General features: G+C 41.4%; 1 long non-coding RNA gene across 4 annotated transcripts; it reads right to left on the bottom strand.

The window, feature by feature from the left end:
* Positions 1-3263: 3263 nt before the first annotated feature.
* LOC134340545 (uncharacterized) lies at positions 3264-59548 on the bottom strand. 4 transcript variants are annotated; one of them, XR_010016581.1, is made up of 5 exons: positions 34132-34295; positions 22426-22597; positions 21868-21958; positions 21234-21323; positions 3264-18449 (listed from the first exon to the last, which is right to left on the bottom strand). It is a non-coding gene; the product is annotated as an uncharacterized LOC134340545 (long non-coding RNA). The 4 variants fall into 4 exon arrangements; XR_010016580.1 differs by lacking the exons at positions 21868-21958; positions 34132-34295 and adding an exon at positions 59343-59548; XR_010016582.1 differs by lacking the exon at positions 22426-22597.
* Between the last annotated feature and the right edge of the window lie 12541 nt (positions 59549-72089).

A 72089-nucleotide genomic window follows, 5' to 3' on the forward strand; every position in this document is an offset into this window, starting at 1 on the left:
ATTTCAAATTTCATGACATATGCCAATGGTATTAAACCTGATTCTGAAAGCAAAACCATGTATCTTCAGTCTCCCTCTATGATTCAGGATTTGTCTAATACAGTGAAAGCCAATCCAACCTAATCAATTCATAAACTCTATGGATCATTGCAGGGAAAAGTTTTTACATTCTTGAGTTTTATTGAACTTCAAAAATCTAACACTGCACTACATTTTGTATCAAGATTCGGATTGCATTTATATGTTTTTGGATAACAGTATATAGAGATTCTCATTTCCCCAGCTCAGGTATTACGACAATCTTAGGTCAAAAAATGAGTCAGGAGCAATCATACCAGAATTATGCCCAAAGGCAATAAGACTATTTATAGTTTTAGGTCAGTTGAGATATCTCATTGATATTCCACACAGCACATTGCACAAAGATGGAAATTGTAGTCCATTTTTGCTGTTATTTTACATAATGTGATTGGGAGGAAATGCCACATAAAAGTGGCTCTGAGATATACAGGTGAAATTTGTACTTTCTTTCTGATGTTTTCCCTTTCAGATTTCTGCTTACTGTCAAGGTACATTTGATGGATTTTCAGAAAAATAGCATCTTACTTTGCAATTATGCACTGCAGAAGATACCCCCTCCAACTATTCAATCAAATGATTTGAAGAAAAAAAAATCCCCATAACCAATTTTCTGTGGTCATCACAGCTCCCCCCACCAAGCAAAAAATTTGATTTAATGCATGCTATCTGCTAGGTGGACAAGTAGGGAATGAAAAACCAATAGGGTGTTAATTGCCTAGGTAAGGAGCAAATCTTTCCACTGACTGGAGTGTCAGTGGCCAGAACACACAGAATCAAAGGCAAAGGAAGCAAGAATTGAGACTTTTAAGTGCAATGAGTTGTTTCTTTTCTGCAAAGCACTACATAAAAGCAGGTGGAAGTAAATACAATAATAACCATCAAAAGGAAATTGGCTTATTATTTTTAAAGTGAAAACAAAGCCATGTGTTTATGATCCAGGATTTGCCGAGATTCCCATTCTATTCTAACCAATCGTTACATATTAAGGATCATCACCAGGAGAGAACAAGGCAATCCAATTACTTCTTCTGTCCAGCCAACACTGCCATGGATGCTTCCATCAGCAGGTACAATAGTATTGGTACAGTATATTCGATGAATTGCACTCAGTTCATCAGTCCAAAAGACTCCCAGAAACTGCCTTGGCTCTATAACTGTATTAATTAGATAGGCCCCTCAAAGTGCTAATGGGCCATACAACCTCTTCTCAACTTCACAATTCCATTAATTTGACAGGGGAATTTGGGTGCATGAAAGACCAGGGGCAAGAAGAGAGTTCAAAATGGCTGAGAAAGCAGGATCAGATTGCCAGAGGAGATACATTTGCTGCAAGGATCTACAAGGATCTACAATATGATGTGCAACAGTGCATCCACCACAGATCAGATATTCCCATACTTTGAACAGCAAAGGACTGTTATGCCACCACCCACACAGGCAGCTTCCAGTGCACCATTGTGGACGTAAGATCAGTGTTCCAGAGAGGTCTGGGTGGTGGCCCTGGCTGTGTCCCTATTTCCCGTGCAGACCAGTTGACAAGGTTATTTGCAGATATTTTTAACCTCTGCCTGCTTCAATCTGAAGCTTCTACCTCCTGTAAGAAGATCACTATCACTCTGATATCTAAGAAATACAAGGTAATAATTCCTTAATGACCACCACCCAGTGCCTCCGACATCCATCATCGTGAAGTGCTTCAAGAGGCTGGTCATGGCAAGCATTAAACTCCAGCCTCCAAAACAACATCATCCCACTGCGACACACCTACCACCGAAACAGGTCTAGAGCAGACGCCTTCTTCCTAGCTTTCACTCATTGCTGAAGCGTCGAGACAGTAAAGGTACCTCTGTTAGACTACTGTTTATTGATGACACGTCCACCTTCAATCCATGGACTCTTAACCTTAATCTATGTCATTATGACCTTGCACATTATTGTCAATCTGCTTCACACTTTCTCTGCAACCTGAACACTTTATTCTGCATTTGTAATTGTTTTACCTTGTTGTAATGATCTGTATGAACAGTATGCAAGACTATAGAATGGTTGTCTAGTGTGATAAGATGAGCTCTTGACCTGACAATCTACCTCGTTATGATCTTGCAGATTCTGCATTCTGTTATTGTTTTATGTTGTTGTATTTCTATGCACTGTGTAATGACTTGATCTGCTCGAATAGTATCCAAGATAAGCTTTTCATTGTATCTTGGTACATAAGAACTAGTCTATCAAGTTTACTCTGACATTCAATAAGATCATGGCTGATCTTGCCGTGGACTCAGCTCCACTTCCCTGCCTTTTCCCTATAACCCTTAATTCCTCTGCTATGCAAAAATCTACATAGCTGTATCATAAAAGTATTTAATGAGAGTATGTGACAATAATAAGCCAATTCCAATTCCGATTCCAACCTTTTCACTGCACCTCAGTACATGTGACAATAATAAACCAATTTACCATCACCAAACATTTACAATCTCAGGGACTCGACTTACTTCTCCAAAATTACATCGGGTTTACAGTGTCATATTATACTTGCGTCATCAGTTCTCGAGGTGGTAAATAGGAAGGAATACCCAAAGCTGAGCTCAAACGGCAGTTCCTTGAGTCAGAAGAGCCTCACTAATGTATCACTTCCCCAGATAACATTCCCAACCACAAATCCATCTCAACTTCCAGATTCCACTTCACCCTCCTCCCACTGCTTCCCCTCCACTCCACCACCATAGTTACGTATGCTCAACTTTCTGACTCCTGGACAGAACTAAAGACCCCATCCCTTCTCAGAGTCCTACTTAGAACTCTGTGCATATGAAATGCAAACCTGAACTCATGTCCACCTGGCCTAGCAGAAAAAGGGATTTCTTTGTACTAGTTCAATACCAGCAGCAAGGATTATGGACCAAATATTTACCTCAGTCAGCAAAACCAGTAAAATAAATCCTTCCAATTAGTTCTCTATGGCATCGTTTGGTGTGTGAAATTGGCATCCTTGTTTATTTACGTAGCAATGGCAACTGGAATTCAGAGTCAACTCTAGCTCGAGTGATTACACACCTAAGTCATAATATTCTGGTTCAAACCTTTCAAAAAACATGAATTACGGAAGTCTAAGCTGATGCTCCGGTGTTGCACTGAGGGAATGCTACGTAGCTGGTGGGGGGGGGGGGGTGCGGGGAGGGTAGTATTGCCCTTTGAGGAAAAGCTCTGGAGCTGGCTCACCTACACTGCAGACTTGTCACCGGAGTAGCCACTGAGACCTTGTATCTGCTCAGAAATTAACAAACACCTTCAGTGATCAACAGACTGTTGATCTTCCACCCACTGATGAATCAGATCCCTTGTCACATCACTGGGAGCTTAAACCCCCAGCCATTGGATTAGCAGGCAGTGCTCCAGGCTCTGCTGGATCTTTCAGCCACAAAGATCATTGAGTTGAATTGAATTGACTTTATTACTTGCATCCTTCGTATACATGAGGAGTAAAAATCTTTACGTTACGTCACCGTTCAAATGTGCAATATACAATTTATAGTAATTTATAATGAACAGTATATACAACAGGACAGGCAATATAACATAGAAATACAGTTGCGTCAGCATGAGTTAATCAGTCTGATGGCCTGGTGGAAGAAGCTGTCCCGGAGCCTGTTGGTCCTGGCTTTTATGCTGCCGTATCATTTCCTGGATGGTAGCAGCTGGAACAGTTTGTGGTTGGTGTGACTCGGGTCCCCAATGATCCTTCAGGCCCTTTTTACACACCTGTCTTTGTAAATGTCCTGAATAGCGGGAAGTTCACATCTATAGATGCGCTGGGCTGTCCACACCACTCTCTGCAGAGTCCTGCGATTGAAGAAAGTACAGTTCCCATACCAGGCAGTGATGCAGCCAGTCAGGATACTCTCAAATGTGCCCCTATAGAAAGTTCTTAGGATTTTGGGACACATACCAAACTTCTTCAACCATCTGAGGTGAAAGAGGCACTGTTGTGCCTTTTTCACCACACAACTGGTATATACAGACCGCGTGAGATCCTCAGTGATGTGAATGCCGAGGAATCTAAAGCTGTTCACCCTCTCAACCCCAGATCCATTGATGTTAATAGGGGCAAGCCTGTCTCCATTCCTCCTGTAGTCCACAACCAGCTCCTTTGTTCTTGTGACATTGAGGAAGAGGTTGTTTCCTTGACACCACTATATCAGGGTGATGACTTCTTCTCTGTAGGCTGCCTCATTATTATTTGAGATTAGGCCAATCAGTGTAGTGTCATCAGCAAATGTACTTAGCAGGTTGGAGCTGTGGATGGCAACACAGTCATGCCCAGTTTGAGCTTTGACTGCCATGGCCCACACACTCCTGTCTTGGGTCAAGTGGATCAATTCATTGGTATTCATTTCCAATTCGCTGGCTGCTGTCTCCATCATCATTTGTCTTTGCCTTCCTTTTGCTTTCTTCCCTTCAATCTTTCCCATAATTACCGTGCATTCAAACTCCTTTTTCCTAATCACATGTCCAATGAAGTTACATTGCCTTTTCATGATCTCATACATTATTTCTCTTTATGTTTGCTCTGTTCATGACACACTCATTAGATATTCATTTTGTCCATGATATTCTTTGCATCCTCCTCAAAAATCACATCACTGCTGCTTCAACTCATTTCCTCATGTTACTAGATATTGTCTAACATTCTAATTCATATAACATAACTGGATAAACGTAATATTTCAGTACTCTGAGGTGGGTTGTCATGCCTAGTTTAGTGTTGGTCCGTATACTCTTCATTCTCGTAAAGGTGTCTTTTGCCATCCCTATTCTTCTTTTGATGTCCAAGTCGCACCTGCCATCTGATGTCACCCAGCTTCCTAAGTAGCAAAAGTTCTGTACTTGTTTTATGTCTTCCCCATTTATTTTCAACCTGCAGATAGGATTCTCCTTCTTTTTGGATATCACCATACATTCTGTCTTTTTACAATTGATAAATAGACCCATTTTTGCATCTTCTTCAACAACTGTATCAATTAAGTTTTGTAGTTCTTCCTCCGTACTTGCAATTAACACAGTGTCAGCCGCATATCTGAAATTATTAATGTTTTCACCGCTAACTTTGATTCCCAAGATGTCTCTTATTTTTTGTAACATTGTTTCACTGTACACATTAAACAAATCAGGGGAGAAAACACACCCTAGTCTAACGCCTCTCTTGATTTTCGTAAACTGACTCACTTCTCCATCTATTCTTGGGTAGTCATAGTCATGGGTATGCGGAGAGTAAAGGAGGAGGCTTAGTACACGGCCCTGAGGGGCACCTGTGTTGCTGGTCAGAGGGGCAGAGGTGAGGGAGCCCACTCTTACCACCTGCCAGCGATCTGACAGGAAGTCCAGGATCCAGTTACACAAGACTTTACTTTATATTTTATTGTCGCCAAACAATTGATACTAGAACGTACAATCATCACAGCGATATTTAATTCTGCACTTTCCACTCCCTGGATTACAAATATTAAATATTTAAAATATTTAAAATAGTAAAAAGTAGTAAATATTAAAAATTTAAATTATAAATCATAAATAGAAAATAGAAAAATGGAAAGTAAGGTAGTGCAAAAAAACCGAGAGGCAGGTCCGGATATTTGGAGGGTCCGGCCCAGATCCGGGTCAGGATCCAGGGTGAAGCACTGTCCAACTCTCCCTTCCCCTTTTCCCAACTATGATTTCCCTCTCCCTGTCCCCTTCCCACTCTCAGACCACAATAGAGACCCATATCAAAATCATCACTCACACATGTCATGAAATTTGTTTTTTGTATATGTGGCAGCAGTGCAGTGCAATACATAAAATTATTACAGTACTTTGAAAAAGTCTTAGGCGCCCTAGCTATATAGATGTGCCTAAGACTTTTGCACAGTACTATAGTTTGTTGAATATTTCCTTTATCCCAGATGACTGAAATGTAAGACCTTGGTGTCCTTATTTGAGACAAAGAATTAGTATTGAGATACTCTCCTCCCCCAACAAAAGGTTATAGTTCAACCACCTGGGAGAAACAAGCATGGTACATCATTAGTGTATGTGGGAGTCAGTTTCATAACCTCCCATGTGAGACAATCATCGACAACTGGTACGGAGCCTACTAAAGGCTGAACCTACCCATCACCATCAGGAATTTGGCGGGCAAATTGCAATTACAAACCATCTATGAATAGTGAGCACCCTGCCAAATCATTCCAAACATTCTTACCAATATTTATCTCAAAATCAATAAATCAGATTACTGTGTTAGTGGGGTCATGTTAAGTGGAAATTTCTCACTACAGTTACAGCCATAACTACCTTTTAAAAATATTTCACTGGGTTTGTTTACTTCAAAATGGTTTAAGATATCCTGGAGACTTGATAAGGTGCTGTGAAAATGAAGATTCTGTGGTTCTGTTAACTTACATCAGGACCCTTTCTTCTAACCACAACACAGGATAGAAATGTTGGACAAATGTGCTTCAAACTCTAGATTAAATCTTAACAAAGTGCCACAGTGTCTTTCTGCTGGTTTAGCCATTAAACATTTGGGAACACACATTAATAAGAAACATCTCCGATCATTTTGACAGAGCCACCATACGAGCTGGAAAATTCAGCAATTTATTGCAGTGTGGATAGATGCAACTTCAGTTGCTGCCAGCAATCAATGCCCATGACAGATTAAAAACAGAAGAATAACCATCACCTTAAAAATAGTCAGTATTTTGCACTATTTAATGTTATGCCTCTAAAATGTGTTCTGAAATCAATAACTCCTTTCAACAAAACTGAAATAGTTGTTTACTTGAATTAAAGTGTATGTATGTGTGATTACCTAGGGAGCTCTTAATATAATGCTGCAATAAAATGGCTTTAATGTCTGGAAAGGCACTCATTGGCTAATACTTTGTTTTGAAAATGAGTCCTTTCAATGCCAAAAAATAGCATCAAGCTATATTTTTATGAAGGTAATTTCAATTGCTGCCAATCCCCTAATTATATAGCTTGTTGCTCATATTTGTATGATTTTATGCAACTATATTAACAACCCCCCTTCCTAAAGACATCAGATCATACAGCTCTCACAGGACATTTAGCTTCACAAGCACGATGTTACCTCCAGTCCATCATTTAACTAGCCACCCAGCAGTCAATTCGGGTAGTTAGTTTGACCACAGATTCGACCAATCACAAGCAGTAAAGATAACTGAGTTTTTCATAGACACAGCAAGTACTGCAGATGCTGGAAATTAGAGGAATGCACACAGTGAACAGGAGGAGCTCAACCAGTCAGGCAGCATCAATGAATGGGAGTAAACAGTCGATGTTTCGGGCCAAGACCCTTCATGAGGACCGGAGAGGAAAGGGGAAGAATAAGAATGTGGGCGGAGGGGAGGAAGAAGTACAAGCTGGCAGGTGATAGGTGAAACTGGGAGAGAGGGAGAAGGTGAAGTAATGAGCTGAGAAGTTGATTGGTGAAAGAGATAAAGGGCTGGAAAAGGGGGAATCTGATAAGTGAGGACAGAAGATCATGGAAGAAAGGGAAGGAGGAGGAGCACCAGTGGAAGGTGATAGGCAAGTAAGGAGATAAGGTGAAAGAGAAACAGGAGTGGAAAACAGTGATGTAGAGGGGGTTGTGGGTAATAATCGGAAATTCATACATGCCATCAGGTTGGAGGCTATCCAGACAGAATATAAGGTGTTGCTCCCCCAACCTCAGTGTGGACCCATCGCGGCAGTAGAGGAGGCCATGGACTAATATGTCGCAATGGGAATGGGAAGTAGATTTGAAATGGGTGGCCACCGAGAAATCCTGCTTTTTGTGGCAGATGGAGCAAAGGTGCTCAGCAAAGTGGTCTCCCAATCTATGCTGAGTCTCACCGATATACAAGAGACCACACTGAGAACACCGGACACTGTCTATGACCCAACAGACTCACAGATAAAGTGTCACCTCACCTGGAAGGAGTGTTTGGGGCCCTGAATAGTAGTGAAGGAGGAGGTGTAGCACTTGTTCTGTTTGCAAGGATAAGTGCCAAGAGGGAGATCAGTGGGGAGGAACGAATGGACAAGGGAGTCGCGTAGGGAGTGATCCCAGCAGAAAGTGGGGGGAGGGAAAGATGTGCTTTTTCATTCAATTGTAAGTTTAGAAGATTGCAACACCACTGAAACTAACTGAGCATAAATCTAACGAGCCTCTGTAATAGATAGTTGTTTTGTGTACTAGATATATCAACACAGTCATTTCTGTTTTATTGTATAATTGACGCACTCAGATTGTATAGTAGCAATCAGTACAAAATGAAATGAAAACTAACCCTCTGTGTTCTGAAGATATGGTATACCAAAGGAAACTATTTTAAATTCTGATGTTTCTCAAATTTGAAGGTGTAGTTTGTGGTATTTTTTCATTTACCTGAGATCATCAGTCATCAAAGTATTGAAATCCATTCTCTATTGACTAAATTAAATTTGTCTCTATCACAATTTAACTTTCTCATTGTTTATGTGTTGGCATTTTATATGGAGAATGGTCAGATTCCAGTCTCTCTCACCATCACAGCACAACTTAAATTTGATTCAAATTTAAGTTTGAACCTGTGAGAATATTCTTGGCTTCTCTACCAAGAAGAAACAGAAAACATCAGGTATAACGTTGTGGCATAACTGATTCGTGGCTGAAAGAAGGTCATAGTTGGGAGGTTAACATCCAAGTCTACACAAAGTATCAAATGGATTAGCAGGTTGCCAGAGGGGATGGGGTGGCACTGTTGGTAAAAAAATAAAATCAGATCCTTACAAAGAACTGACATAGGATTGAAAGATGTAGAATCCTTGTGGATAGAGTTAAGAAACTGCAAGGGTAAAAAGACTCTGATGGGAGTTGTATACAGGCCTCTAAACAGTAGCCAGGATATGGGCTGCAAATTACAATGGGTAAAAAAAAAGGGTGTGTAAAAAGGGCAAAGTTACAATAGTCATGGGGGATTTCAATAAGCAAGTAGTTTGGGAAGATCAGCTTGGTGCTGGATCTCAAGAGAGGGAATTTGTAGAATGGCTACTAGATGGCTTTTTAGAGCAGCTTTTGTTTGAGCCCACAAGATGAGAGGCAAAAATTGATATCGGACCACTGGAAAATGATGCTGGAGCGACTAATGGGGGACAAAAAACTGGCAGAAGAACTCAATAAGTATCTTGCATTAGCCTTCACTGTGCAGGACACTAGCAGAATGCCAGAACATCAAGAGTGTCAGGGGACAGAAGTGAGTGTTGTTGCTATTACTAAAGAGAAGGTGTGAAGTCAGACCAGATGGACTACACCCCAGGGTTTGAAAGAACTAGCTGAAGAGATGGTGGAGGCATTAGTACTGATCTTTCAATAATCACTAAATTCTGGAATGGCTTCGGAAGACTGTAAGATTTCAAATGTCACTCCACTCTTTTAGAAGTGAAAGCAGAAGAAGAAAGGAGATTATCGGTCAGTTAGCTTGACTTTTCAGCTTCCCAAGCACCTTCTCCTCAGTAACAGTAACAACACTCAATTCTGCACCCCCCGCCCCGAAGCTCTCGCATTTCTGGCATTCTGTTAGTGACACAAAATATTTATTAAGTTCATCCGCTATTTCTTTGTCCTCCCATTAACTACCTCTCCAGCGTCATTTTCCAATGGTCCAATATCCATTCCCATCTCTGTTTCATACTTTATATAACAAAAGAAGTTTTTGTATCCTCTTTTATATTATTGGCCAGCTCACCTTCATATATCATCTTTTCTTTCTTTATGACTTTTTTTGGTGCCTTCTGTAGGTTTTTAAAAACTTCTCTATCTTCCCTCAATCTTTTGCTATATTACATCCCTTCTGTTTTACTTTTATGCTGTCTTTAACTTCCCGTCTCAGCCATGGTTGCCTCATCCTCCCTTTAGAATACTTCATCATCTTTGGGATGTATCAAAGTTGAAAGTAAATTTTATTATCTAAGCACATATATGTCACCACATACAACCCTGAGATTCATTTTCCTGTGGGCATACTCAATAAATCTATAGAATAATGAACATAACAGAATCAATGAAAGATCACCCAACTAGGGTGTTCAACCAAGGTGCAGAAGAAAGCAAACTTTGCAAATACAAAAACAGGAAATAATAATAATAATAAATAGGTAATAAATAATTAGAGCATGAGATGAAGAGTCCGTAAAAGTGAGCCCATTGGCTGTGAGAACATTTCAATGATGGGAGCAAGTGAAGTTGAGTGAAGTTATTCCCTTTGGTTTAAGAGACTGATGGTTGAGGGGTAATAACTTTTCCTGATCCTAGTGGTGTGAGTTCTGAGGCTCTTGTACCTTCTTCCTGATGACAACAGCAAGAAGAGAGCATGTCCTGGGTGGTGGAGGTTCCTGATGAAGGATGCTGCTTTCCTGCAATAGCATTTCATGTAGGTGTGCTCAGCAGTTGGAGGGCATTATCCATGATGTATCCACCACTTTTTGTAGGATTTTCCATTCAAGGGCATTGGTGTTTCCATACCAGACTGTGATGCAGCTGGTCAATGTACTCTCCAATACACATCTATAGAAGTTTGTCAAAGTTTTAGATGTCAAGCCAAATTGCCACAAACTCTTAAGGAAGTAAAGACACTGTCATGCTTCCTTCGTAACTGCACTTATGTGCAGGGCCCAGGACAGGTCCTCTGAAATTATTACATACAGGAATTTAAAGTTGCTAACCCTCTCCACTTCTCATCCTCTGACGAGGACTGGCTCATGGACCTCTGGTTTTCTTCTCCTGAAGTCTATAATCGGCTCCTTGGTTTTGCTGACATTGAGTGAGAGGTTGTTGATATGACACGACTCAGCCAGGTTTTCAATCTCCCTCCTGTATGCTGATTCGTTACCGCCTTTAGTTCGGCCTACGACAGTGGTCTTGTCAGCAAACTTGACTATGGCATTGGAACTGTGCTTAGCCACATAGTCATAAGTGTAAAGTGAGTAGAGCAGGGGGCTAAGCAAACAGCTTTGTGGTGTACCTGTGCTGATGGATATTGTGGAGGAGATGTTATTGCCAATCTGAACTAACTAGGGACTGCCAGTGAGGAAATCCAGGATCCAATTGCACATGGAGGTATTGAGGCCAAGGTCTTGGAGCTTGTTAATTAGCTTTGAGCGGATGATGGTATGGAATGTTGAGCTGCTGTCAATAAAGAGCATCCTGATGTATGCATCTTTGTTGTCCAGATGTTCCAGGATTAAGTGAAGAGCCAATGAAATGGCATCTGATGTGGAGCCATTGCCCCAGTAGGCAAAATGGAGCTGATCTAAGTTGCTTCTCAGGCAGGAGTTGATGTGTTTCATCACCAACCTCTCAAAGCACTTCATCACTGTGGATGTGAGTGCAACTGGACAATAGTCATTGAGGCAGGTCACCATGCTCTTCTTGGGCACCGGTATAATTGAAGCCTGCGTGAAGCAGGTGGGTACTGATATTGATGAACACACTAGCCAGTTGATCAGTATCTTTCAGTATCATTGCAGTCCTTCCAAATTGATCCCAGAAACTCCAGCCATTGTCCTTCTGGCATCACTCCTGCTAGTGTTCCCTTCCAATCCACCTTGACCAGCTCCTTTCTTATGCCTCTGTAATTCCCTTTACTCCACTGTAATACTGATACATCTAATTTTAGCTTCTCCTTCTAAAACTGCAGGGTGAATTCTATCAATTTATGATCACTCTGTCCTTAGGGTTCCTTTACCTTAAGCTCACTAATTAAGTCTAGGTCATGACATAACACCCAATCCAGAATTATTGTTCCCCGAGTGGACTCAACCATATGCTACTCAAAAAATCCGTCCTGTAGGCACTCTGAAAATTCCCTCTCTTGGAATCCAGCACCTACCTAATTTTTCCAATCTACCTGCACATTGAAATCCCCCCATGACTTATCTATGTCCCATTGTAATTTGTAGCCCACATCCTGGCTACTGTTTAAAGGTCTGTATATAACTCCCATCAGAGTCCTTTTACCCTTGCAGTCTCTTAACTCTACCCACAAGGATTATATGTCTTCTGATCCTATGTCACCTCTTTCAGAGGATTTGATTTCATTTTTCTCAATAGAGCCACCCCACCCCTTCTGATGACCTGCCTATCCTTTCAATATAATGTTGTACACTTTAACACATGCAACTGACTACAATTTTGTCCTATCATGTGCCTGTCTTTCCTCACAATCTCACTACACACTGCATCTAGTTATATACCGACTGCCCCATCCTCAGTCTGTCACTCTGGTTCCAATCCCCTTGCCAAATTACAAAGTTTGTAGATTAAATTTTCCCCAGATATCATAAATTCACAAATGATTGTGGGGTGAAAGACCAACATTGCTCACCTCTAGTTGTACACAATCCTGATTAGAATGCCATTTTATAATACAATGATCTGCATTTGTATGGGATAGTGCCATGAGGAAGGGAGCAAATGCTGTTTGAGGTGGAAAGGTGAGGCAAGGAGATGTCCATTTGAATGCTGAATGAAGAGATGACCATAGATCTGGTGGTGGCATCTCGTTAAAGTGGCAGAAATTACGGAGGGTGACCCATTAATTATTGCAGCTTTCACGGGATTTTGGCAGCACAGTCACAGTCAAATCAGTGCAGGAGGCCTCACACTGTAGCAAAAGCAAATATAAATAAAGCAGGGACAAACGGAGTGGCCATTGTGTGAGTGGGCCTGTGTTAGAGTGGGGAGGCTTTAGCTCCTCAACCTTGGGCAAGGTACATATCTGGTAAGTTTCTTCTTATTTATTCTTCATTCTTTGTCTGTTAGTACATAGTTAGAACAAGGAGAATGCCTCTCAGGACTGTGTTGTGCTCTTTGTGTGAGATATGGAAATTCTGGGAGATATCAACCTCCAGGATAGCCACATCTGCATCTGCACCAGATGCATCGAGCTGCAGCTCCTCAGAGTAAATAGTAAGGAACTGGAGCTGCAGCTTGATGACCTTCGGCTCATGCAGGAAACTGAAGAGATGCTACAAGGAGGTAGTCAGCCCTAAGTTACATGAGGTAGTTAAAATGGGTAACTGTCAGGAGAGGGAAGGGAAATGAGCAGCCAGTAGAGTACCTCTGCTGCCATTCCCCTAAATAATAAGTATACCATTTGGATACTGTTGAGAGGACAACCTGGGAGGGGTGGGGGGGGGGGAGCCACAGCAATGTAGTCTCTCACACTGAGTCTAGCGCTGTGGCTTGGAAGGGAAGGGAGAAAAAGAGGATTGAAGTACTGATCGGGGATTCCATAGTTCGAGGAGTAGACATGACTCAATGTGGACGCGATAGAGATACCCAGATGGTATGTTGCCTCCGAGGTGCTAGAGTCAGGGACGTCTCAGGTTAGGTCCACAACATTCTAAAGGGGGAGGGGGAGCAGCCAGAAGTCTTGGTACATATTGGCACCAATGACATAGGTAGGAAAGGTGAGGAGGTCCTGAAGAGAGGACTTAGGGAGCTAGGAAGAAAGCTGAAAAGCAGGATCTCCAGAGTGGTAACCTCTGGATTGCTGCCTGTGCCACGCATCAGAGAGGGTAAGAATAGGATGATTTGGCAGATGAATGTGAGGTTGAGAAACTGGTGCAGGGAGAAGGATTTCAGATTTCTGGATCATTGGGATCTCTTCTGGGGAAGGTATGATCTGTACAAAAGGGACCGGTTACACCTGAACCAAAGAGGGACCAATATCTTTGCAGGCAGGTTTGCTAGAGCTGTTGGGGAGGGTTTAAACTAATTTGGCAAGGGGATGGGAATCAGAGTGATAGGGCTGAGGATAGGACTGTTGGTAGTGAGACTGGCAGGAAGGGCAGGCAGATGAAAAGGCAAAATTGCAGTCAGAGGGATAAGTTGCAGTGTAAAAGGAGGACAAAATCAAAAAGGGTGACGGATACAGGACTGAAGATGGTATATTCGAATGCAAGCAGTATATGAACAAGGTAGATGACCTTATAGTGCAGCTAGAGATGGGCAGGTGTAACAATGTGGCATCACTGAGGCGTGGCTGAAAGAAGATCATGGTTGGGAGCTTAGCATCCAATGATACACATTGTATCAAAAGGACAGGCAGGTAGGCAGAGGGGGTGGTGTGACTCTGTTGAAAAAAAAGACAATCAAATCCTTACAAAGAGGTAACATAGGTTTGGAAGATGTAGAACCCTTGTGGCTAGTGTTAAGAAACAGCAAGGGTAAAAAGACCCTGATGGGCATTACATATAGGCCTCCGAACAGTAGCCAGGATCTGGGCTACAAATTACAATGGGAGATAGAAAAGGCATGTCAAAAGGTCAATGTTACAGTATTCATGAGAGATTTCAATATGCAAATAGATTGGGAAAATCAGATTGGTGCTGATTTTGGATCCCAAGAAAGAGAATTTGTTGAATGCCCACAAGATGGTTTTTTAGAGCAGCTTGTTGTTGAGCCCACTAGAGGATCAGCTATTCTGGATTGGGTGTTGTATAATGAACCGGATTTGATCAGGGAGCTTAAGATAAAGGAAACCTTAGGAGGCAGTGATCATAATATGATAGAATTCACCCTGGAATTTGAGAAGGAGACGCTAAAGTCAGATCTGTCAGTATTACAGTGGAGTAAAAGGGAATTACAGAGGTATGAGAGAGGAGCTGGACAAAGCTGATTGGAAGAGGACGCTAGCAGGGACAGCAGTGGCTGGAGTTTCCGGGAGCAATTCGGAAGGTGCAGGATAGATATATCCCAAAGAAGAAGAAGTATTCTAAATGCAGGATGATGCAACCTTGACTGACAAGGGAAGTCAAAGCTAACATAAAACCACAAGAGAGGGCATATAATAGAGCAAAGGTTAGTGAGAAGTTAGAGTATTGGGAAACTTTTAAAAATCAACTTAAGGCAATGAAAAAAGCCATGGGGGGAAATGATGAAATATGAAGGTAAGCTAGCCAACAATATTGAAGAGGACACCAGAAGTTTTTTTTTCAGATATATAAAGAGTAAAAGAGAGGTGAGAGTAGATATTGAACCACTGGAAAAAAATGCTGGAGAGGACAAAATCGTGGACAAGGAAATTGTGGATGAACTAAATAAGCATTTTGCATCAGTCTTCACTGAGGAAGACACAAGCAGTATGTCAGAAGTTCAAGATTGTCCGGTGGCAGAAGTGAGTGCAGTTGCTATTACTAGGGAGAAGGTGCTTGGAAAACCAAAATGTCTGAAGGTGGTTTCGTCGCCTGAACCAGATGGACTACACCCCAGGGTTCTGAAAGAGGTTGATGAAGAGATTGTGGAGGCACTAGTAATGACTTTCAATAATCACTGGATTCTGGAGTGGTTCCAGAAGACTACAAATTTGCAAATGTCACTCCACTCTTCAAGAAGGGAGGAAGACAGAAAAAAAGGAAGTTTTAGGCCAGTTAGTCTGACCTCAGTGGTTAGGAAAATGGTGGAGGTGATTGTTAAGGATGTGGTTTTGGAGTACTCAGAGGCATGCGATAAAATAGTCCAAAGTCAGCAAGGTTTACTTCAAGGAAAATCTTGTCTGACAAATCTGTTAAAATTATTTGAGGAAATATGAAGCAGGATAAACAAAGGAGAATTGATCAATGTTGTGTACTTGGATTTTCAGTAGACCTTTGACAAGGTGCCGCACATGAGGCTGCTTAACAAGTCAAAAGCCTACGGTATTACAGGAAAGATACGAGCATAGATTGACCATTGGCTGATTGGCAGGAGGCAAAGGGTGGGAATAAAGGGAGCTGTTTTTGATTGGCTGATGGTGTCTAGCGGTTCTGAGGGCTCGGTGTGGGAACCATTTCTTTTTATGTTAATGTCATTGATTTGGATGATAGAATTGCTGGCTTTGTGGCCAAGTTTGTAGACGATACCAAGATAGGTGGATGGGCAGGTAGTGTTGAGGAAGTAGGGAGGCTGCAGAAGGACTTGGACAGATTCAGAGAATAGGCAAAGAAGTGGCAGATGGCAGGAAGTGTATGGTCATGCAGTTTTTCAGAAGGAATAAAAGCATAGACTATCTTCTAAATGTGGAGAACATTCTAAAATCCAAGGTGCAAAGGGACTCGGAAGTCCTCGTGCAGGATTCCCTAAAGATCAATTTGCAGTTTGAGACGGTGGTAAGGAAGGCAAATACAAGGTTTGCATTCATTTTGAGAGGGCTAGAATATAAAGGCAAGGATGTAACGTTGAAGCTTTATAAGGCACTGTTGAGGCCTCACTTTGAGTATTGTGAGCAGTTTGGGCCACTTATTTAAGAAAAGATCTGCTGATATTTGAGAGAGTTCAAAGGTTGTTCATGAAAATGATTAAGTGATTGAAAAGCTTATCATATGAGGAGCGTTTGATAGCTCTGGGCCTGTATTTGAAGAATGAGGGGAAATCTCATTGAAATCTGTTGAATGGTGAAAGGCCGAGATAGAGTGGATGTGGAGACGATGCTGAAAGGGGGAGTCTAGAACCAGAGGGCATAACCTCAGAATAGAGGTACACCCATTTAGAAGAGAGATGAGGAGAAGTTTCTTCAGCCAGTGACTGGTGGATCTGTGGAATTCATTGCCATATGTGGCTGTGGAGGCCAGGTCATTGGGTGCATTTAAGGCAGGCAGGTAGGTTATGATAGGTACTTGATTAGATAGGGTGTAAAAAGTTATGGGAAGAAGGCAGGAGAATATGGTTGAGAGAGAGATGGATCGGCCATGAGGAAATCGTGGGGCAGACTCGATGGGCCAAATAGCCAAATTCTACTCCTATGTTTTATGGTCTTATGACCTTATGGTGAGAACAAGGGGAACCTTATCCTTGTCTTGAGTGGGAGAAGAGAACAAAGAACAGAACCATGGATGATGATGATAGCCTTGTTAACTGTGGTAGAGGAGTGGACATACTTAAGGAGAAAATAAGACATTTTGGATGCACCAGTGCGGAAGATTTCTTCATCAGAAAAAACGTAACAGACCTGGAAGAACTGGGAGAATGGAATGCCCATAACATTTTTTAGCAATGTGTTAATGACAGTGAAAGATTTTGTTTAGGAAATAGATACACTTTCTTTTCATTACTTTTTATTTTCAAAAACAGAATGTAACTGATTTGCAAAGTACTAAGTGGAGCTATTTTGACAATATTGTTACTGATACAAGTCATTGTTTTCCCAACTATTTTAATTTAACTGCATAGGCTGTCATGTGATTCAGTGTTCCAAAGAATTAATGATCTGAAGCAGCAGAATCATTCTTTCCAATTATAGCAACTCGAATTCAATTTGGCTAATTGCAAGATGGCACAATTTTACCTTTGTTTTAATTTGGAAGAAGAGTTATCAGCTTGAGATATTAGTTCTGTTTCTTCACAGACATTGCCTTTCCTGCTAATGGTTTCCATCATTTTCTGATTTTTATCCCATTCTTTCCTTATTTTTGTTTATTTTTCCCTTCCAACTCTCACTATTTTTACATCAATGCCAATAACTAACACAATACCAACATCCATCCCACACACCCACACCCACCCCTCTAATTTAAGATGATAATAGTTGCAAAACTCAAACTGCATTTTAACATATTCTAGAAGTATGCAGGTGGTAAAAGCATGTGGAGTAAAGCATTCAATTTGTGCAGCCTGCTGCAGAAACATCTGAGCTGATCTTATCCTCTTCCATTTAATTCATGCTGTCACTCTGTTTCCTTTCTGCACATTAGCCTGACCCTGTAAGATTAAATCTACTGCAGCATTTAAAGTGCCAGGCAGGCTGAAGCTGCTTCAGAAATTTGTCTGAGATTTAGTAAATTCAACGATTAATTAGGTTCGTTGGTGTGCCATGGATTTTCCCTTGGGAAACCCAACAGGCACATCATTCTGTAGGGAATCCAGCAACAATCATCATCAGATCAAAGCAGTCAATCGGGTGGAATAGTCCTCACTTGCTGCAAATCGAGAAGTTTAAGGCACAATAAGGGGTTTGAATTAGAAACTAAAATATTGGACCACCTTGGGGTATTGACGCCTCTTACATAGAAATGAGCATTTGGGAAACTGGCAGGGTGATGGGGATAGATTTAGTATCTCATGTGGGGCTGTTGGCACAGGGCATTTCCAGGCACCTTCTCCCCCAACCTCACCCCAGCCCTGAAGTCACAACATCTGGGGTCTGGGTGGAGCTGAGCAGAGCAGACTTCTCTGTATTCTCTCAGTCAGTGAGGCCCTACAGCAGCTGCTCTTCCTGCACCTTCTTGCACTCCTGTGATAACTGCTTCTGGGATCCTCTCCCATTTAGAGACTTCCGCAGGCATCCACAGAAGATGCAATATGCCTACAAAATAAAAATTGCAGGAAAGAAGTTACCTCTCAGAGCAGTTTATTAGAAGATGAAACACAATTCAGTTGAAGATGGAATATGCAGAGCAAACACAGAATCAATGGCATAGCTTAACAGATCTTCCGTACTTTAAAAAGCACATGGAAATCCCAACTGCAGTATGGGAATGGAAGGGTTGGGAGGGATACATACAAGTTTTGTGCAAGGTTATTAGAAAGCCATTTTCTCACAAGCATTAAGTGCCACGTGCATTAAAATTGTGAATATCAGGCCTTTTGTGCAATTATGCACAGAAAGTGCGCCTTTGCTGCAAAGTCATAGAGACTTCTGCATGTCCTCCAGCCTGAAAAGAGTCAGAGCTTGAAGATTCATAGTGTCTTCTCCTCAATAGTCATAGGTAATGCATCCCTGGCCTTGCTTGCAGCTACAGTTGTGGCTGCAGCAAATGATATATTTCCTGTTAGGCTCAGTGGAATTATCTCATGGCTTGCTACTCAATGAGCTACCAAAAAGAGATTTGCTCCTGCCAAGTGAAGCTTTCAGGCTGTCAGGCTGATTGTTTGAGATGTGTCCATTTTAATGCAAGAAGCATCATGAACAAAGCGGATGAGCTTACAGCGTGGATCAGTATTTGGAGCTATGATGTTGTGGCCATTACAGAGACTTGGATGGCTCAGGGGTAGGAATGGTTACCTAGAGTGCCAGGCCTTGGTGGCAGGATTAAGGAAAACCCCAAGGCATTCTACAAGTATGTGAAGAGCAAGAGGATAAGATGTGAGAGAATAGGACCAATCAAGTGTGATGGTGGAAAAGTGTGTATGGAACCGGAGGGGATAGCAGAGATACTTAATGAATACTGTGCTTCAGTATTCACTACGGAAAAGGACCTTGGCGATTGTGCAGATGACTTACAGTGAACTGAAAAGCTAGAGCATATATACATTAAGAAAGAGAATGTTCTGGAGCTTTTGGAAAGCATCAAGTTGGATAAGTCACCAGGACCGGATGAGATACACCTCAGGCTACTGTGGGAGGCGAGGGAGGAGATTGCTGAGCCTCTGGCGATGATCTTTGCATCATCAATGGGGACGGGAGAAGTTCTGGATGATTGGAGGGTTCCAGATGTTGTTCCCTTATTCAAAAAAGGGTGTAGAGATAGCCCAGGAAACTATAGACCAGTGAGTCTTACTTCAGTGGTTGGTAAGTTGATGGAGAAGATTCTGAGAGGCAGGATTTATGAACATTTGGAGAGGCATAATATGATTAGGAATAGTCAGCGTGGCTTTGTCAAAGGCAGGTCATGCCTTATGAGCCTGATTGAATTGTTTGAGGATGTGACTAAACACATTGATGAAGGAAGAGCAGTAGATGTAGTGTATATGGATTTCAGCAAGGCATTTGATAAGGTACCCCATGCAAGGCTTATTGAGAAAGTAATGAGGCATGGGATCCAAACAGACCTTGCTTTGTGGATCCAGAATTAGCTTGCCCATAGAAGGCAAAGAGTTGGTGTAGATGGATCATATTCTGCATGGAGGTCAGTGACCAGTGATGTGCCTCAGGGATTTGTTCTGGGACCCCTTCTCTTTGTGATTTTTATAAATGACCTGGATGAGGAAGTGGAGGGATGGGTTAGTAAATTTTCTGGTAACGCAAAGGTTGGGGGTGTTGTGGATAGTGTGAAAGGCTATCAGAGGTTACAGCAGGACATTGATAGGATGCAAAACTGCTGAGAAGTGGCAGATGGAGTTCAACCCAGATAAGTGTGAGGTGGTTCATTTGGTAGGTCTAATATGATGGCAGAATATAGTATTAATTGTAAGACTCTAGGCGGTGTGGGGGATCAGAGGGATCTTGGGGTCAGAGTCCATAGGATACTCAAAGCTGCTGCACAGGTTGACTGTGTGGTTAAGAAGGCATACAGTGCACTGGCCTTCATCAACCGTGGGATTGAGTTTAAGAGCCAAGAAGTAATGTTACAGCTTTATAGGACCCTGGTCAGACCCCACTTGGAGGACTGTGCTCAATTCTGGTCACCTCACTACAGGAAGGATGTTGAAACCTTAGAAAGGGTGCAGAGGAGATTTACAAGGATGTTGCCTGGATTTGGGAGAATGCCTTATGAGAATAGGTTGAGTGAGCTCGGCCTTTTCTCCTTGGAGTGACGGAGGATGAGAGGTGACCTGATAAAGGTGTATAATATGATGAGAAGCATTGATCGTGTGGATAGTCAGAGGCTTTTCCCCAGGGCTGAAATAGCTAACACAAGAGGGCACAGTTTTAAGGCGCTTGGAAGTAGGTACAGAGGAGATGTCAGGGATAAGTTTTTTATGCAGAGAGTGGTGAGTGTGTGGAATGGGCTGCCGGTGATGGTGGTGGAGGCGGATACAATAGGGTCTTTTAGGAGACTCCTGGATAGGTACACGGAGCTTAGAAAAATAGAGGGCTATAGGTAACCCTAGGTAATTTCTAAAGTAAGTACATGTTCGGCACAGCATCGTGGGCCAAAGGGCCTGTCTTGTGCTGTAGGTTTTCTATGTCTCTATGTTTCTATGCTTACCTCTTTTCAGCAACAATATACAAGTGATTTTTTTTCCCATAGAGAGTAATACAGCATGGAAACAGGCCCTTCGGCCCAGTGGTCCATGACAGCCAAGATGCCCCATCCAAGCATGACACTTGCTCACATTTTGACATCTCACCCTAACCTTTCCTACCCACATATCAATATCATATCACATATCACATACCAAGCATCCCTAAATGTTGTTAATGTACCTGTCTCAAAAGCTTCCTCAGGCATCTTGTTCCATCTTCTCGGTGAAAAAATAAGCCCCCAGGGTACTTCTACTTCTTGATATACCAGCTCTGGGAAAAAGACAGTACACATTACCCTCTTGATTTTATACTCCTCTATAAAATCAGGACCTTATCAAATTGATTGAGTTTTTTTAACGAGGTTATGAGGGTGATGATGAAGGTAGAGGTATGGATGTTGTCTGCATGAATTTTACTAAGGTTTTTGACAAGTTCCCTCATGGGATGCTTATCCAGAAGATTAAAATGCATGGAATCCATGGAGAATTGGCCATTTGAGACAGGGGATAATGACTGAAGGGAGTTATTCTCGCTGGAGTTCTGTGATTAGTGGAGTTCTGTGGGGATCTGTGCTGGGACCTCTGCTGTTTGTGATATATAAATGGCCTGGATGAAAATGCAGTAGGTTGGTTAGTAAGTTTGCAGATGATACAAAGATTGGCGGTGTTGATAGCAGAGAAGACTGGCAAAGAATACAATGGGATATAGATCAATGCAGAAATGGGCAGAGAAATGACAGGTGGAGTTTAACCTGGCCAAATGTGAGGTGTTACACCTAGGCAGGTCAAATGTAAAGAGGCAGTACACTACTAACAATGCAAGAGATCCTGCAGGTGCTGGTAATCTTGAGCAAGTATGAGGCATTAAACACAAAATGCTGGAGGAACTCGCAGGTCAGGCAGCATCTATGGAGGGGAATAAACAGTTAATGTTTCAGGGGTGAGAACTTTCATCAGAAATGGAAAGCATGGGGTAAGAAGCCAGAATAAGAAGGAGGTGGGGGAGGAAGGAATTCAAGCTGGCAGGTGATAGGTGAACCAATTGAGGGGAAGGAGGGAAGAGGGGAAAGTGAGAAGAGGAGAAGGAGAGGAGAGGGAAGATGGGAGAGGGAAGGGAGGGACAGAGGGCAGAGGAGAATGAGGGGAGGGGAAGATGGGAGAGGGCAGAGGTTTATGCATTTACTTATTCTCATAATCAAGCCTCGCCATTATGGTTCACTGTTGTGTTCAATTGAAAAAAAAACAACTTGGCACCCTGTGTTCACCCAAGTCTTTGCCATAACCACACTGCCATTAACAAATTAGGTTTGTGCAAGGAGAGCTTCGGTTTCACCGTCCCATGATTGCGCTCCCGTCCCACTCCTCCTTCTCACATTGCGTCTCCATCCAGTCTAGACATCCAGGCAAGATGCATCTACTTTCTCTCTCCCTAGACAGCTGTAGGAAGATTGAGACTTCCACCTTCCGGAGAATTCATGGGTAAAAATCCCACAGCTTGTGTTTTCTTGCAGTCACTCAGTCATTTGCTCAAAGCCTATAATCCTCCTGAAAATAAACAGTTATTGATAGATCATATAACCAGGACACTATCAAACTTTTCCTTAATCATAGTTTTTATTATCTGTGTGTTATTTCATGTTTCAAAATCATCTTGCCATTATAGGCTCAATCTTTTCATCAAAAGTGTCAATATTAGTGCATATAAATGTCATTGCTTTATTGACACAGAGCTATCCTAATGGCCAGTAACAATATACAAATGTCACAAACAAGCATTTGGCAAATCTGGATGCTAAAGCAAATAAAATCCCCAAAGTCATTTGAACAACTGACTAAAGGTAATGGAAGAACTTTAAAATGACTAGACTCGATGGAGCCTGAATTATTTGCACAAATTTGTGATGCTTAAGTTGTTCCAGTAATCACAACAGCATCAGTTCACTGTTTTCGGTAGTTCTGTTTTAACGTAAGAGATCAAGTATAGATGGTTCCCCCCCCCCCAAACTGACATCTCTAAAGGTATAATTGTATACTACACCAAAATATGAATGCAATGTCAATTGATATTTCATATAATCTTTTGTTGTTAAGACATTTATAGAGGACACAATTTTAAGATCAGCAGTGAAGCAGTAGACACTTGATCTGACCATCTCAAATTCAGATATCCGTATCCAAATCAGTTCTTAATTAATAAACTTCCCCCATACTACATTGAATTCCAATATTTAAGTTCTCATCCTATAGTTCACAGAATTTGAAACTGTAATGTTTAATTATATTTTAATATGCCAGTTACGTAGGGACAGAGACAAGCAGTACATTACATTGTCAACAGGAGCTCATTGATTATAATTAAATGGATACATAAACTATAAATAGCTTGGTTTTGCAAAGTGTAGATGAGCAGAGATATCTTGATATCTATATATGCGAATCTGTAAAGATAACAGAGAAAGTTGGTAAGAAACCTGACTAAAAGAGTTTATTGTAGTTACGAATCCTCAACTCTCCCACGATTGAAAATGTCCTCTACATGTCCACTCCTTCATTCCTGGGATCATTCTCATGAGCCTCCTCTGGACCCTCTCCAATTCCAGCACATCCTTTCTAAGATATAGGGCTCAAAACTGCTCACAGTACTCCAAATGTGGTTGGACAATGCCGTATAAAGCCTCAGCATTACATCCCTGCTTTTATATTCTAGTCCTCTGGAAATAAATGCAAACATTGCACTTGGCTCCCTTATTACTGACTCAACCTGCAAGTTAACCTTTAAGGAATCCTGCACCAGGACTCCCAAGACCCTTTTGCACTTCCAATTTCAAAATTTGCTCCCCATTTAGAAAAGAGTCTACAACTGTATTCCTTCTGCCAAAATGCATGGCCATACACTTCCCAACTATCTTCCACTTCCTTGCCCATTCTCCTAATCTGTCTAAGTCCTTCTGCAGACTCCTTGCTTCCTCAACACTACCTGCCCCTCCACCTATTCTTGTATCATCTGCAAACTTAGTCACAAAGCCATCGATTCCATCATTGAGACCATGAACATTTAATGCGAAAAGTAGCAGAACCAACACTGACCCCTGTGGAACACCACTAGTCACCAGCAGCCAGCCAGAAAAGGCCCCTTTTATTTCCCTTCTTTGCCTCTTGCCAGTCATCCAATCTTCTCTCTATGTTAGTATCTGTCAGTTAAACCACAGGCTCTTATCTTGTTTAGCAGCCTCATTTGCGTCTCCTTGCCAATGGCCTGCTGAATATCCAAATCAATAATATCTACTGACTCTCTTTTGTCTATCCGGCCTGTTACTTCCTCAAAGAATTCCAACAGACTTGTCAGAAAATGTTTCCCCTTAAGGAAATCATGCTGACTTTGGCCTATTTTATCATGTAGTTACAAGTACCCAGGAGCCTCATCTTTAATAATGGACTGTAACATCGTGCCAACCATTGAAGTCAGGATAACTGTCAATAATTTTCCTGCCTTTGCCTCCCTCCCTTCTGAAAGAGTAGAATGACATTTGCAATCTTTTAGTCTTCCGGAACCATTGTCGAATCTAGTGTTTTTGAAAGATCAGTACTAACAATTCCACAATCTCTTCAGCATTCTCTTTCAGAACCCTGGGGTGTAGTCCATCTGATCCGAGTGACTTATCTACCTTCAAACCTTTCAGCTTCCCAAGCAACTTGTACATAGTAATAGTGACATTCACCTCTGCCCCCTAACACTTTCAAATCTCTGACATACTACTGGTATCTTCCAGAGTGAAGTCTAATGGAAAATACTTATTCAATTTGTCTGCCATTATTTGTTCTCCATCACGTCATTTTCCAGTGGTCTGTTATCCACTTTCGACTCTCTTTTACTCTATATATCTAAGAAAACTTTTGGTATCCTCTTTTAGACTATTGACTAGCTTACATCTTTTCCCTTCTTATTACTTTTTTTAGTTGCCATCTGCTGGTTTTTAAAAGTTTCCAAGTCCTCGAGCTTCCTATTGATTTTTGCTATATTATATGCCCTCTCTTTTGCTTTTATGCAGCCTTTGACTTCCTTTGTCAGCCACAGTTGCCTCATCCTCCCTTTAGAATGCTTCTACTTTAGGCTGAACGAATCCTGCGACTTTCAATTTACTCCTAGAAACTCTAGCCATTGCTGCTCTGCTGTCATACCTGCTAGTGACCCCTTCCAATCAACTTTGGCCAGCTCTTCTTTCATGTCTCTGTTGTGAACTTTACTCAACTGTAATATCGACACATCCGATTTTAGCTTCTCCTTCTCAAGTTGCAAGGTGAATTCTAATACATTATGGTCATTGCCTCTAAGTTCCTTTATCTTAGGCTCCCTAATTAAATCTTTATTAAGCAACACCCAATCCAAAATTGCCTTTTTCTTAGCAGGCTCAACCATGAGCTGCTCTAAAAAGCCATCTTGTAGACACTGTACAAACTTCTTCCCTTGGGATCTAGCACCAACCTGATTTTCCCAATCTACCTGTATATTGAAATCACTCATGACCATCACAACGTTGCCCTTTTTTCATGGTTTTTTCTATCTCATGTTGTGATTTGTACTCCACATCCTGGCTACTGTGCGGAGGCCCGTATATAACTCACATCAGCTTCTTTTTACTTTTGTAGTTTCTCAATTCAACCCACTATGTCATTTCCTTCCAATGATTTGATTTCATTTTTTGCCAGCAAAGCCACCCCATGCCTTCTGCCCACCTGCCTGTCCATTTGATTCGACATGTATCCTTGGATGTTAAAATCCCAGCTGAGATCTTTCAACCATGACTCTGGGCCTCAATACCTCCTTGTGCAATTGGATCCTGGATTTTCTCACTTGTAGACCCCAGTCTTCGGATTGGCAACAACATCTCCTCCACAATCTCCATCAGTACTGGTGCACCACAGGGCTGTGAGCTTAGCCCCAATTCCACTCGCTTTACGCCTATGACTGCGTGACTAAATACAGCTCCAATACCATATTAGTCTCCTGATGACACCACCGTTGTGGGCCGAATCAAAGGTGGTGATGAATCAGCTTACAGGAGGAAGATTGAAAAATTGGGTGAGTGACATCACAACAACAACCTCTCACTCAATATCAGCAAGACCAAGGAACTTCGGGAGAGGGAAACCAGAGGTCCATGAACCAGTCCTCATCGGAGGATCAGAGGTGGAGAGGGTTATCAACTTTAAATTCCTAGGTGCTACTATTTCAGAGGATCTGTTCTGGACCCAGCACATAAGCATAGTTGTGAATAAAGCTCGGCAGCACCTCTACTTCCCTAGGAGTCTGCAGAGATTTGGCTTGACATCTAAAACTTTGACAAACTTCTATAGATGTGTAGTGGAGAGTGTATAGGCTGGCTGCGTCATGGACTGGTATGGAAACACCAATGCCTTTGAACAGAAAAACCTACAAAAGGTAGTGGATTTGACCCAGTGCATCATGGGTAAAACCCTCCCAACCATTGAGCACATCTACATGAAACACTGTCGGAGGGAACCAGAGATCCCCACCACCAATGGTCATGCTCTCTTCTCGCTGCTGACATCAGAAAGAAGGTACAAGAGCCTCAGGACTCACACCACCAGGTTCAAGAACAGTTACTAACCCACAACCATCAGGCTCTTTTGTCAAGGGGGATAGCTACATTCATTGCTCATCCATTGAGATGTTCTCACAACCAAAGATCTCACTTTAAGGACTCTTTACCTTGTTATCTCATGTTCTCATTATTTATTACTTTTATTTATATTTGCATTTGCACTGTTTGTTGTCTTCTGCACTCTGGTTGTTCTTTCAATGACACTGTTATAGATAGTATTCTACAGACTTGCTGAGCACGCCCACAGAAAAATGAATCTCAAGGTTGTATATGGTGACATATACAGTATATACTTAGATAATAAATTTACTTCGAACTTTGAACTTTGTGATGCCCATAATGTCATACCTGTCAATTTCTAACTCTCCATTCCAAGATCAGCTACTTTATTTTGTATGCATATTTTATTTTATTGGGATCTGAAATACTCTAAAGTTGGTGAAATCTGATTCCATTAATCTGTGGATGGGACTCCACAGTACAACCAGCAATTCAGAAAATCTTTGAAGCATTTATTCTTCAATTTTTTTAACAAAGCAAGCAAATAAAGACCAATAGCGTCATAATCAGGTCCCACCGTGATGCTTGGTTAATATCAACAATGATAAAATCAAATTCACTTTCAAACATCTGTTTTGGAAATAGGTTTTCATTGGCCTCTGCGCAAAAAAACAAGTGAGAAGAACCAAAATAATAACCTCCAATGACAGAGTTAAAAGTTCATTTATATTGTCAGTATTGCAATTACTGTTAGCTACTTTCTAAAAATTCTAAATAAATATCAAAGAAGTGCAGATGCTGGAAGTCTGAAATAAAAACAGGAAATGCTGAAAACACTGAGCAGGTCAGATAACATCTGTGGAAAGATGTGGAAACAGAGTTAACATTTAAGATAAAAGACATTTTGTCATAATTGTGCAAGAGGGAAATAAGTTTGTTTTAAACTGTAGAAAAGGTGAGGGAAAAATGGATAGGACAAAGGACATCTCTTTAAAAGGGTGAGCACAGAGTTGCCATAGCTGTGGAGGTAATCTGGTCAATGGGGTTAATGGGAGCATTCAGTAACTCGGGTTGTCTTTCCAAGCTCCAGGTTTTCATTATAACTTTGGGTTCTGATGCAAAGTCAATGCCTAGAAACATTTACTTTGATTTTCTCTCCACAGATTCTTCCTGGTTTTTCAGGTCACTGTTCTTTCAACATATTGTTCGACTTCATATTTTCAGCAGCCATTGTATTTTTGTTGTGAGAATTGTAAATATCAAAACTCTTACAGTAAAGTCAGGCACATTTTCAAAGTTAGCTAGAGGGAAATTGGCCTGACCACCTAATATTTGACTCAGGAAGAGATGACTAAAATGTGAATATTCTTTGTCCAGACAATGTAATGAGGACATTTGGGGAGAGTTTATTCATATCATATTAATGTTATATGAAAATAACAATTTTGAATTTCCTCATATTTCCAATTTTATTACAAACAACCTTCTCCAAATTTCATCCTCCACTCCCCCACTCCCCCACTTCTCTCAACCTGCCTCTCATTTTTCTCTCTGTCTGCCTCCATCTATTATCCACCTGCTGCTGTCTCCTAAATCCAGTCTCTCTGTCCTCCCCTACCTTGCACAACCTACCCATCATCTTTCACCCCTCTTCTGTTCCACAATCATCTTGGGCCCCTGTCTCACCACCCCCCTCCTTTTTATTCTGCCATCTCACCTTTCCATTCACAGTCCAGAATTAAGCCATTCAGCCCATTGAGTTGGCTCCACCATTCAATCATGGCTGATTTATTAACCCCCATTCTCCTACCTTCTCCACATAACCTTTGACACCCTTACTAATCAAGAACCTATCAACCTCCAAATTAAATATACCCAAAGACTTGACCTCCACAGCTGCCTGTGGCAATGAATTCCACAGATTTCCAACCCTCTGGCTAAAGAAATTCCTCCTTATCTCTGTTCTAAAGGGAGATCCTTATAGCCTGAGGCTGTGCCCTCTGGTCCTTGACTCCCCCAATATAAGAAACATCCTCTCCACATCCACTCTATCTAGCCCTTTCCATATTCAATAAATTTCAGTGGGATTTCCCCTCATTCTTCTAAACTCCAGAGCGTACAGGCCCAAAATGTCAACATCCCACCATCATCCGTTAATGCCACAGATGCTCCTTGATCTGCTGAATTCCTCCAGCAAGTTGTTGCTCCAGTTTCCAGCATCTGCAATCTCTTATGTCGCTCTTTCCTGTTCATTGTACATAACTTGCTGGAGAGTGCTGCTAGTTTGTTGCCAAACTGTTGTTTTTTCTCCATGTGCTACCACATTCAGATTGTCACACAATGCCAAAATCCTGGGCAAGCCAGTGATTTTCTGACCATACTCCAACTCTGGTCTCTTAAGCCCAGGGCAATCATAGAAATCTATAGCACATTACAGACTCTTTGGCTCACAATGTTGTGCCGACCATGTAACCTATAGCAACTGCCTAGAATTTCCCGACAGCATAGCCCTCTATTTTCCTAAACTCCATGTACCTATCTAAGAGTCTCTTAAAGGACCTCTTAAATTCAACAACGACTGTATGGGGTCTGGGGGTTAGGGGAGAGAAAGACTCTAAGGCTGTAGTTGATGGGTTGAAACACGAAGGAAGGTCAATGACCAAGGGAGAGATTTGGAAGACTTTCTGTAAGAATCAAGGCTGAAGATTAGGGTTTTGAGGAAGTGATTAAATACATAGTTGGGCAAACCTGTGTAGGCCTAGAGGACCAGGAAGGCGCCAGAAATCAGGGCAGCGAGACTAGTGGGTTCAAAAATGGTATTGAAGCAGTTTTGCAGGAGAGATTTAGTGGGGAAAGATGTGGTAGCATAAGAGTCAAAGTATCAAATGTAAATAAGGAGTCTCAATGTACTGCTGAAACATGGCTATCTGAAGAGTGACCAATGAATGTCATTCCTGACGCAACATAGTCCAAATCACTGTAAAAAAAATAAATGCTCTAATCCCCCAGAGCGGAATGAGCATTCAAGTACTGTAATGAATGATATCAATGTCGTACAAAATAAGAAATGGCATCAAACTAGCGCAGCTCTGAAATGAGTGAGTCAGCTCCTGCAGCAATACATGGGAGACAGAACATCAGGTTTTATTTCTGCTTTATAATGTGAGTTTATAAGATAAATAAAATGAGATAATGAACTAATAGATCAATGAAGTGTCATGTGAGCAAATAAAGGTTAGAGCAAAATATGTTATCATTTAATCCACTCATTTGAATGCATTGGTAAAACATTTACCTTTGATAGTCAGTGTAAATGTCATAAATGAAGTTTCATTTGTTCTGTGCCTTAACTTTGTTTTATATTTTGCTTCCTCCTGCTGTTAGCAAGCATTTCAATGCTAACAGCTATTAAACATTACAGGAAATCTGTGTTCCAGTTATTTTCCAGGTCTTGATGTAATATTTCTGTCAAAGGTTTAGGCCAAATTCAGAGGAACTTCAGGTCTTCAATTAAATGGTACCATTGAAAAATACAGACATTCAATATTGAGTACAAACAAAAAAATAATTAATAATTAATCTGTTTTGGCAATTTATTGACAGTTTTATAGTCACTAGATGTAAGATTTCACAAAAATACCAATTATTACATTTTTATCAGAGGTTTTCAAACCTGGCATTTCGATGTTCATGAAGTCACCATTTTTGTTAATCTCTTGACTTTGTATTTCTGACATCACTTACCAAATACAGCTGATGAAATGCAGGCAAACATGCACAGCACCAGGCCCTAGTTACTCTCAATCAGCCAAGCAGTTCTGACTACATTGTTCAACTGCACTAAAGACGTGAAATAGACACTCTGTTCTAAGCTCTCTCCCAGAAAGAGTAACCAAGCAAACAAAGAGAAATTCAACCATGTGCTCAAAGCTTCCTTAAAGAAGTGCAGCATCTCCAGTTATATTTGGAAATCACTGGCCCATGACCACTAAGAGTGCAGAAGGACCATTTAGAGTGATGTTGCAAATTCAGAACCATGCATTAGGAAATCACAGAAGCTCTTTGTAAGTGACAGAAGTTGCACAGAACCCCACAAAGTACTCATATGTCTACTCCATCAGGTACTTCCTGTCCATTCTGTGGAAAAGTCTGCCGTTCCCACATTGGCCTTATTTGATACCTCAGAATTCAGAAAACTGGAATGGAAGCAATTCGTCTCCTGAGGGACTGCCTAAGAAGAAGAAGATGAGTGAAATGGTAATAAACATTCTGTGTTGAGTGACTGAATCCATCTCTTGAAGATTAGCACATGTTTATCTACATTTGTAGGTCTCAAGCATTAAATCAAGCTGAAATCATTGTTAGAAATTGCAAAACCAAAATCATAAGTGCTGATCGAATGGAATCTTCATTAGGTCATTGCGTAAGAGCCAACGGTATATTTCCAACCATCAACATGCCAGTAACTAGCTGGTACTCCACTAGGATCCTAGGCACAAAATTACTACAACATGTAGTTAAGTACACCCAGTGACCACTTTGTACAGGAGGTGCTAATAAACTGGCTACTGGCTGCATTTTCGTATGTTTATGGTCTTCTGCTGCTGTAGCTCACTGATGTTGTTAATGTCTCAGCATTGTCTCAGCTTGCTCCTGCCCCACCGAACTCATTTCTGCATACCTCAACACTGTTTTATCACCCCTTGTTCAATCCCTTCCGACCTATGTTCGTGACACTTCTCACGCTCTTAAACTTTTCGATGATTTTAAGTTCCCTGGCCCCCACCGCTTTATTTTCACCATGGATGTCCAGTCCTTATATACTTCCATCCCCCATCAGGAAGGTCTCAAAGCTCTACGCTTCTTTTTGGATTCTGGACCTAATCAGTTCCCCTCTACCACCACTCTGCTCCGTCTAGCGGAATTAGTCCTTACTCTTAATAATTTCTCCTTTTGCTCCTCCCATTTCCTCCAAACTAAAGGTGTAGCTATGGGCACCTGTATGGGTCCGAGCTATGCCTGCCTTTTTGTTGGGTTTGTGGAACAATCTATGTTCCGTGCCTATTCTGGTATCTGTCCCCCACTTTTCCTTCGCTACATCGATGACTGCATTGGCGCTGCTTTCTGCACACATGCAGAACTCGTTGACTTTATTAACTTTGCCTCCAACTTTCACCCTGCCCTCAAGTTTACCTGGTCCATTTCCGACACCTCCCTCCCCTTTCTAGATCTTTCTGTCTCTGTCTCTGGAGACAGCTTATCCACTGATGTCTACTATAAGCCTACTGACTCTCACAGCTATCTGGACTATTCCTCTTCTCACCCTGTCTCTTGCAAAAACGCCATCCCCTTCTCGCAATTCCTCCGTCTCCGCCGCATCTGCTCTCAGGATGAGGCTTTTCATTCTAGGACGAGGGAGATGTCTTCCTTTTTTAAAGAAAGGGGCTTCCCTTTCTCCACTATCAACTCTGCTCTTAAACGCATCTTCCCCATTTCACGTACATCTGCTCTCACTCCATCCTCCCGCCACCCCACTAGGAATAGGGTTCCCCTGCTCCTCACCTACCACCCCACCAGCCTCCGGGTCCAACATATTATTCACCGTAACTTCCGAAACCTCCAACGGGATCCCACCACTAAACACATCTTTCCCTCCCCCCGCTCTCTCCTTTCCGCAGGGATCGCTCCCTACGCGACTCCCTTGTCCATTCGTCCCCCCCATCCCTCCCCACTGATCTCCCTCCTGGCACTTATCCGTGTAAGCGGAACAAGTGCTACACATGCCCTTACACTTCCTCCCTTACCACCATTCAGGGCCCCAAACAGTCCTTCCAGGTGAGGCAACACTTCACCTGTGAGTCGACTGGGGTGATATACTGCGTCCGGTGCTCCCGATGTGGCCTTTTATATATTGGCGAGACCCGACGCAGACTGGGAGACCGCTTTGCTGAACATCTACGCTCTGTCCGCCAAAGAAAGCAGGATCTCCCAGTGGCCACACATTTTAATTCCACATCCCATTCCCATTCTGACATGTCTATCCACGGCCTCCTCTACTGTAAAGATGAAGCCACACTCAGGTTGGAGGAACAACACCTTATATTCCATCTGGGTAGCCTCCAACCTGATGGCATGAACATCGACTTCTCTAACTTCCGCTAAGGCCCCACCTCCCCTCGTACCCCATCTGTTACTCATTTTTATGCACACATTCTTTCTCTCACTCTCCTTTTTCTCCCTCTGTCCCTCTGAATATACCTCTTGCCCATCCTCTGGGTACCCCCCCCCTTGTCTTTCTCCCTGGGCCTCCTGTCCCATGATCCTCTCATATCCCTTTTGCCAATCACCTGTCCAGCTCTTGGCTCCATCCCTCCCCCTCCTGTCTTCTCCTATCATTTTGGATCTCCCCCTCCCCCTCCAACTTTCAAATCCCTTACTCACTCTTCCTTCAGTTAGTCCTGACGAAGGGTCTCGGCCTGAAACGTCGACTGTACTTCTTCCTACAGATGCTGCTTGGCCTGCTGCGTTCACCAGCAACTTTGATGTGTGTTGTTGTTAATGTGTTGTGCATTCCACAATGCTCTTCTGCACACCACTGTTGTAACGTGTGGTTATTTGTGTCACTTTGGCCTTCCTGTCAGCTTGAACCTGTCTGGCAAATCTCCTCTGACCTCTCCCATTAACAAGGTGCTTTTGCCCGCAGAACTGCCATCCACTGGATGTTTTTTGCACCATTCTCTGAAAACTCTAGAGACTATTGTGCATGCAAATCCCAGGAGATCAGCAGTTTCAGAAATATTCAAACCACCCCATCTGGCACCAACAATCATTCCATGATCAAAGTCACTTAAAGTACATTTCTTCCCCATTTTGATGCTCGGTCTGAACATCAATTGAACCCCCTAGCCATGTCTGCATGCTTTTATGCATTGAGTTGTTGCTACATGATTGGCTGATTAGATATTTGCATTAACAAGTAGGTGTACAGGTGTACCTAATAAAGTGGCCACAGAGTAGATCATTTTCATGTGACATTCTTGTGATAATTCCAAGATATTATTTGGTTCATTTTTTAAAAATAGTAATGTTAGAACCAAATTAATTTTCAGCTGACACTTGAGATTAATTTGATGACGTTCCTTTGAATGTTCATTATTTAGCACTGCAGGAGGATCCAGACATCTATTTTATAAAACTGTAGTGTTTACAAATTTTTCTTCTCACCGAAGGATTCAGATGCAGCCAAGTTATTGTAAGTAAATGATTGGCAACAGTATAGCTCCATTTCCACTGGTCGTTTTGCCCGTGACAGCTAGGAAAATCTAGCCTTGTTTGGCATCAAAAAGTGCATCATTCCAAACAAAATTTTAATTTGCAAAAAAATTCTTTTCAAATTATAGGAGTTAAATTTGTTTTTGAGTATAAGTGACAAATGTATGCAAAGCTATCACCCACCAGTTATACTGATCTCCCAGCACTCAATTCCATTGAATTCACAGCGGTGTAACATATAGAGATGTTTAAATGGAGAGCACCTGCAATAACTTCATAGTACATGTTCTGCACATGCAGCCATGAATGTAACATCCAATACCAAAATAACACAGGTGCTGAAATTTCTGAAATAAAACAGAAAAAAACTCAACAGACCAATCAACATCTTTAGTGAGCGAAACAGAGGTAATATTTCAGGTCAATAACATGACATTTCAAGCTTAGAATAATCTGCTTTGTATTCCCAGTGTGAAATAATGACTGTATAAAAGAGTGGATGACAAATCTTCTCCTCACACTTTATCTAAGGATCTCCCCATTCCTACTGTTAAGATACTTCTCCATCTTGTATTTTTGAGTGTGTCATTAATTATTAAGCACAATGATATAGTTTCCAAAGAAATCCAAAATGTATACAACTTTGTTTTCTACAGAATATTTTCAGACTATTACTGTTCACAAGCTTCCTAATGCTTTGTTCCATCCATTACCCATGACAAAAGTGGGAAGCAATGATACAGACGAAAACTTTCTCCTTAAACACCCTCTCTCCCTCAAACCACTATAATCACACTACTGTGAAAGTCCATCCAGTAAATAATAATGTTGGCAGCTTTGTCAAGTCCTGTTAGATGAAGATTTTATTCCAAGTTTAAAACAACTCTGAATCACTCTAGCCACAGGCTTCAAGATCCAGGTGTAAATATGTCTAATTTCCTCACCATTCATCAATCCCTTACTTTCGTGAAGAAGTTTTTCCTTTATGATAACTAAATAATGAAGAAGTTTTGGCTCATGACTGAAGTGGAGGTGAAGCTTTTTAATTAATTCTATCTGAAAGCTCAATCTTTATTTGGTTTGGCACAACATTGTGAGCTGAAGGGCCTGTTCCTGTGCTGTACTGCTCTATGTTCTATGTTCTAGAAAAGATAAATGTAGTTGCCTCTGTTCCCCAAAATTAGCCTGTACTATGTCATTACCTTAGTTGCCAGGCCAGTGTTTATGTCATTGATGCTAAATTTCAAAGAATCCTTATTCTAAAAATTGACCAGGAACCATCACCACCTGTTTGGAAACATAATGCCTCATGATTCTGGCTTCTCCCATCTTCCTTTCTGGTCCTGATATAGGGTCTCATCTCAAAACTTTGACTGTTTATTCCCCTCCATAGGTGCTACCTGACTTGATGGGTTCCTCCAGCCTTTTGTGTTTAATGCATCATACTTGTTATCTTTTACAAATAAATTGGAGAATATAGCCCAGATGTTACACACTTGGTGCTCCTGTCCCCCATTTCCATGAACATAGTTAAATCCCCAACATTACAGGGATAACAGTTATTATCTCTTTCCACCACCCATAGCATCTACGGGAAGCGCTACCTCAAGAAGGCAACATCTATCATCAAATATCCCACGGCACCTGGTTCAAGAACAGCTAGTTCCCATCAGCCATTTGCTTCTTGAACCAACCAGCACAACCCCAATCACTACTGTGATGACTGGTTTTGAGCAGGTTGAGGTAAGGGTTCCAGGGATGAGGGACTCAGGGCTGCCCTGCCCAGCACAAGAGGCTGCAGATGCTGGAATCTGGAGCAACAGACCATCTGCTGGCAGAACACAGAATGTAAAACTCGTAGCAGCATTTCAGGCATGTAGATTCAGATAACTCACAGATAAATTATCCATAAATTATACAAGGCAGTAAAGAAAAATACTGTGCAAAACAAAACATTAGTGCAAAAACACACACACATACACACACACACACACACACACAGACACACACACACACACACACACACACACACACACACACACACACACACAAAACAGATTTGCAGTTCTCTACTGTGAATGCTGGGAAATTCTTGCAACTTCTGCTCCCCCTTTTGTTTCTAAAAGGACTCCAACTGTGAAGAACAAAAAGGAAATGATATATGGAACGTAAGCATTGACATGGCAACCCTGAACCTTGCTCAGACTTATTTTTGTGTGGCCCTGTTATTTTATCCTTCAAACATGTATATCTTTTTATTTGTTAAATTGGTTACATCAGAATTGCATAGTTGGCATTGATGGTTGGCATAAAATTAGACACTTACTAAAAATTTACATCAAAACTGTCAAAATAATGTTACATTTTGCTTTGCAAAGTTTTCTCAATCTGAAGGATATTCAGGGCTCGTCATACATCAAGGACTAATCTGCGTGATTGTCAACTGCAAAATGTTCTGAAGAATTCCAGGAATTTACAGGATTGTAGAATATCTGCTTCTGAGAATGCTGAATATGTAAAACAAACCTCTCATTTGTGCACTTTAAAGCAGTGACTTCAACTTGCATATCTGGTCACACAATTTCTCAACGACTAGTTAATTTAGAATGTAAAATTTCAGACCAAACATTGATAACTAATTGATCAGTATACTTATCACAATCAACTGCATTACCTGAAATTCAGTATTAAGAACAAGAGTTTAAGCTAAATTTGTTACTCACTGGTCCAGACAGGTCAAATGTGCATTGACAAAGACCCCATCTACGCAAATGTACCAGAGCCAGGGAAACTATTTGGCATGTCGAAACAATCAAATTAACAACCAAAACAATGGATACTTTGACAATTCAGCACAATGCCCTCCCAACAAATTGTTTCTTCATTAATGAAACATCTAAGGTCAGTTACTTCAACACAGATCAGAATAAAAATGCCACATTCCCAGTTAGTTTGGATCAGCAAAGCAATTCAACTAATTTAGAAACTACCCCTTCTCATTTTGAGGCCTAGAAATTTTACAATATGTTGTTGTTCGTCCATCGTCGTCGTCGATGAAGACCTCGACACCATTGATGGTGTTGAGACTGCGCATGATTTGGATTTAAGTGAGGGAGAGTTGTGCAGATTCAGCCTCACTCTCTCTACCCAATTCCCATCTGGATCCAGTGGCAAGACAGAGTCTAGACGGCTGGAGATGGGGCTAGGTGCAGTGGATGACCAGGATGTCTTCAGTGTCTTGTCATGCTCTACACGTTCCACGACACTTGCAGAGACTGCCTTCTTGACCGTTGGACCTTCCATTGGTCTCGTCCGTTCAATCCGCCGGAGTCTGTCTTCACAAGCAGGAATAGACAACTCCCTGTCTCACTGAGGGTTTGAGACCAGTCGGCTACCCTCACCTGGTTTAGCCGGCTTGTCGAAGCCGTTGCCTGGGGTGTGGCCGCTGTCACATGCAAACAGCTATGGGGAGCCACAGGTGAGAGCTGAGTGCTAGGTGGGGACCAAAGGTGGACTAACCGCCCTGAAAAGGACGTGACATGTTCCCCCACCAGAGGTGCTACCCCTCCTTGACACCCCATACACCCCATGCAATATGTATGTACAGCAGGCAATGGAATTTACTTTGAAATCCTATCTCTGGAAAAGAACAAATATTTAATGTCCTCCTTGGGTATGGAACGGTTACATCAGGGTGTGCTCAGATATATGGCACTGTCCAAAAGCAAGCAATGCACATTTGGGCCCCACCTCCACTCTCCTCAGTCACTCTCATTAACAAATTGAATCCCCAACGGACATTATAAACCCTCTCCGTCCTCTACTGATTGACTGACATGAGCCTCAATATCTTGATCATCCTCGAGAAATGTCCTACCCCATTCTTTCCCCATGTCCTCCATGGCACCTGTCCCTGTGTGTTTTTATCCATTCATTCTGTAATTGGATTCATGCACAAGAATATTCCATAGCTCTAGACCCACACATAAAACTTACAGTACATTGTGTCATCAAGAATTGGGGGTGCAGCTTCATATACACCAGTCAAGGATAAGGATTCTTTCCCAAAGGAACATGAAGATCTTTATAACAAACTGCCAAGCTAAGGGTCAACATTACGAGGTAATAATTTCCAGAAACTTCAAAATTTGGTTTAAATTCTGATATTGCTATGATGGGATTGAAACACACATTCTCTAGATTGTTTTCTGAAGCCTCTGGACAGCTAATTAAATCACATAATTGCAACACTAGCTCATCTCTTTCGTTGGGATATTGAAAAGGACGACAAAAACTTGAAGGTAAAGATGCCAAATAACAAAGAAAGATCAAGGAATTGGGATGAAAAGGACTTAAGGCCAACAATATAGCACAGCAGAATTGCCAGGTCAAAAAGATTACATCCATTCAGAGTTCACGTCGTTTGTAGTGACAGGCATATCTAATCTGGACATGATTACAACATGTGAGAGCAGAAGGAATGCTCTAGCTCCCTTCATTTATTCATCAAAATAGCAATATGCTTGTTAAGAATTTGTTCAATTCTATCTATGTGACTGAAGAGAATTAAGGGCAAGTGGTTATAATGGATAAGATCCATGAATGCAAATAAAATAAATTCATTAGGGACATTGGTGATGCATATCAACTGACGGACTCAAACATCTTCCAGATTCTCGAAACTATCACATTCTGTTTCCCTGTAACAAATGTTAGGAGTGGGCAAAGCTGCAAAGTCAGATTTAGAATTGTTTTTTTCAGAACTCCAACACAGGGACAAATTTAGCCCATGAATAAAAAATAAACATATTATTTTCAGGTGTTCAGTCAAAAATCCAGAAACGGAAATAACAATGCAGGGAAACCTGTGTTATTATGTGTGTATGTAATAAAGAACTGCGGTTCACCCAAAACGGAAGTGGTGTTGGGGAGCTGGACACACACGCTCAAGTTGAGCTGGTCACACACAATTGTGTAGAGCTAGACCCATTCTGTAAATAAGTGTTAGCTTTACCCACACTGTTTGTCTTTATGAAGAACAACCATAACATGGTGTCAGAAGTCAGTGTGAAGTCTAAACACTGAGTGTAAATGAATACTATGCACTACTGACAAAGAGACACTGGGTTTCCCCTACAGGGGGAAAAAAAAGTGAAGTTGGCAGCCAGCAAGGCAACAGAGCACATTGCGTGCAGAAGTTCACCGGATTCACCAAGGGAAATTCATGTAAATGCCCATCATGGATAAGCTAATTCCTCCTGTACCTATGCAGTTTACTGGCAATCTAACCGATAACTGGAAATGCTTCAAACAGTGATTCTAAATATATTTAGCATCTAGTGGAGCAGGATGGGCAAATGAAAAATTGAAGGCATCCATCTTTCTACATGTAATTGGCGAAGATAATTTGGACATCTATAACAGCTTTCAAATTGATGAGATAGCCTTGACATTGGACACTCTGTTGATAAAATTTGAGGAGTATTTTGCCCCAAGTAGAAACGTCATGTTTGAAAGATACAAGTTCTTTTCCTGTGACCAGAAACAAGGTGTTAGCTTTGACCAATACTTACTCGAGCTTCACATACTGAGTAAGTCCTGTGAGTTTGGAGATTTGAGAGACTCACTAGTCAGAGACAAAATAGTTTGTGAAATCCCAGATAATGGGCTCAGAGAAAGCTTGCTCCATGAAAGAGATTTGACACTGGAAAAGGTTGTGGATATGTGTAAGGCAGCAGAGACCACATGATCTCAAGCTAAGGAGCTGTACAGTGGAAAATTAACAGTGCATGCTGCGAAAACAGAGGGGCAGGGCATAAAGTGTTTCACAAAGCAACAGCACAGCAAAGAGGTAGGTTCAAACAGCAAATGCACCAAATGTGGAGGTAGACACATTCCAAAGACTTGTCCTGCTTGTGGAAAGTCCCACAATAATTGTGGGAAGAAGAATCATTTTGCAAAGTGCTACAAAGCTGGGGTTATCAAGAGAAAGGTACACACGGTTGCTGAGAAAATGGAGGAAGTCTTTGTGGATTCTCTACAGACTGCAGGTGCTGGTAAAACAGAATGGGTCGTTCCAGTGACTGTGAATGAGACAGTAATTCCATTCATGCTCAACACCGGAGCCCAGGCGAATCTGTTTTCCATGGATGATTACGCAACTCTCAAAGTAAAGAACAAGATTTACCCAGTGAAGTTAAAAGTGACAGGCTATACTGGAGAGAACGTTCCAGCAAATAGGGGTTGTGTAGTGACCTTCAAGCACAAGGGACAGCACCTAAAGGCTAAGCTATTGATTGTTGAAAAGGCAGTACAGCCAATATTAGGCCTGAGTGCATGGGAAAAGCTCAGCCTGGTGAAAAGAGTTTTCATAGTGACTTCACAGACCAAAGGTGACCACACAACACTCATGGAAGAGTACACAGATGTCTTTGACAGGCTTGGATGTTTACCTGGTGTACACAAAATTTATGTAGATGATAGAGTAGCTCCTGTTGTCCATTATGCAAGAAAGTTCCATTTGCACTTAGAGACAAAGCTAAACAAGAACCAGCATGCATGGAACGGATAAATGCCATCTAAAAAATTGAAGAGCCGACAGATTGCGTGAGCTCTCTGGTCACCATACAAAAGGAAAGTAGAGCATTGCGGATATATCTAGACTCAAGAGATCTCAATAAAGCCATCAAGAGAAAGCATTTTAACTTGCCAACACAGGAGGAGATCATGTTCCAGCTTGCGGATGCCAAGTGGCTTAGCAAACTTAATGCACCGTCTGGGTTTTGGCAGATGAATCTTGATGAGGCGAGTCCAAGACTGTGTACTTTCAACACACCAGAGGGATGATATTGCTTTCTTCAGTTACTGTCTGGGATCCTGTCCACACCAGAAGTCCACTATAAAACCATCTTGTGATCTTTGAGAACATACCTGGTGTTGATACCATGATGGATGACATCATCCTCTGGGGGTCCACCAAGGAGGAACATGATGCACAACTGAGACAGGTGCTGAGAGACGTGACGTTGAATGTCAAGTTGAAATTAAATAAAAAGAAATGTGAATTTGGTGTTAAGAAAATGACTTTCATAGTAGATGTCATATTGGAAGAGGGAGTGAAGCCTGACCCAAGAAAGACGTCAGCCATTGAGAACATAGAGAGGCCCCAAACCATAGAGGAGGTGAAACATTTCTTGGGGATGGTGACTTACCTGCCTAAGTTCATCCCTTGACTGACTTACCTGCCTTAAGTTCATCCCTCGTCAGCTCCACTCCGGTCACTCCTTGAGCAGCAGAATGAGTGGATTTAGTCTCACAAGCAAGAAGAGTGTTTCCGGACACTGAAAAGAGTCAGAATGGAAGAGCTCATGCTGAAGTTTTATGGTCCGGAAAGGTATACTAGGGTCTCAGCTGATGCGTCCCGGTACAGCCTGGGAGCAGTACTACAGCAGCAGCACGATGACACGTGGCAGCCTGTGGCCTAGGCAACAAGAGCCCAAACAAGTGTGGAAGCCAACTATGCACAGATAGAGAAAGAGCTTCAAGCCAGCACACAGGCATGCAGAAGGTTCATCAGTACATCTATGGACAAGCTTTTGAAGTGGAGACAGACCATAAGCCACTGGTGTCAATTATGTCCAAACAACTGAACGACTGTCCCATGAGGATACAGCACATGTTGATAAGGCTGCAGAAATACGATGTGAAGATGATCTACACACCAGGAAAATATAGTATGTTTGCTGCTGATGCACTGTCTCAAGAAAGACAGAAGTGGCCAAGAGATTAATGCTGATATATAGGCCTATGTTGACATCATTGTCACTTCCATTCCAATATCTCCCGACAGAACAGAGAAGATTAGGACAGCTACAAGAAAATCTGCAGATGCTGGAAATCCAAGCAACACACACAAAGTTCTGGAGGAACTCATCAGGTCAGGCAGCATCGATGGAAAGGGGTAAACAGTCCACCTTTTGGGCCGAGACCCTTCATCAGGACTGGAAAGAAAGATGAGAAGTTGGTGTGATAAGGTAGGGGGAGGGGTGGAAGAGGAGCAAGGTAGTATGTGATAGGTGAAACCGGGAGTGGGAAGTGGTGAAGTAAAGAGCTGGGAAGTTGAGTGGTGAAAAAGATAAAGGGCTGGAGAAGAGGGAATCTGATAGTAGAGGGTAGAAGACCATGGAAGAAAGGGAACAATCCATGCAGAAAGTGGAATAGTGGGAGGAGCAAAAGATGTACTTGGTAGTGGGATCCCATTGAAGATAGCACAAGTTACAGAGAATTATGTTCTGGACACTGAGGCTAGTGGGGTTGGGGGGGGGTGATATGGAGAATTATATGCTGGACAGGAAACTAGTGGGGTAGTAGGTGATACAGAGAATTATGTGCTGGATGCGGAGGCTAGTGGGGTGGCAGATGATTTGGACAGCAGCAGGGACAGATAAAACAATGAAAGTACTCAAAGCTACAATACAGAAAGGATGGCCAGCAGCTAAGAATGATTGTCCGATGTGTATTTTGGATTATTGGGCATGCAGAGCTGAACTGTCAGTAGTGAAAGATATAGTCTTCAAAGGGAACAGGTTTGTGATTTTAGTGTTGTTGTGCCAGGAAATGCTCCAGAGGATACACAATGGGCATCTTGGTGAGGAAAAATGTAAATATGGAGCTCGTGAAGAGATGTACTGGCCAAGAATGAACCAGGACATCAGCCAGACCACTGCCTCATGTGAAATATGCCTTACCTACTGACCAAAGCAGCAAGCAGAACCGCTTACACCACACCCTGTACCAGACAGGTCATACTTCAAAGTTAAAGTGGATTTGTTTGATTGTAATGGGAAGAATCACATGGTTGTAATAGACTATTTTTCCAATTACCCAGAGGTTGCAACACGACAATCAACATCCAGCAAAGCAGTCAGCACCTTCCTGAAAACTATGCTTGTGAGGCATGGAGTTCCATGTGAAGTGGTATCAGACAATGGTCCACAATTGTCGAGCTGTGATATTGAACCCTTTGCCAGTGATTGGGGGTTTCAACATATAACTTCAAGCCCACATCACCCAAAATCTAATGGCCTAGCAGATAGTTCAATCAAGGTACTGAAGGACTTCACGAAGAAGGCGCTAGATGGACGAGAGGATTTCCACAAAAGTCTAATGATTTACAGAAGTGTATCACTGCAGAATGGCCTTTCACCAGCCCAAATGCTGGTGGGTCAACGCATACGCACTAATCTTCCCTTGCATGAAAACCTGTTGACACCTAAAGGAGCACACAAGGTCAAACTGGCTAAACTGAAAGGGGAAGCAAAACAGAAACAGTATCACAACAAGACTGCAAAAAGCCTGCCAGTCCTGAAGTCTGGAGATCAAGTGCGAATCTGAGATCACAATTCCAGCACATGGTCCATGCAAAGATATGAGGAAGTTGCTCCACATTCCTACCAGGTCCAGATGGAGCAAGGAACACCTCTGAAAAAGAACCGTGTGGATCTATGACCACCAGCTCCAACCCACAGCTGTGAAACATCACCTGTCAGCACATCAGATGTAAAAAATAAACTTGTTCAGAGTTCACAGAAAGACACAAATATTAACCCAGCAAGTGAAAGCAATACATCCGTGGAGACAAATTGCGGATGAAACTGGATGAGCAGACCACCTCAGGGAATGGCAGAGAGTTACAGAGGGAATAAGGGACTGTATTTGCTCATTACAATTGAAGTTAATGCAAATATATTTGTTGGAAAGTATTATTATTTCTTGCAGGTTTATGAGGGCACAGTTTTATATCTGGTTTTTCTTTAAAGGGGGAGATGCGTTATTATGTGTGTACATAATAAAAAAACTGCAGTTCCCACTGGGCAATGTGGGTGATTCACCCAGAACCAGATGTGGTGTTGGGCATGTGCGCTCAGGTTGAGCTGAAACCATGAGCTGGTCACACGTATTCATGTGGAGCTAGAGACACGCTGTTTACCTTTATAAAGAATAAGCATAACAAAACTAAGACTTGTTTGAATTCAACACGTATTCCACAGCTTATATAAATCATGTGGTTATCTTATCTTCAATGTACTATATTTAAATATGTCTACACATCCATGTTTATTTGCAAGAGCAAGTCTGTAGGAGTAGTAGATTGGTAAAAGGGTTATGTGCAAAATGCCACGTATGCTGAGACAGCGACCTGTGAAATTCAGAACCACAATATTTGGAAATGTTATTTTCATGAAGATGAAGGATGTCCTTACTTGAGTGTGGATAGGAAATTAAAATTTTCAATGTTTGCATGTCAGTTGCAGTATGAATTTGACACATGGTACATTTAACATTGTAATTCTTCAATAAAGACTAAAACATAATTGTAGCAGTTGAGTATTTTGATTTCCCACTTCAGCCATCTTTGTAGCGTCCTTAACTGATGTATACTATCAGTTCAAAATCAAACTAAAATAGCTTTGGTGTAAGTGAAGCAAGTCTTCAGGTCTTTCTAAGATATTAGTTATCTGTCCCATTTTTAGGCAGTGGATTCTAATTAGATTAGATTAGATTATGAGGACACTCAGTCCTCGTTTATTGTCATTTAGAAATGCATGCATTAAGAAATGATACAATGTTCCTCCAGTGTGATATCACACAAAAACATGACAAACCAAAGACTAACACTGACAAAACCACATAATTATAACATATAGTTACAGCAGCGCAAAACAATACCATAATTTGATAAAGAACAGACCATGGGCACGGTAAAAAAAAAGTCTCAAGTCCCGATCAACTCCTATAGTCCCTGATAGCAGGCAGCAAAAAGGGAGAAACTCCCCTGCCATAAACCTCCAGGCACTGACAACTGACAACTGCTGATGCATTGGAAGCACCCGACCACAGCCAACTGAGTCCGTTCGAAAACTTCAAGCCTCCGACCAGCCCCTCCGATACAGCCTCCCGAGCACCATCCTCTGCCGAACGCCTTCGACCTCATCCCAGCCGCCAAAACAAGCAAAGCTGAGGACTCAGAGGCCTACTCCTCCTGAGATTCTGGACCACACAGTAGCAGCGGCAGCAAAGCTGCCATTTCAGAAGTTTCTCCAGATGTTCCCCTGTGCTCTCATGTCTGTCTCCATCAAATCAGAATTGTGCACGGTCCCCTACTTAACAAATACAGATATCATTCCGAAGCAGCCACACGCGCTGCGTCGCATCGCCATCTTCTCCTCCAGAAAAATGTGAGGCCAACCATTTCAGTGCACTAAACAGAAAAGCAAAATCTATTTTAAATGGTGACAGATCGGGAACATGTAGGTGTCCTTGAACACAAGTCACTGAAGTCTAACATGCAGGTACAGAAAGCAAGGGTTCAAAGTTCAAAGTAAATTCATTACCAAAGTACATATATGTCAGCATATATTACCCTGAAATTCATTTTCTTCTGGGCATTCGCAGTAAATACGACAGAATCATTGAAAAACTACGCACATCCAAAGGCAGACAAACAACAATGGAGGAAGATGGCACCAGAATTACTGATCATGAAGGAAATGAGAGCAGGCCTTGTGTTTACTTCCCTAATGGTTCACAGCTGGTCAAATAGGACCTACTATGAGGTCTCCTTGATTTTTTCAGTCTCCTTACTTGCCTTAACAGAATAAGAATTAGGGGCAAGAGCAAGCCATCTGGTCTGATAAACCTCCAATCATTCATCTAAATCAGGGGTTCCCAACCGTTTTTTATGCCATGGAATCTTATCATTAACTGAGGGGTCTGTGGACTCGAGATTGGGAACTCCTAATCTAAACCATGGCTGATCTACCTCAGCACAGTTTTTGTGCACTGTTCCCATATCCCTTGATCCCCTTAATATCCGGATATTTATCATCTTTCTTTTGAATGAACTCAAAGGCTGAGCTCTCCATAACTTTTCAAGCTAGGAAATTGCAAAGATTCACCACCCTCCAAGTGAAAAAAACTTTCTCCTCTTCTCAGTCTTCATTGGCCCACCTCTTATCCCACAACTGTAAACTCTCCCTGTCTCCAGACTGGCAGTCCCTGTAAGAATTTTGTGAACTTCTATGAAACCAACTTTTAAACATTAGAGCAGAGGTTCCCGACCATTTTTTATGTCATGGACTCCAACCATTAACCAAGGGGTTAGTGGACCCCAGGTTGGGAACCCCTGCATGATCAGCTTACTCAATTTCTCTTTACACAGCAAACACATTATCCCAGGAAACAATCTAGCAGATCCCCCACTGCTCCCCTTCTATGACAGCTACTTCCCATACAGAATATTTCAATCCAATCTTATCAAGGCCCTATATCATTTCAATATGACCTAAACACTCCTCAGCTTGGGTTCTCCTGTAATAAAAGCCAACGTTCTGAACTGATACAGGAGGAGGAAACTGGAGGTCCATGAGCCAATCCTCATCAGGGGATCAGAGATGCGGAGGGTCAGTAACTCGAATTTCCTTTATCTTATCATTTCAGAAGATATGTCTTGGGTCCAGCACGTTAAGTGTCATTACAAAGAAGGCACAGCAGCACTTCTACTCTCTTAGAAGTTTGCAAAGATTCGATATGTCATTTGAAATTTGAAAAGTTTCTCTAGCATCATAGAGGAGAGTGTACTGACTGGTTGCATCACCGCCTGATATGGAAATAGCAAGGCCCTTGAATGGAAAAGCTGACAAAAAGTAGTGGATACAGCCCACTCTATCACAAGTAAAGCCCTCCCCAATGTTATTTATTACTTATTTATATATTATTGTTTTGTTTTTCTTCTTTGTATGTGTACAATTTGTAGTCTTTTTCACTTTGGTTGTTTGTCTGCCTTTGGATGTGTGTAGTTTTCCAATGATTCTGTCGTATTTACTGCGAATGCCCAGAAGAAAATGAATTTCAGGGTAATATATGCTGACATATATATACTTTGGTAATGAATTTACTTTGAACTTTGAACTCTTGCTTTCTGTACCTGCATGTTAGACTTCAGTGACTTGTGTTCAAGGACACCTACATGTTCCCAAACTGTCACCATTTAAAATAGATTTTGCTTTTCTGTTTAGTGCACTGAAATGGTTGGCCTCACATTTTTCTGCAGAATTTTCCTCTTGCCATTCAACTAAATTGTCTTCATGCTCTTGAAGCCTCTTAACATCTTCACTACTCACAATCCAACCAAGCTTTGAATTATCAGTCAACTTGAAAGTGATATTAGTCAATTGGTTGATGTAGATTCTGAGTAGCTGGACCCTGTGACACCATACTAGTCACAGCCTGCCAAACTGAGATCCATTTATTCTCAAGCTTTGTTTTCAGTTTGTTAACCAATTATCAATCTTTAAAAGTACATCAAATCCAATTTCCACATCCTCTAACTTTGTTGCCAGCCTCCTATACAGGACCATATCAAAAGCCTTCTGAAAATTGAAGGAAAACTAAATCACTGATTCCCCTCTTATCTCTTCATCATCCAGGCCTTGCCCTCTTCTCACTACTACCATCAGGTAAGAGGTACAGAAGCCTTAGGTCTTCAGGAACAGTTTTTGCCCTACAACCATCAGGCTCCTAAACTGGTGCTGATCTACCATAAACGCTGCCTGGGCAGGGCGAAAAGCATTATCAAGAATGCATCTCACCCTAACCATGGACTTTTTACTCTCCTCCCATCCAGTAGGCATTACAGGAGCCTCTGCTCCCACACCAGCAGGCTCAGAAAGAGCTTCTTCCCTGAGGCTGTGACCCTGCTGAACCTCACATCACAGCGCTAAGCAGTATTGCACCCATATTGTACTGTCTCAGTACTTTTATATCTGTATGCTGTAGCACTGACTTTTTATTCGCAGTTATTTTGTAAATAATACTATTCTTTTGCCCTTCTGGTCAGATGTTAATTGCATTTTATTGGCTTTGTATCTGTACTCGGCACAATGACAATAAAGTTGAATCTAATCTAATCTAATCTAATATATTATTCATTATTACTTGGAACTGATTCTATATCTACAGACTTACTTTCAAGGACAGTTTACAAATCATGCTCTCAGTATCATTTTTATTTGCACAGTTTGTCTTCTTTAACACACTATGTTTACCAATCTTTATTTATGTATAGTTTTTCATAAAATTCTATTGTATTTCTTTTACTCCTGTAAATGCCTGCAAGAAAATGAATCTCAAGGTAGTAGACAGTAACATATACATACTTTGATAATAAACCTCACTTTGACTTTTGAGCTTTGAACTTTGATTTTTTTCTGGTCACATCCTTAAAGGCTTTGTGCCCATCTTCTTTGCTAGGTCTATGATATTGTCCTGCTGCCCACCACCAATCCCTGTCAAATTTCCGCCATCATTACCACTCTTACTAAAGCCGTCATTCTCCTTTCATGACCTACATTTGCTTTGTATTCTCTTACAATGCCATCGCCTTCTCTTTGTACAATTATCCCTTTATTCTTTCACCCTCCCTTCCATCCCTTTTGTTGCTTCCTCCTCACTGTCCTTTTCCACAACATTTGCTTCACTCTAAACTTGCTTTTAAATCTGTTAAATCTGTAATACTTGCCAGGTTTGATTGAAGTAACCAAGCTCAAACATGACTGCTGTTTCTCACTCCACAGATGGTGTCTGACCAGTTGAGCACTTTCCAGTGTTGTCTATTTTCCTTCAAGCCAGCTTGTCACTTCAATACAGCCACAACAGTACAGAACCCTCCAAAAATCTTATTTATCAGCTATGATATTTTTAGGCTTACAGTATCTTATAACCTAGACAAAACAAACTGTCCCAAAAGTTTGAATTTGATTCATCTAAACAGGGATTAGAGGAACACTCTCAGCAAAGTAATCTCTCAGATAGTCGTGGGTAAATATCTAGTGCTGAATGAATCTGGAAATTAAAGAGAAATATTGATGCTACAGTTTAAATATTAAGGCAATGAATATTTTCTTCATTTCAACTTTACTTTCTTATGTGAATCTTGCATTTCATTCATAGTGCTCACTTTACTGCTATTGATCCAACTGATCAATGGAATTTTATGAGGATTACAATAACAACTCTCACTTCTTGTAACCTCACTAAAATATATATGTATGCTTTCCTCTCTTTAGCACAGGCTGCTGAAAAAACATATAGTAGAACTACTTCAAGCAATCACGTAGCTTATTGAAACAACTTATTGAACAGTTCTTCTAATTCAAACAAAGAAGCACAGCAGTATGAATGGAGAGATATTGTGGTATTTTGCTCAATTAACTTTAGAGATTCAACCTCTCTGGGGTAGAGCAGATTGGGGGGGAGGGGTGAAATTGACATTCTAGGCTTAATAAAAGTTGTTTTCCTCAAGTTACAATGAGCTACATTATTAAACAACAGAGGAGATATTTGCATTTCTGCCCTGAATTCCAAATTGCCCAGAGCTGATAAGTGATGTCAAAAGCTTCAAAAGTGAATGATACCAATTCAGTGGCCACCTGTACACTTCATTAATGCAAATATCTAATCAGCCAATCATGTGGCAGCAACTCAATGCATAAAAGCATGCAGACATGGTCAAGAGGTTCAGTTCAAACATCAGAATGGGGAAGTAATGTGATCTAAGTGACTTTGATCATGGAATGACTGTTGATGCCAGACGGGATAGTTTGAGTATCTCAGAAACTGCTGATCTCCTGGGATTTTCACGCACAACGGTCTCTAGAGTTGACAAAGAATGGTGCAAAAAACAATAAACATCCAGTGAGTGGCAGGTCTGTGGGTCAAAGTGCCTTGTTAATGAGAGAAGTCAGAGGAGAATAGCCAGACTGCTTCAAGCTGGCAGGAAGGTGACAGTAACACATTACAACAGTGGTGTGCAGAAAAGCATCTCTGATCGTACAACACGTCGAGCCTTGAAGGGGGTGGGCTACAGCAGCAGAAGATCACAACATACTCTGTGTCCACTTTATTAGATACATTCTGTACTTAATTAAGTGGCCACTCAGTGTGTACACTTTAATTTGATCAAGAAAACTTTAGAAATATAATAAATGCATCCCATTGTCCAAAGTAAAACAGTGAGTCATAAAATACTGATGTACCTGTACCTAATGGATGATATTCATACAATAAATATTTGTTTAGTCCTGTCTGTTCCTTACACAGTGCATTAAAATATACAAAGTGAACACAAGATAAGCACATAGGAAATAAAAGCAGAAATAGGCCATTCAATGAATTTACAGTTGGCTTATCTCTGTGTCACTTTCCTGCATTAGTTCCATATCACATAATCTCCAAAAATCTATCGATCTCTGTGTTGGATATGTTCAGCAACTGAGAATGACTGCTCCCTTGGTTGGAGAATTTCACAGATTCATGCTACAGAGTTTAAACCAAATCCACTTAATCCCTTCACGTAGAATAAATAAACGATCCCAGGAATTAATCTTGTGAACTTTTACTGCACTACTACAGTGGAAGTATATCCATCCTTTGGTGAAGTAAACAGACCAATGCATAACATTAGTTCAGATTTCTGAATGGACAATGAACCCATGAACACTACCTCAGTATTTTTCCTCTCTTTTTGCATTTCTTCTTTCATTTATATACTGTATATATATTTTTTCTTATTGTAACTTATAATATATTTTATGTATTGTACTGTACTGCTGCCTCAAAACAACAAACTTCACGACATATGTCAGTGATAACAAACCTGATTCGGATTCTGAAACGGTGTCACCAAGACCCTATGCAATTGTATAAAAACATGTTTCCTGTACAATGAAGGCCAATGTACCACTTGTCTTCATAATTACTTCCAGTACCTGCATCTTTAACTTTCAGTAATTTGTAGACTCAGCCAGTTCCATCACAGGTACAACCCACCACGCCATTCAGGACACATTCCAGAGGCAGTGCCTCAGGAAGGTGGTATCAGTCGTTGAAGTCCCTCACCACCAGGACATGTCCTCTTTGCATTATGACCATCGAAGAAGTCGTACAGGAGCATGAAGACCCACACTCAATGTTTTAATAACAGCTTCTTTCCCTCTCCCATTAGACTTCCGAACAATCCGGGTACCCATGAACACTATCTCGCTATTTGTCTTTTGCACTATTTATTTATTTTAGTATATTTTATGTCTTGTACTGCACTGCTGCTGCAAAACAAGAACTTTCACAACGTATATCAGAGATAAAAAGCAGGTTCTGATTCTGATTCTAATTGTATGCAGGAACAGCCAGTCACCTTTACAGCTCCCACAACTCTGGTTCAGTCCTGACTTGCTGTGCTGTCTGTATGGAGTTTGCACATTCTCCCTACGGCTGCATGGATTTCTTCACACATACTAAAGATGTGCAGAAGGCTAGGTTAAGTGGCCAACATAAATTACCCCTATTGTAAAAATAAGTGGTAAAATCCAGAGTCAATGTGTAGAGAATAAAGTGGGACGAAGGCTGCACTAATCTAAGTGGTTGCATTGCTGTGGATTTGACTCTCATTGTGGTTTTTTTTCATTAAGGTTTTGTTTTTGTACAGTCTTTTCATCTCTCTCTCTCTCTCTCTCTCTCTCTCTTCATTGTATCATAATGGATAATTTATATTCTGTGTGTTATCTGTACCTGCATGCCTGAGATGCAACTGCAAACTAGTTTTTCATTGCGCCTGTACCTCACCGTTCTCGTGCACATGACAAGAAACTCAATTTGACTTGCTTGATGTTTACTTTTACCCCATGTGACATTCCTGTTCTAAATACCAACAACTTTCAAGCTCCATCCATGTAAACAAAAATCCTTTTTCTGTTTCTTTTACCAAAGCAGATGAACACACAGTTTTCTACATTACATTCCAACTGCAGTGTTCTCACTTAGTCTGTCAATACCCCTCTGAAGCCTCTCTGTATCATCTTGACATCAAGCTAGCAAAACTGAACATGCAAAATTTGGTATTCAAATCATTGATATAGACAGTGAACAGCTAAAGCCGCTTCACTGACTGTGTAGCACCCTAATTATCACAGCCTCCCAATCCATTATGACCTACTGTATTTATTTCTATCTTCTGTTGTTTGTCCATTAACCAATCCCCAATTTATAACAGTTTTTCACCTACAATTCCATGTGCTCTTATTTTGTTTAATAATCTTTTCAGCACCTTTTTAAAGAATTGATTCTTTTTAATTCTTTTTTTATTTTCTGCTGCCATTTCCTCTGTTATAGATTATAGCATTTCCCCATCCACTGTTGTCAGGCGAACTTGTCTGTAGTTCCCCATTTTCTCTCTCCTTCTTCTCCAAGGGGATTATAATTGCTACCTTCCAGTCTGCAGAAGTCACTCTAAAATCTGTGGAATTTTGTAAGGATGACAATAAGTTCCATGGCCACCTCTTTTAAAATCTTAAAATACATCATCAGATCCTAAGGATTTATTGGCTTTTATTCCATGAACTTCTTTTTTGACAAACCATTCCTTTCAGCTCCTCCTTCACTCCAGATCTGTTGTTCCCCACTTTCCAAGGGGTACTGTATGTCTTCCATTAAGAGAGTACATAGGATATTTGTTAAATTTCTCTGCAATTCTTGCAGCTAAAGTTTTATCTGCAGGCATTACCAATTCAACCACGTTATCTAAATGACAAATGCACTGACAACCTTCCTACCCGTTTCTTCACTGTGTTTATTTATTTAGCCTATTCAACTCTCCCAAGAAAACTGACAAAGAAGATTAAGGTGCATTATTCCATCAAAGTTTAATTCACCCATATAAAGCCCTCCAGCAAACCATGCAGAGTTACTGAAATCAGACTTTGGTTCATCTGAGCTCCTGTCCAATAATTCAATCACATTTGTCCTAGTCAAGATCAGAGCAGTAATTGGTAGATGCATATTGGAAACATTTATTTGGTTGTACATTCAAATGGCTGATGAATGAGTAACATTGCAAAGTTACTTTTGCACTGGATAACATTCGAAAGACTGGGGAAGCTGGGTAAAAGACAACAGTTGGAGAGAACGGATGCAAGAGTTGGTAGGTGGGTTCATTAGGAGAGTTGATAATGGTTATCCAGGTAGAGAATTTGAAGACAAATCAAGAAATAAAGTGAAGCTAATTTTGGATGAGAAAATCTTTTCCTTTTTCAGGACTAAGAGATGTTTTTCCAATATCAGCTGTATGTTCACTGGCCTACCCTTGCTACTAGCTCAGCAGGGTTAGTTCAGTAGTTCACAGCTTCAGAATAGAAGGACGTCCCTTTAGAAAGGAGATGAGGAGGAACTTCTTTAGGCAGAGGGTGATGAATCTGTGGAATTCATTGCCACAGATGGCTGTGGAAGCCAAGTCATTGGGTATATTTAAAGCAGAGGTTGATAGGTTTTTGATTAGTAAGGGCATCAAAGATTAGTAAGAAGACAGGAGAATGGGATTGAGAGAGATAGTAAATCAGTCATGATGCAATGTGGGCTGAATGGCCTGATTCTTCTCCAATGTGTTATGGTCTTATAGGATTTTGATTTGAGATGCTAAAACATTTGAGTCCTCGTCTCTGTAAATTTCTCCAGCTGCACAACTCTCTGAGAATTCTGCTCCTTCCTGGTTCTCCTTCCTTACAGATCCAAGATTTTTCATTTGCTCTGACAGTCCTGCTTCTAGGGACACAGCTATAGCATTCTCTTCCCAATTCTTTCCCCACCCCTACCATGCTCTCCTGCTTTTAGGTGCTACTTATAGCTCAAACATTCATCTCTTCTAAATGTTTGGTCACCTCTCCCAATAACTGCTTATGCAGCTCCACATCGGAATTTTCTTGATAATATTCCTGTGTTGTATCTTCAGTAATTTAACTATTTTAAGTGTTCTTTATAATGTAAGTTGTTGTTGATGCCAGTTGTTGTAGTGGAAGCAAAATTTCCTACTGATGAAAACATGTTTACCTTACAGATTGCTTTGGTCCGCTGTGGGAAAGAAAAGCTCAAAATTCAGCAAGCATGAAAGAATTGTGAAGGATATTATATACTAGGCATGAAATCTTAACCAACATGTAGGATTTTTATATTTCTTTCCAATGACATGAAGCATTATATCTAACTGAATGGCTAATCACAGTCTCACTTCCTATATGATTGTCCATTTGCCTTTGTCTGAAATCCTCCCATCCTAATATACCTTCTTTAGATCCATAAACACGAGGAAATCTGCAGATGCTGGAATTTCAAGCAACACACATAAAAGTTGCTGGTGAACGCAGTAGTCCAGGCAGCATCTCTAGGAAGAGGTACAGTCGACGTTTCGGGCCGAGACCCTTCATCAGGACTCGTCTCAGCCCAAAACGTTGACTGTACCTCTTCCTAGAGATGCTGCCTGGCCTGCTGCGTTCACCAGCAACTTTGATGTCTGTTTCTTTAGATCCATGGTGGTTTTCCCAAACTGTACCAAACGAAGGTACCAAATGCAGTTATAACCAAATACTTTCTTCCAGAATGCTCTCCAATTTCTAACTTCTGATTTCCCACCCAATACCAAATGTTATGCCTTGTACTTCTGAGGAAAACCTGAACTATTGTTTTGGTGAAAGGGAGTACAAGCAAAAAGGCAAACTAACAACTCAGTGGACAAATGTTAGGATGTCTGCTGACCATCACAGACTAAAAAAATACTTGGGTCAATTATTTCTGCTATTTAAGACTGCTTTTTTGCAGGATTTATAGATTTTATCCTTTGTTCATTATGAGGGATCCAAACCAATTGTGATTCCCCATGCAGATATTCCAGTTCAGATGAATAATTCAGATATTAAATACTTGAAACATATCAGCAGGACACTTACTCATGCCCATAATAAGCTTCCCAATTAGCTTTTTGTTGGTGAGTAATCTTTACTGACACAATTCCTCTGCATATCAGTAATGTAAATGAAATTTCTATTTTGAGAGAAAGGCACTTGTGCTGGAGATCATGGATTAAAAAATTGGAATCTGTTCAACTATCTCATCTCTACATCTCCCCAAAAGCTCTTAAAATTAAAAGACATTATAATGTGCTGTGTGGAGCAATGATTACAGTGTGACATTTAAAAAGACATGACCTCAGAGCAAGTCACCTCTCAGATCAAGCCAGAAGAGAAAAACTGGACACATCCAGGCTAATTTCAAGTAAATCTTAGACATTTTCATTGACAGAATAAATGGTCGTTCTAAAAGGTGGCCCAAGAATGTTAATGTACTTGTTGCTGCATGAATTCAACTACCCTTTAGAAGCAAACACATGCTTCATGCCTTGTTGCTTGCTGTGTTGGTCTTTTACATAGCTGGCCCAGGATAGGGGATCTGGGTCAGAAGTGGCTGTTGGATAAGTTTCAGTCAAGCTACAATCATGGCTGAGTCAAGTGGTGAGAGTAGGGATTGAGATTCCTGTGTTCATTGGAACAAGGTATTGGGATGGGTGGGAAGATGATTGAGGCCAATAAATACTCTGAACATCAGCAAGACTAAGAACTGATTGTGAACTTTAGGAAGGGGAAGCCAGGGGAACACGCACCAGTTCTCATCAAGGGATCAGCCGTGGAAAGAGTGGGCAGCTTCAAGTTCTCAAGCATCAACATCTCAGAAGATCTATCCCAAGCCCAACACAACAATGCAGTCACAAAGAAGGCACAGTAGTGGCTCTTCTTTGTTAGGTTTTGAGGAGCTTTGGTATGTCACCCAAAGATTCTCGCATATTTCTACAGATGTACAGCGGAGAGCATTCTGACTGGTTGCATCACAGCCTGGTGTGGAGCCTCCAATGTGCAGGATCACAAGAGGCTGCAGAAGGTTATAGCTAAAGCCAGCTCTGTCATGGGCACAACCCTTCCCACCATTGAGGACATCTTCAAGAGGTGGTGCCTCAAAAAGCAGGCGTCATTATTTAACCTTCACATCCGAAGCATACTTTCTTCTCATTACTACTATCAAAGCGGGGTACAGGAACCTGAAGACCTGTGCTCAAAGACTTAGCAACAGCTTCTTCCCCTCCACGTTAGATTTCTGAACAATCCATGAACACTACCTTGTTACTCATTTATTTTGCACTACTTATTTCTTTATTTTTGCAACTGATAGATCATTACTTCTTTGCCCCAGACTTCTGTCACAAAACAACAAATTTCACACGAGTGATAATAAATCTGACTCTAAAGAGGTCCTACCTGTAAGGAAATTTGAGTGCTAGTCCTTTTAAGTTGTGCAGATATATATATCTCAAATTTGCTTTCAAGATTGCAGTCTGAAAGGACATTCAATCCACTGTGCACATCTGACACTCGGTGCACGATGGAGATGTGGAAATCTGGCATCCCTTCCCGTTTGTTCAGTCAGTACCTGATCACATCTACAACAGGCTTTTTTGAGAAAATGTCTCACCTTGCACTAAAAAACTGCCTCTTTAAGAAGAACCAATGATAGCAAAGTTATTTAAAAGCACTTAAACTGGCTTTCAGTTTTGTATTGAAAAAGAAGAGCTACTTAGAACCCATTCCAGTTCTTTCTTTATTCCACGTCTGTTTATTGTTTTTGAAGCAGATGAAGCAATTCGGAATTTGAAACTGAATTAATCTAGACTTACCTCTTTACATAGGTGAATAAGGCATCTTGGCTTCATCTAAAATAGGTATGTGTATATAGTAATAGGCAAGTGTTTCCATAATGCAGAATAACTGTCCTAAAATTGGAAAAGTTAAATAACAGGAAACATCTTGAGACTATAAATTTAACAGCACTCTGCAGTTTGAAGCATTATAACATGTTCATTATGTTGTGAAGTCTGAACACCAGAGATCTGCTGGTTCAGACCCGAAGAGTAAGTTTAATTACTGTGAAATGTAATTTGGAAAAATATACTTAATTGTGCATGAAACAGAGTAAGGGATGAAATTGCTTACTATCATACTCAGATGAGAGAAAGAGCAGGCAGCAAGTTCCTATCATGCTAATGACATTGACAATCTACACAAATCAAATTGACACTTCCTGTCAATCAACTAATCTGGTGTTGAACTTGGTTAGTTACAGCTAATTGAGCGTGGAAACTTGGTGCATCATTGATTCATTCACATTCATGATGCAGAGACTGACAAAGTTGCCACTTATCTGGCTGCTGGAATCCTCTGGAATCATTACAACATGGATTTTCAGAAGGCTTTTGAGAAAGTGCCACTCGCGACACTGCTTAACAAGATAACAGCCCATGATATTACAAAAAAAACATGAGCATAAACTGGCAGGAGGCAAAGAGTGGGAATAAAAGGGGCCTTTTCTGTTGGCTGCTGGAGACTCGTGGCGTTCTGCCGGGGTCGGTGTTGGAACTGCATCTATTCACATAGGTGGAAGGGCAGATAGTACTGAGGAAGCAGGGAATTTGCAGAAGGGCAAAACTGATTAGGAGAATTGGCAGATGGAATATAGTGTAGGGGAGTATATCGTCATGCACTTTGGTAGAAGGAATAAAGGTGTAGACTATTTTCTAAATGGGGAAAAAATTCAAAATTAGGGGCACAAAGGAACTTGGGCATCCTCATGCAAGATTCCCTAATGGTTAACTTGCAGGTAGAGTCAGTGGTAAGGAAGGCAAATACCATGTTGGCATCCATTTCAAGAAGATGAGAATATAAAAGCAAAGACATAATGTTGAGGCTTTATAAGGCACTGGTGAGGCCTCACTTGGATCATTGTGAGCAGCTTTGGGCCCCTTATCTGAGAAAAGATGTGCTGGCATTGGAGAGGGTCCAGAGGAGGTTCATGAGGATGTTTCTGAGAATGAAAGGGTCAATATATGAGGATGTTTGATGGCTCTGAGCCTGTACTCGCTGAAGTTTAGAAGAGTAAGGGGGGGATCTCATTAAAAGGCCTAGATAGAGTGGATAAGGAGAGGATGTGTCCTTTAGAGGGGAGTCTAGGACCAGAGGGCACAGCCTCAGAATACAGGGACATCCCTTTAGAATAGAGAGGACGAGGAATTTCTTTAGCCAGAGGGTAGTGAATTTGTGGAATTCATTGCCACAAATGGCTGTGGAAGCCAAGCCAGTGGGTATATTTAAAGCGGAGGTTGATAGGTTCTTGATTAGTCAGGGCATCAAAGGTTATGGGGGGGTGGGGAGGCAGGAGAATGAGGTTGAGAAGGATAATGTCAGCCATGATGGAATGGAGGACTAGACTCATTGAGATGAGTGGCCTAATTCTGCTCCCATGTCTTCTAGTCTTATGGTCTTATACCCCTCATAATTTTGTGTACCTCTATGGACTTGCACCCCTAAATCTCCCACCGTACGTCAATGCTGCAAGGGATTCTACAATTTATTGCATGCTTTCCTCTTATATTTGACCTTCCAAAGTGCAATATTTCACCCTTGTCTGGATTAAACCCCATCTACCACTTCACTGCCTATATTTCCAAATGATCTATCTCTTCCTGAAACATTTGACAACGTTCTTTACGATCTGCATTTCCATCAAATTGCAAACTTAGTCATCTGTCTACCTACATTTTCATCCAGATCATTTATATATATCACAAACACAGGTCCCAAAGTTCCTTGGGGAACACCACGGGTCAGAGACCTCCAATCAGAGCAACATCCTTACACCACTATTCTTTGCCCTCTATGGCTAAGCCTATTTTAATCCAGTCTACGAAGTCTCCACAGATCCAATGTGCCTTAATCTTCTGGATCAGCCTACCATATGGGGCCTTGCCAAAAGCTTTTCCAAAGTCAATGTATCCAACATCCACTGCACTACCCTCTTCAATCTTCTTCATCACGTCCTCAAAAATCCATTCAAGTTTGTAAAGCATGACCTTCCTCACATAAAGCCATGTTGACTATCCTAATAAATATGTGTTTTTGCAGATGCAAGCAGATATTATCTTTAAAATCTTCTCAGCAATTTCCCTACTACTGAGGTAATGTCCTGGTTTGTCTCTACAGCCCTTCTAAAACAGCAGAAGAACACTGGCTATTCTCCAGTCTTCTGAGATCCCTACTGTAGTTAAAAAGGATACAAATAAGACCAAGGCCTCAGTAATCTCCTTTCTTACCTTTCCCAGTATTCTGGGATCTATCCCATCAGACTGTGGACTCATCAACTTAATGCTAAAGAAACCAAATACCTTTTCCTTTTTGCCCTAGAATATCAGCATACATCTTCATGTGTAAAATGAAAAATATTATAAAATTCATTACATTCTTTCCTGGTTCAGCTCAGGGTATTTGCATATGTATTCACAAACAAAGGGGACAACACACATGTTCAAGGCCACAAGAAACACTTTATTAGAACTAGCACAAATGCAATTCAATTTTTTTTAAAAAAACAAATATCTACAGTAGTAGCAATACAAAAATCAAAATAATACCTACCATTCACTAAGCAAGCTGATCTGGAGGGGGCCACAGATCCGACAACCTCACATGCAGCCTGTTTTCTCTCTATCTTTCTCTTTCTCTCTCTCTCTCTCTCTCTCTCTCTCTCTCTAAGTATAACTCTGATTCGACATACTCTGGCTATCTCAATGTACTGTTCCCTATCTTAGCACTAGTCACCAGCCATGACCTAGCCTAAGACAAAACTCTCTCTTCGTTGCACTAAGAAGGTGCTCCTTTTGTACCCTACAAAACCCCTTATACTGGTACTTTTCCATGCATTTGGTACCTGCACCTGAACAATGACCCCACCTTCCCATGAAAAACATGTTTTTCACCATCTTCCATTATTATGACTAGAGACTTTTACTCCCTTAACTTTCTCAAAACATTGCTGTGGACTGACTCTCTTGTACTTTCTCAAAACAATCCCACTGCAAGATAACAGCACTTTGGCTTACAGACTTCCATTTTATTTTAGCAAAGACCAAGGAGGAATCACATTTAACTTTTTCCTTACACCATGTTCTTCTCCTTCTTGCTGAACATGTAAGCGAGGCACTCATATAGTGCTTTGTTCATCTCCTCTGGCTTCAGGCATAAATTCCCTCCTTTGTCCCTGAGTGGCCCTACCCTCTCCCTGTTTACCATTCTGTTTTTAATGTTTAAAATGCTTTGGCATTCTCTTTAATCCATTTTTCCAAGTACATCTCATGGCCCTCATTAGCCCTCCTGATTACGTTCTCTCTTATTTAGTTTATATTACTCGAAAGCTGTGACTCCATAGAAATTCTCTTGGCAATGTTGTAATGTTTACTGTTTCAACAAATGTTAAAAGAGGACAAATTCTTTGCTTGATCAAAATTTTGACATTAAATTAGTCTGGATGGTGTAATAGGTAAAAGCAAGCATCAAGAAATTCATGCTTGATTTGCCAACGATCAACCCGGAACATTGAATTGCCTACTTGGCCTTGCAAAATTTGCTTTAATGCCAACCAAGGGAACTGAATTGGAGTACTCTGCACCACCGAATTTTAATCCAATTCCATCTAATGTCCAAAAAATAATTTCTCCCTTGTAGTCTTTTCATTTCCAGCACCCAGTTTCAAATCAAACTCTGTACAATTGGAAGTACAGTAATAGAACCAAATTCACCTCCTATTGAATATGCTCCCAGTGGCCACTTTATTAGGTACACCTGTACACCTGCTCTTTAATGCAAATATCTAATCAGCCAGTCACGTGGCAACAACTCAAACGAGAAGAGCATACAGACGTGGTCAAGAGATAAAGCTGTAATTCAGACCAAACATCAAAATGGGGACGATACGTGATCTAAGTGTCTTTGATCATTGGTTCCAGATGGGGTGGGGCTCAGAAACTGCTGAACGACTGGTATTTTCGCACACAACAGTCTCCAGAGTTTATGGAGAATGGTCTAAAAGTCAAAAAAAAAATCCAATGAATGGCTGTTCTGTCGGTGAAAATGCCTTGTTAAGGAGAGAGGTCAGAGGAGAATGGCCAGACTGGTTCAAGCTGACAGGAAGGTGACAGTAACTCAAATAGCCACGTGTAACAACAGTGGTGTGCAGATGAGCATCTCTGAACGCACAACACATTGAACCTTGAAATGGATAGGCTACACCCAGCAGAAGGCCACACACATACACACAGTGGCCACTTTATTAGGGTGAAAAGATACTTAATAAAGTGCCCATTGAGTGTAGCTCCCCAGTAATAAATGTGCTGAATTCTGATCTCATTACCACAGATTGTGGCCAGAAAATTATCAAAAATCAAAAAACTGCAGATGCTGGAAATTGGAAATAACAGATGAGAATACTGGAAATAGACCGCAGGGCAAGCAGCATCTCTGGGGAGATAAACAAGGCCAATGAGTTTTCATCAAGACTGAGAAAAGTTAGAAATACAAAAAAATGTTTGAAGCTATAAAGAAGATGAGGGAGGAACTGGGAGAATATTGGCAATGGGCAAAAAGCAAAACAATGATGTACACTTGTAAATGGTAATGGTACTAGCTAAGAGAAGGTATTGGTCTTCTGCTGCTGTAGCCTATCTACTTCAAAGTTCAATGATCTGCCAAGAGAAAATGTAAAAATAGGAGATAATGAAAACAGAGGAGGAGATAAAAAGAATAAAAAAGCATCAATGATGGAATATAAAATACAGACTGAAGAAAGAAACTACTCCAGATCCAGGAAATCTGAAATTAAAACAGAGAATACTGGAAGTACTCAAATGGTCAAGCAGCATCTGTGGAGAGTGAAACAGAATTAATGTTTCAGATAAATGGTACTTCTTTAGAAAATATCATTCTGGGAGATGAGATGCTGCCCCACATGCTTATGTTGAGCTTTGTTGGAGTAGCGTTCAAAGCCAAAAGCAACAGTGTCAGTGTCGGAATGGGATGGAGAATTAGAGCGACAGGCAACAAGAAACTCAGAGTAACATTCACAGAATGCTTGGTAGTGATCTTCTTCTTCTAAGTACTCTCCTAATCTATGCTTCAATGTAGGACAGACCATATTGTGAATTCTTAATATACTGTGTTGAATTGGAAGGAGTGGAGTACTGCTTCACTTAGAAGGACTGTTTAGGTCCACTGATGGTAGGGCGGGAAGATGTATAAATGGACAGGACTTGCATCTCCTGCACTTGCTTGGGATGTTGCAGTGAGAAGCAAAGTAGATCCTAGTAGAAATGGAAGAGTGTCCCAGTACATCATGGAGGGAATGGCCCCTTCAAAAGACTGATAGATGAGGGGAGGATTTGTCTGATGGTGGCATTTCCTTTGAAGATGACAGACGTTACTGAGGATGTTCCAGAGAATGAGAAGCATGGTCATGTGGAAGGCAAGGAAGATGAGGATGAGGATGAGGACAGAATTTTGGAACTTGAATCAAATTGGATCCTGTCAGGGCTCAAGGGCCTGAGTTATTGGAAGAGGTTCAGCAGGCTAGAATATAGGAGGTTGAGGAGTGATCTTATTGAAGTGTAAAATCATAAGGGGTATTGATAGGGTGAATACAGAAAATCTGTTTTCCCAGGAAAGGGGAATTAAAAACTAAAGGGCATAGGTTTAAGGTGAGAGATGAACGATTTAAAAAGGCCCTCAGGACAACTTCTTCATGCAAAAGGTTGTGTGTATATGGAACAAGCTTTCAGAGGCTATTGTTGAGGCAGATACAACACTATTTAAAAGATGTTTGGATGAGTACATAGATAGGAAGTCTTTAGAGGGATATAGGCCAAACACAGACAAATGGGACCAGCTTGTTTGGCAGCATGGTCAACATGGCTGAGTTGGACTGAAGGGCTAGTTTCTATGCTTTATTACTCTATAACTCTAACACAATTAAGGGATTTATCAACAATGGAGAAGGAAAAACCACAGTTGAGGTAAAGACATAACAAAACACTGATGTGGAAAATACTTCCACTTACCTTCTTATACTTGCAAATCCCCTGGGTAGATCACCATCTTTCAACAAATGTTCTTTCATGATCTCAGCCAGGAATAACACTACTTGTGTCATTCCTAATCTTCACCCTATCACAGGCATTCCCTTTGTTCTTTCCATCCCCTCCCCTTCTCTGCAACATAAAACACAAATGATTTCAGACTTCTTTACCTCAAAATATTCATTCCTCTTTACTCACAAATATTGCTTTGACTTTCTGAGTATTTTCAGTAATTTTTACTTCTACAATTTGATTTGGTAAGTAAAAAATTGTATCTCTTTGAACTGTGGCTTCAATAAATATCTCTGCAGATCCATGTGCTCTTGATAGTTGGGTGATGGAATTCAGTATGTCACGTTAAGTAACACTTTCAGAGAAATTTACATCCTATCAATTCCTTTGCATTGTCATCTTTAAATTAAACATAATTGCACTGAGAGCATGGATCTGCTCATTTGACAGGAAGAATTTTTGTGGCAGCTTCATCTTCAAATTAAAATGAGCCATGGTACAATACATCAGGGCAGAAAAAGCAAACGCTTGCTACCTTATATTAGAAACAAGGCTCTGGTGGTGGCCCATGAGCTTGGCTGTCAGATCTAATGAGAAATAATATTAATGATGTATTCTTTCAGCTTTGGTTGTTCTGTTGGTTCAAAGTATTGAGCAAAGAACTGATAAATACTGAAGTCCCAGTCACACAAAATGCCTTTTAATTTTAGTTGCTTGGTTAAGATAAACTTGCATTACATGTGTCTTTCTAATACATTCTTGGCATGTGGCTTATTTGTTTTGGGCGGGGGGGAATCTCAGAGGATCGGCAAGGAGTATAGTGAGAGGGACAGAGGGAGAAAAAGAGAGAGAAAAAATATATATATACAAAATAATAATAATAAATAAATAATGGATGAGGTACGAAGGGGAGGTGGGGCATTAACAGAAGTTAGAGAACTCAATGTTCATGCCATCAGGTTGGAGGCTACCCAGACAGAATATAAGGTGTTGTTCCTCCAACCTGAGTGTGGCTTCATCTTGACAGTAGAGGAGGCCGTGGATGGACATATCAGAATGGGAATGGGACGTGGAATTAAAATGTGTGGCCACTGGGAGATCCTGCTTTCTCTGGCGGACAGAGCGTGGGTGTTCAGCGAAACGGTCTCCCAGCCTATGTCGGGTCTCACCAATATATAGAAGGCCTCATTGGGAGCACCAGACACAGTATATCACTGCAGCCGACTCACAGGTGAAGTTTCGCCTCACCTGGAAGGACTGTCTGGGGCCCTAAGTGGTAGTGAGGGAGGAAGTATAAGGGCATGTGTAGCACTTGTTCCGCTTACAAGGATAAGTGCCGGGAGGGAGATCGGTGGGAAGGGATGGGGGGAACGAATGGACAAGGGAGTCGCATAGGGAGTGATCCCTGCGGAAAGGGGGGGTGGGGGGGAGGGAAAGATGTGCTTAGTGCTGGGATCCCGTTGGAGGTGGCAGAATTATATGTTGGACCCGGAGGCTGGTGGGATGGTAGGTGAGGACAAGGGGAACCCTATTCCTAGTGGGGTGGCGGGAGGATGGGGTGAGAGCAGATGTGCGTGAAATGGGAGAGATGCATTTGAGAGCAGAGTTGATGGTGGAGGAAGGGAAGCCCCTTTCTTTAAAAAAGGACATCTCCTTCGTCCTGGAATGAAAAGCCTCATCCTGAGAGCAGATGCGGCGGAGACGGAGGAATTGCGAGAAGGGGATGGCATTTTTGCAAGAGACAGGGTGAGAAGAGGAATAGTCCAGATAGCTGTGAGAGTCAGTAGGTTTATAGTTGACATCAGTAGATAAGCTATCTCCAGAGATAGAGACAGAAGGATCTAGAAAGGGGAGGGAGGTGTCAGAAATGGACCATGTAAACTTGAGGGCAGGGTGAAAGTTGGAGGCAAAGTTAATGAAGTCAACGAGCTCAGCATGCGTGCAGGAAGCAGCGCCAATGCAGTCATCGATGTAGCGAAGGAAAAGTGGGGGACAGATACCAGAATAGGCATGGAACATAGATTGTTCCACAAAGCCAACAAAAAGGCAGGCATAGCTAGGACCCATACGGGTGCCCGTAGCTACACCTTTAGTTTGGAGGAAGTGGGAGGAGTCAAAGGAGAAATTATTAAGAGTAAGGACTAATTCCACGAGATGGAGCAGAGTGGTGGTAGAGGGGAACTGGTTAAGTCTGGAATCCAAAAAGAAGCAGAGAGCTTTGAGACATGGTGGGGGGTGGAAATATATAGGGACTGAACATCCATGGTGAAAATAAAGCGGCAGGGTCCAGGAAACTTAAAATCATCGAAAAATTTCAGAGCGCGAGAAGTGTCATGAACATAGGTAGGAAGGGATTGAACAAGGAGGGATAAAACAGTGTCAAGGTATGCAGAAATGAGTTTGGTGGGGCAGGAGCAAGCTGAGACAATGGGACCACCTGGACAGGCAGGTTTGTGGATCTTGGGTAGGAGTTAGAAACGGGAAATGCGAGGTGTGGGAACTTTAAGGTTGGTGGCAGTGGATGGGAGATCCCCTGAGCGGATAAAGTTGGTGTGGGAGACAATGGCCTGGTGCTCCTTAGTAGGGTCATGATTGAGGGGTAAATAAGAGGAGGTATCCACGAGTTGATGCCGTGCCTCAGCAAGGTAGATGTCAGTACGCCAGACTGCAATAGCACCCCCCTTATCAGTGGGTTTAATAGTAAGGATAGGATTAGTGCAGAGGGAGTGGAGAGCAGAGTGTTCGGAAGGAGTGAGGTTGGAATGGGAACAAGGTGCGGTGAAGTCGAGACGGTTGATGTCCCGTCGGCAGTTAGCAATAAAGAGATCCAGAGCAGGCAGAAGGCCAGAGCGGGGTGTCCATGAAGAGGAGGAGGGTTGAAGATGGAAGAAGGGGTCATCGGTGGGGGTGGGAGAGTCCTTGCCGAAGAAGGAGGCTTGAAGACGGAGCCGGCGGAAAGGGAGACAAGGAAGTTCGAAACTGAGTTTAGAAAATAACCTTGAGATGAGGATCCATTAAGGAATTTGTTATTGCTATCCAGAGTGCATAATTTCCAACTCCAATTCACTTTTCAAAGCACTCTCCTTTCTTACCTCTAATTTTCATTTTTGTACATTCAGTTTCTTAGATCCAATTATACAATAACTCATCACTGCTTCCCAATTTATCTCATTGGTACACTAACCCTGACTGTGTTCTGACCAGAAGTCTGAGGCATTTGCTTGAAGAGCTATTCCAGTTCTAAAACCAATTGATCTCATGGGGATTACGTTATTGATTCACGTAGAACTACTTATAACTAATGAATAAATTGAGTTCCATGAGAACAGCTTTATTAGAAGATATATCATTTTGATTTTCAATGAAGAAATAGGAGATATAGGTTATGTATTTTTTGTACTGTAAGTCAAATAATGATGGAGGTATTTAATTGCAATTCCTGATTTTGCCTGATTTTCCTCAATAGGTACCAGAGGAACATCAGGGACTGTTGTGTACTTTACCTCATAGAAACATGGCTCACTGCTGTCATTTCAGACATAGCACTGCAGCCGAGGGTTTCAGCATTCACCGCAAAGACAGAACAGCTGCGCCTTTTAATGTTAGAGGAGCTGGAGAATGCTTTATGATTAACTCATCATGGTGCACAGACGTGGCAGTTCTGTCTCAATCCTGTTCACCTGACATGACAAGAAACACCTAGCGGTCAAGTGTTAAGCATTTTATCTGCCGAGGGAGTTTACTATTGTCATCCAGATAGGGGTGTACGTTCCATCTCAGGCCGATGTCAGGCAGACTCTGGAGGAGCAGAGCACCATAATCAGCAATCACAAAACAACACACCTGGATGCCTTCCCTATCATTGCGGGGGATTTCAACCTGGCCAGGTTGAAGAAGTCTCTGAACAACTACCACCACCATATCACCCGTGGAATCAGTGGAGTCAACACACTTGACCACAATTATATCACCATCAAGAACGTTTACCATGCCACCCCACGTTCACACCTTGGAAAGTTCAATCATCTGTCCGTACTTCGACTCCCAGCGTGTAGACAGAAACTAAAGACTGAAGCTCCAGTGGTGAGGACAAAGTAGGTATGGAAAAGGGAGGCAGAGGATCATTTACAGGACTGCTTTGACTCGGTGGACTGGACAATATTCTGGGATTCACCTTCAAATCTGATTGAATACACAACAGTTGTCACCAAATTCATCAAGGTCTGTGTGGATGAGTATGTGCCTTCGAGAACATACCAGACATACACAAACTGAAAGTCCTGGATGAACCAGGAGGTTTACAGTCTGCTGAGGGCTAAACCTGTAGCATTCAAGACCAGTGACCCAGAAGTATACAATAAGTCCAGGTACAACCTACAGAAGGCTATCTTAAAAGCGAATAAACAATTCTGATTGAGATTAGAGATGGAATGGGATGCACGTCAACTCTGGCAGGGTTGGCAGGCCATTAATTCCTACAAAGTGAAACCTAACATCATGAATGGCCTGAAAACCCTGCCAGAGTTGATGTTTCACTCCTGAAGCTCAATGCCTTATATGCACGCTTTGAAAAGGAGAATAAAACTACACATGTACGAATCACTGCAGCATCCGGTGACCCTGTAATCTCCGTCTCGGAGGCTGACATCAGAACATCTTTCAAGGCCTTGCAAGGTGTCAGGCCCCAATCGTGTACCTGGTAGGGCATTGAAAACCTGTGCCAGACAACTGGTGGGAGTGTTCATGAACATCTTCATTCTCACTGTTGCAGTTGGAGGCTCTCACCTGCTTCAAAAGGGCAACAATCACACCAGTGCCCAAGAAGAGCAGAGTGAGCTGCCTCAATGATGATCACCCAGTGGCACTCTCATCTCCCGTGACAAAGTGCTTTGAGAAGATTGTCATGGCCAGAATCAACTCTTGCCTAAGCAAGGACCTGAACCTGCTGCAATCTGCCTATCGCCACAATAGGTCTATAGCGAATTCAATCTTACTGGCTCTCCACATGGCCTTGGATCACCTGGACAAAAGCAATACCTACGTACATCAAGCTACTGTTTATTAACTAAAGCTCAGTGTTCAATACAATCATACCTTCGGTTCTAATCAACAAAACTCTAAATCCTGAGGTTTTGTACTTCCCTCTGCAACTGGATCCTTGACTTCTCATTGGGAGACGACAGTCAGTGAGGATCGGAAATAACATCTCCTTCTCACTGACAACCAATACTGATGCACATCAAGGATGCATGGTTAGCCCATTGCTCTACTCTCTCTACACCCATGACTGTGTGGTTAGGCACAGCTCAAACGCCATCTATAAATTTGCCAACGCAACTATTGTTGGCAGAATTTCAGATGGTGACGAGGAGGTGTACAGGACTGAGATAGATCAGCTGGTTGGGTGGTGTCACAACATCAACCTTGCACTCAGTGTCAGTAAAACCAAGGAATTGATTGTGGACTTCAAGAAGAGGAAGATCGAGGGAACGCGTGCCAGTCCTCACTGAGGCTTCAGCAGTGGAAAGGGTTTCAAGTTACTGGGTGCCAACATAAGATCTATCCTGAGCCCAACATATTGATATAATTACAAAGAAGGCATGACGGCAGCTCTATTTCATTTTTGAGGAGAGTTGGTATATCACCAACGACTCTCGCAAATTTCCACAGATGTGCTATGGAACGCACTCTAACTGGTTACATCACCATCTGGTATGGGGCCACCGTACAGGATCAGAAAAAGTTGCAGAAAGTTGTAAACTCATCCAGTTCTATCATGGGCACTGGCCTCCCCAGCATCGAGGACACCTTCAAAAGGCGATGCCCCAAAAAGGTGGGATCCATCTTTAAGGACCTCTATCACCCAGAACATATCCTCTTCCCATTGCTGCCATCAGGAAGGAGGTACAGAAGCCTGAAGACACACACTCAACAATTCAGGAACAGCTTCTTCCTCCCCACCATCAGATTTCTGAATGGACAATGGACCCATGAACACTACCTCACTATTTTTTTGCTCTCTTTTTGCATTACTTGTTTAATTTTATTTTATTTCTTATTATAATTCATAGGTTTTTTATCATTATGTATTTCAATGTACTGCTGCCGCAAAACAACAAATGTTATGTGAAAGGGAAAAAAATCATTGTACAATTTCTCATTATTTTCTCCACCTGGGCACCTCTGTAGAGTCAACAGTCTGGTCGCCGTTGAGACAAGTGAAAGCTCCAAAACTAAATTATTCATTCAACTGCAATCAATCTTGCGAGCAACTAGGCTATTCTACTACTAAATTAAGACACTAAACGAGTTTAGGCTCGAGAAGGTGCTTCCTCTGTCCCGGAGGTCAAACATCTCTACCGGGAAGAGGCTGCTATTGATCCATAACAGGGCTGTACCATTTAGATGGCTCACCCACCCCCCTCCCCCACCTCCGTGATTCAGGACAGGTTTATAGGCAGCTGTAAATGACAGATGGAGTTCCACTTCACCATATTGTTGACAATGTAACAGTGATATTGGAATTTCTAGATCAGGGTCTTTGATATAATTTAAAAAACTGCTATTTTAGGATCCAACTTTCAGGTCCCTATGTTTAACTCCTTTCCCAGTTCTTTTCTGACTGGAGGAACTCAACCCTCCCCCTTCCTAAGCCATTGGCTCTGATGTTACGTCCTTGTCTTCTGGCAGGATATTCTTCTTGGAGCTCCAGTCTTGCTCTCTAGTTGTACACTTTAAGAACTTTGTCATCTAAAATTCAGATAATTAAAGATATTGTTTCCTAAAGCATATAGTTTTAGAAAATGGATTTCTCAGGCTTGTGGATTCCACACCTCAAGCAACTTTGTATAATGCTGTGGAAACGATGCTGACTAAAGTAAATTTATTCTATTTCTAACACATCTGGGCATTCTAATCCGGTTGCTACAATACCGCAGCTAACTGTACCTCTGAGCCACACTATTATCACTGGGAATAGGATTTCTAACAAGGCATAGAGCCATGTTTGCCACGATCACATATCAACAGAAGGCAGTGGATGAGACAAAAATGAAAATGCTGGGTTGGCTCAGAATGACAGGATCGGTGTGAATGATAGCACAAAGACATTGTGGGGGAGATTCTCAGTACAGATGGAGGACATTGCAGCCTGAGAGTATTATAAATCTGCAGCATTCATTTTTTCATTTACATTTCTGATCCTGTTAAGGCACAGAAGTCTGCTGCAATTTATTTTGTTCCTCATCTGTGATTTGTGGGAATAAGGTTCCTTTGAAAATAGTGTTCAGGGATGGATAATAAATCAAGCTCACCTGGAAACATGGTCAGAGATTTTAAAGTACATCTTCACAAAATTATGCTTTCAATCTTCAAAATATACACCCAGATGCCAAAAAAACTGGATGTACACATCCATTAATCCTTGTGAAGTTGGTACCAAATATTTTGATGATTAGAGCATTTTTGGCTTTTATTATGAGGCTGTATTGGTCCCACTGTGTTAACTGCAGCTCAGTCAAATGCATGTGAGTTTAAGTCCCACTTAGGCACAATGTCAGTGCTTACATTCGGCTGTCACGCTACACAATTGGTTGTGTGCCTTTGGGTGAGATATTAAACTGAACTCTCAAGCCAATGTAAAAGGTCCCTTGGTGCTAGCTTAAACTTGCAGGGTGACCTGATCAGGCTTTAATCCTCAACTAGCAATAGCCAGGGCTTTTTTTGTGGATCTTTCAGCACATATCTCCTTTATTACAGCAATGACTATTTTTTAAAAAATCATTGCTTATAAAATGTTCGGATATATGTGAAAAGTGTTATGTCATTGTGGGGCATGTCTCCCATCTCCCAGCATGTAACCCAAGAGGAGAATTTATAGCACAGAAACATGGCACTGAAACCCACTTGTCAAAGCAGGGGGAGCCTTCTGCCTCACTTCAGTCTCAGGTCCCTCCTTTCATATATTGTCAGTATACTTCAACCTCAAATTTTAGTCAAACATCCCCTTAAATGCATCTAGTATGATATCTGCTTCAACTACATCAAATTGTAGCATCACTCTCTGAATAAAGTTCTTCCTAAAGTCTGTGCAATATGTTAGTGGCTATCTAAATCCTATGGCCCAAACATTTATGGAAATACTTGGTAGACCAGATGTTGTGAGGCAAACAGAGCATTTGAAGTCAGCTGCTAAATTACAATGGTCATTGCTGACTAAAATGAAAATATTGCAAAAGTACATCCATTTCTGTCATGTAATTTTGTTGAAAAGCTAATTCAAGCCTTTTATCGAATACTGCAGACTAGATTACTGCAATGTGCCTTTTACTGGCCTTCAAAGCAACCTATTGACAAATTTCTACTCATTCAGAACGCTGCTGTAGATTTTAAACTAAAGCCAGGATGAGGGAGCATATCACTCCCATCCAAGCTACTCTGCATTGGCTTCTGCTATCTTTTGGAATTGATTTTAAAGTTCCCTTACTTGTTTTTAAAGCTCTCAATGGTCTGGGACCAGAGTACATCACAGAATCACTTTCGTTTTATAATCCTGCGCAAGCTCTTAGGTCTTTTTCCACCAGTCTCTTAAATTTAAGCAATCTCCTTCAAAAGAGGTCAGCTTTTTTGAACTACACTTCCAAACTGTGGAACTCAATACCTAAAACTATAAGGGATGCAGAGTCAGTGACACTCTTAAATGCCAGCTCAAAACCTATTTATTTAACCTTGTTTTGAACTCACATCTTTTTTACTTTTATCGTCGTGTTTGCACTTTATCCTATTATAAAGCCACTTTGAACTACATCATCTGTATGAAAAGTGCTCTAAAATAAATTATTACTTTTATTGTTACTACTATTAAAACTGCATATACACTTGCTGCAGTTCTCCTAGTGCAAACTTAGATAAAACACTCAAGCTTTTTGACTCTTATGTATTATGGCTCAGTGCAGTTGTTAGGTGTGCAAGTATAAGGCAGACGAGACTAGCTCAGCACACAAAAATCAGAATAAAAAACTGCCCCTCAGGTTCAGGCCTGAACTGCTGAAGGAAATAAGCATTGCTTGAACTTTTAAAAGCCTTTAGAAACTTCTATAAAAAGTCAAATTAACAAGCTATTGGTTAAATTTAAAAGAAAGTCTTGGAACTTAAAAGAAATGTCCTTTTAAATTACTAAACCATTAGGAAGACTTTATAAGAAATTCTTGATAAATTAACAAGTTATTTTAATTAAATAATATTTATA

This window comes from Mobula hypostoma, chromosome X1, assembly GCF_963921235.1.
Source record: "Mobula hypostoma chromosome X1, sMobHyp1.1, whole genome shotgun sequence".
Lineage (NCBI taxonomy): Eukaryota > Metazoa > Chordata > Chondrichthyes > Myliobatiformes > Myliobatidae > Mobula > Mobula hypostoma.